Source organism: Adiantum capillus-veneris, chromosome 27 (assembly GCF_014529385.1).
Source record: "Adiantum capillus-veneris isolate H3 chromosome 27, ASM1452938v2, whole genome shotgun sequence".
Taxonomy (NCBI): domain Eukaryota; kingdom Viridiplantae; phylum Streptophyta; class Polypodiopsida; order Polypodiales; family Pteridaceae; genus Adiantum; species Adiantum capillus-veneris.
In genome coordinates this window covers 140,703,340-140,775,428 of record NC_140957.1, presented here as the reverse complement: position 1 = coordinate 140,775,428, position 72,089 = coordinate 140,703,340, and the positions used below count along the sequence as shown (strand labels likewise).

The following is a 72,089-nucleotide window of genomic DNA, read 5'->3' as shown; positions in this document are numbered from 1 at the left end:
CCCTATCTTGCATCGAAGGAAATGGGTGCTAAGCCGAATGGCTGCGATAGTGCGTATCGTCGACAAGGGGATAGGCTCAAGCATGTAAGTATGAGTACGGTTTCCTCTTTCAGCGAAGAACATGGTTTTGTAGTTGGGGGCAATATGGGTGGTGTAATGTATGAAGCGTGACCCACCGGATTTCTCCCAAGCCGTAATACATTGGCGTTGTAGAAAAGCTTCATTCACTTGGGAGTCAATTGAAGCATCATGTAGCAAGTGTAAAGCATCCCATCTCCCAAACCACTTCTTTATGTCTTGCATCCATCCCGTGCTCAAGATATTGATTTTATGCTCTTTTGAACTTTTTTGCTTGCTTCCCATGCAATTGTAGGAAGTCGATGTGAGGGGTTTTGACGCATCTTTATCATGTACTCCACAACCCTTTCCATGGCCATAATCTCAATTGGAAGACATCCCAACTCAAGAAGTAGGAGCATATATGGTGTTTGTGTCTTACTTTGGAGAAAGTTTGTAAGAAAACTCTTTTGGACATTCTCAAACTCTTTCCAAGTAGACTTTGAGATGCTCCCGCCCCACACTTCATCTCCATAAAGAAGAACCGGTGTCACCAATGCATCAAAAAGATATTTCTTGAGAACCCAACACTTGATGTTTCTTGCATTACACATGTTCTCAAATGCATAATATGCTCTCTTTCCTGCTTCCAAACGACGCACAGCACATTCATGCCACTTATGATTGGACGAAACCTCAAAGCCAAGGTACTTAAAGCTCTCAACAACTACAAGTGTCTCATTGTTGTACACAATGCATGGCTTCTCCTTATGGTTGGTTTTCACAAGCATAACCTTTGTTTTGGATTCATTCACAATCAGCCCACTATGCAAGAAAAAGTTCTCAAGGACAACCATAAGCTTTTGTGCATCTTCTAAAGTGTGTGCTAGAAGCACTACATCATCCGCATATAACAAAAGCCTGATTTTTACCGCATTGCAAATAGTGACCTCTTCAATGCCTTCTTCTTGCATAAAGTCAAGTACCATTTGTTCCAATTGATCAATGCATAGATCAAAGAGAGTTGGTGACACAGACATCCTTGTTTAACCCCAATAGTGCTAACAAAAATTTTTGGAATTTCTCTTCCCATGCGCAATTGACAAATCACCTTCTCATAGATTCGAGAAACCGCAAGCATAAACTCACTTGGCACTTGGAGTTCTTTCATCCTTCTCCACAAATTGTTACGTGGAATCATATCAAAGGCTTTCTTAAAGTCCACAAAACAACAATACAATCGCTTGAATTTCAACCGACTTTCCTCCATGAGAACACGAAGAGTGACAAGATGATCAATGGTGCTATGGCATTGACGAAAACCCGCTTGTCCCTTTGCACGCTTGTCATTCTCTTCAGCCCTATCACTCAAATTCATCTCCATTATGCACCCAAACAACTTTTCCATAAGAGACCCAATCATTATAGTCGGATAGTTGTTTACATTCTTTACATCCCCTCCTTTATGCAAAGGCTTAACCCAATTAGTACTCCAATCATAAGGCATACCATGTTGAACTACAAGGTTGAACGTATCACATATCCACTCATGGGTAAAATCTCCCGTGCATTTGATCATCTCCGGCTTGATACCTTGAAGATCTCTCGCTTTGCGAGTGGCCAACTTTTCAAGCCCACCGCATACATCCTCAATAGTAAAAAAAGAGGGCATACATGGGAGCGAACCATAAAATGGCATTTTTTCAGCATTTGCTTGCTCATATAATTGCCTACAATGTGTATACATATCTACAAGACTCAAGTTACCAAGATTCTCAACCCGCTTACCTCTCAAGTTTCTCCAAAATCTTCCACATGCATGTGCCATTTTTTGGACTTGAAAAAGTTGTTGCTTTAATTCGCATCTTCTTCTCTTCTTTTGAATCAATGCCTTGTATGTATGCAAATGACTTTGATAGTTGTCTTTGTCCATAGTTGCATCAAGATTTATCAAGGACTTTCGAGCATCTTGACATTCTTTATCAAACCACCTTTTGCGTGATCTATCGTTGTTGATACCATGGAGATGCTTTATAGCAAAGAATTCTTCGGCACAAGAACAAATAACTTTCTTGAAAACTTTCCATTTAGTTTCCAATGGTGCATCATATTGAAGCTTTGTCATCCATAATTTTTGCTCAACCATTTCAATGTACATTGGTGCCCATTTGAAATTCATTTTTGGATGAGATTATCATGCTTAGTTGCTTCTCCACATGAAAGGTCAATACATAAGGTGCAATGGTCGGATTCCGGTGTCCATTGGCCAAACATAAAACTCTTTATGCGATACATGATGGCTTCGGAGAGTAGCATATATTCAATCACACTATCCCCATTATGTCTCCTACATGTAAATCCATTGGTTCCACTTCACAAAGATACACCATTGGCAATGAGAATACCCGTGCTATTACACATGTGTAAAAGTAACTTTCCATAGTGATCCGGCTCTTTCTAATCCATCGAAGAACGATCATACAAGTGAACTTCCTCCAACTCCCTTGAAATGTATGGCATATCAAATTGTTGAGTATCATGTTGCAATGTTTTTGTGCGAGCATTCATATCCCCAAATACAAGAACATCGCCTTCACCTTTGAAACAAGCAATGTCCTCTTCTAAATCAAAAAATGGATGATCTCTATCCATGTAAGCATAAAAGGGGGAATCATGATGAGGAATGTAGCAACCGGGTACAAAAATGGGTGCACTTTTAGGTGTCGTAACTTTCAGCCATACATAATGTTTGTACTTGTCATCTTTCACAATTGATACAAAATCTTCCAATCCTTTCTTAACCGTGCATGCTACCCCTCCTTGTCCTCTTCGTTGCTTAAGATTCTTTGACCACATCAATGAATGTACATTGTAATTATCCAAGCCGTTAATCCTTTGTGTATCATGCTCCCAAGTTTCAACAAGAAGTACAACATCGGCTTTGCTTGTTAGTTCATCAATGCCAACCCCCGCATTCCATGGGTATCCATTACAATTCCAAAAGCATATTTTCAATTGTAACTCGGTCTCATAGGTCACGCATCCCTATTTTCTCGAGGGATTCGCCTCCTCCTTGGGCACGTTTTCTTCATGAGAGATGTCCTTGTTTTTCTTATTCTTTTTCTCGTATGCCTTGCGATGCATATTTTGTTTCTTAATAGTGCGATCTTCACATACAAAACATTTTGTATCCCTCAAATAGATCCAACTATTATCAAGGATAATCTTTCGCTTGGTCTCATCCGGCATGGTGCATACAATTGGCCATTCTCCCAAGCGAGGAGCTCCTTGCTTCCCCACATAACTTCGGACATGCCAAAGTGGATTTTGAAGAAATCTTCGATAACAATGGCAAGAGAAGGAGGTGTCTCTAGCTTCTCTTTGGGAATTCCATGAATAACAATGTTCTTGGAACGTCGCTCCCGTTCCTTCAACTCCTCCACATCCACATTCTCAACATTCTTTGTTTGAACCATATCTTGCATAAGTGAGGAATTAGAAACCACATTACTACCACATACATCAGCCCAAGACTTGTTTGTGCATACATTTTTCATGTCGCATACATCCCGGCTCATGGTGTCAAATTTCTCCTCTTTCAATACATGGTCATGCTCTACTTTGCTCATTCGCTCCTTCAAGTCCACAAGAGAGCGTTTACATTCCTTCACTTCCTCTTCAAGTTGCATCAAACGTGTTGTTTGCATCTCAAGTGTCCTCTTGAGATTCTCATTCTCAACCACAAGTACCCTTAGTGTGTCATTCTCCATTGCAAGTGCTCGTAAGTCTTCGCCTTGTTTGTTTACGGTCTCTTGCAATGATACCAAGTATGCCATGATCATGGTTTTCGATGTCGTTGGTTGGGTGGGTGTGTTGCTATCTCCACACTTAAGAGATTTTGGATCATTTTCCACAATGGTTTTGGACCTTGTTGAAGAAGAAGAACCCTTGCGAGTCCCGGAAGACATTGTATGTAAAATAAGAGATGCGAGTCAATTTTCTTAAACCTGTTCACTTCGAAAATGCTATTACTAAAACGCCTTCCATAACTCAGAAATTTTTTTGTCTTTACATCAATGTGTAGAAGGCTTCGTGCTCTTCGATTGAAGCTATAGATCACCCAAATCGGAGTTCGGATGAAGAAGTTATGATCAAAAGAGTGAACTGTTGTCTACTAGGTCAAAAAACGGCTACATTTTTTGTTGGGGAGAGAGAGAGAGAGAGAGAGAGAGAGAGAGAGAGAGAGAGAGAGAGAGAGAGAGAGAGAGAATTATCGTCCTCAGAGGTCAAATATGACTTATGGGACCAAAGTTACATGTGATGTAGTATGTGTATGGCTGATGAGTGACACTCGATGCTCCAAAATTGTGGTGATGAGAGTCGCAATGGAGAGCCCACATTGTGGCTGGGAGAGGAAAGTGTGTAGGTCTAAGTTATGGCTGAAAATGTAAGAGAAGCAAGTTTGGATGTGACCAAAAGCTGAGCACTCTAGTAGTGTGTGGTACTCAGACTCTCGAACTTGCAGTGAGCATAATGTGCATAGTCGATTTGACTCTTCTCCATTGTCTCAACGCCCTATCTTGCATCGATGAAAATGGGAGCTAAACGGAATGGCTGCGATAGTGCTTATTGCCAACAAGGGGATAGACTCAAGCATGTAAGTATGAGTACGGTTTTCTCTTTCAGCGAAGAACATGGTTTTGTAGTTGGGGGCAATATGGGTGGTGTAATGTATGAAGCGTGACCCACCGGATTTCTCCCAAGTCATAATACATTGGCGTTGTAGAAAAGCTTCATTCACTTGGGAGTCAATTGAAGCATCATGTATCAAGTGTAATGTATCCCATCTCCCAAACCACTTCTTTATGTCTTGCATCCATCACATGCTCAAGACCTTGCTTTTATGCGTCTTTTGATCTTTTTTGCTTGCTTCCCATGCAATTGTAGGAAGTTGATGTGAGGGGTTTTAATGCTCTTTATCATGTACTCCACAACCCTTTCCATGCCCATAACCTCAATTGGAAGAGATCCAGACTCAAGAAGTAGGAGCATATATGGTGTTTGTGTCTTAACTTGGAGAAAATTTGTAAGAAAACGCTTTTGGAAATTCTCAAACTCTTTCCAAGTAGACTTTGAGATGCTCCCGCCCCACACTTATCCATAAAGAAGAACCGGTGTCACTTATGCATCAAAAAGATACTTCTTGAGAATCCAACACTTGATGTTTCCTGCATTACACATATTCTCAAATACATAATATGCTCGCTTTCCCGCTTCCAAACGACTCATAGCATATTCATGCCATTTGTGATTGGACGGAACCTCAAGGCCAAGGTACTTAAAGCTCTCAACAAGTTCAAGTGTCTCACTGTTGTACACAATGCATGGCTTCTCCTTATGGTTGGTTTTCACAAGCATAACCTTTGTTTTGGATTCATTCACAATCAGCCCACTATGCAAGAAAAAGTTCTCAAGAACAACCATAAGCTTTTGTGCATCTTCTAAAGTGTGTGCTAGAAGCACTACATCATCCGCATACCACAAAAGCATGATTACCACATTGCAAATATTGACCTCTTCAATGCCTTCTTCTTGCATAAAGTCAAGTACCATTTGTTCCAATTGATCGATGCATAGACCAAAGAGAGTTGGTGACAAAGGACATCCTTGTTTAACCCCAATAGTGCTTACAAAAATTTCTGGAATTTCTCTTCCCATGCGCAATTGATAAATCGCCTTCTCATAGATTCGAGAAACCGCAAGCATAAACTCACTTGGCACTTGGAGTTCTTTCATCCTTCTCCACAAATTGTTACGTGGAATCATATCAAAGGCTTTCTTAAAGTCCACAAAACAACAATACAATCGCTTGAATTTCAACCGACTTTTCTCCATGAGAACACGAAGAGTGACAAGATGATCAATGGTGCTATGGCATTGACGAAAACCCGCTTGTCCCTTTGCACGCTTGTCATTCTCTTCAGCCCTATCACTCAAATTCATCTCCATTATGCACCCAAACAACTTTGCCATAAGAGACCCAATCATTATAGTCGGATAGTTGTTTACATTCTTTACATCCCCTCCTTTATGCAAAGGCTTAACCCAATTAGTACTCCAATCATAAGGCATACCATGTTGAACTACAAGGTTGAACGTATCACACATCCACTCATGGGTAAAATCTCCCGTCCATTTGATCATCTCCAGCTTGATACCTTGAAGATCTCTCGCTTTGCGAGTGGCCAACTTTTCAAGCCCACCGCATACATCCTCAATAGTAAAAAAAGAGGGCATACATGGGAGTGAACCATAAAATGACATTTTTTCAGCATTTTCTTGCTCATATAATTGCCTACAATGTGTGTACATATCCACAAGACTCAAGCTACCAAAATTCTCAATCCGCTTGTCTCTCAAGTTTCTCCAAAATCTTCCGCATGCATGTGCGTTTTCTTGGACTTGAAAAAGTTGTTGCTTTACTTCCCATCTTCTTCTCTTCTTTTGAATCAATGCCTTGTATGTATGCAAATGACTTTGATAGTTGTCTTTGTCCATAGTTGCATCAAACTTTATCAAGGACTTTCAAGCATTTTGACATTCTTTATCAAACCACCTTTTGCGTGATCTATCGTTGTTGATACCATGGAGATGCTTTATGGCAAAGCATTCTTCGACACAAGAACAAATAACTTTCTTGAAAGCTTCCCATTTAGTTTCCAATGGTGCATCATATTGAAGCTTTGTCATCCATAATTTTTACTCAATCATTTCAATGTACATTGGTGCCCGTTTGAAATCCATACATGGTGATAATTTCTCTTTCCTTTGTCTGAGATTATCATGCTTAGTTGTTTCTCCACATGAAAGGTCAATACATAAGGTGCAATGGTTGGATTCCGGGGTCCATTGGCCAAACATAAAACTCTTTATGCGATACATGATGGCTTGGGAGAGTAGCATATAGTCAATCACAATGTCCCCATTATGTCTCTTACATTTAAATCCATTGGTTCCACTCCACAAAGATACACCATTGGCAATGAGAATACCCGTGCTATTACACATGTGTAAAAGTAACTTTCCATAGTGATATGGCCTTTCTCATCCATTGATGTACGATCATACAAGTGAATTTCCTCCAACTCCCTTGAAATGTATGGCATATCAAATTGTTGAGTATCATGTTGCAATGTTTTTGTGCGAGCATTCATATCCCCAAATACAATAACATCACCTTCACCTTTGAAATAAGAAATGTCATCTTCTAAATAAGAAAATGGTTGATCTCTATCCATGTAAGCATAAAAGGGGGAATCATGATGAAGAATGTAGCAACCGGCTACAAAAATGGGTGCTCTTTTAGGTGTCATAATTTTCAGCCATACATAACGTTTGTACTTATCATCTTTCACAATCGATACAAAATCTTCCAATCCTTTCTTAATCATGCATGCTACCCCTCCTTGTCCTCGTCATTGCTTGAATTCTTTGACCACTTTAAATGAATGTACATTGTAATCCTTCAAGTTGTTAATCATTTATGTATCATGCTCCCAAGTTTCAACAAGAAGTACAACATCGGCTTTTCTTGTTAGTTCATCAATGCCAACCCCCTCATTCCATGAGTATACATTACAATTCCAAAAGCATATTTTCAATTGTAACTCGGTCTCATAATCCCTATTTTCTTGAGGGACTTGGCTCCTCCTTGGGCACATTTTCTTCACGAGAGATCTCCTTTTTTTTATTATTCTTTTTCTCATATGCCTTGCGACACATATTTTGTTGCTTAATAGTGTGATCTTCACGTACAAAACATTTTGTATCCCTCAAATAGATCCAACCATTATCAAGGATAATCTTTTGCTTGGTCTCATCCGGCATGGTGCATACAATTGGCCGTTCTCCTGAGCGAGGAGCTCCTTGCTTCCCCAATCTATGTACTCCATAGACCATAACTCCGGACATGCCAGTGGGTTTTGAAGAAATCTTCGATAACAATTGCAAGAGAAGGAGGTGTCTCTAACTTCTCTTCGGGAATTCCATGAATAACAATGTTCTTGGAACGTGGCTACCGTTCCTTCAACTCCTCCACATCCACATTCTCAACATTCTTTGTTTGAACCATAGCTTGCATGAGTGAGGAATTGGAAACCACATTGCTACCACATACATCAGCCCAAGACTTGTTTGTGCATACATTTTTCATGTCACATACATCCCGGCTCATGGTGTCAAATTTATCCTCTTTCAATACATGGTCATGCTCTACTTTGCTCATCCGCTCCTTCAAAGCATTCAAGTCTACAAGAGAGCGTTTACATTCCTTGACTTCCTCTTCAAGTTGCATCAAACGTGTTGTTTGCATCTCAAGTGTCCTCTTGAGATTCTCATTCTCAACCACAAGTACCCTTAGTGTGCCATTCTCCATTGCAAGTGCTCGTAAGTCTTCGCCTTGTTTGTTTACGATCTCTTGCAATGATACCAAGTATGCCATGATCATGGTTTCTGATGTTGTTGGTTGGGTGGTTGTGTTGCTATCTCCATACATAGGAGATTTTGGATCATTTTCCACAATGGTTGTGGACCTTGTTAAAGAAGAAGAACCCTTGCGAGTGCCGAAAGACATTGTATGTAAAATAAGAGATGAGAGTCAATTTTTTTGAACTTGTTCACTTCAAAAATGTTACTAAAGAAATGCCTTCCATAACTCTGAAAATTCTTATATTTACATCAATGCGTAGAGGGATTTGTGATCTTCGATTGAGGCTATAAATCACCCAAATCGAAGTTCGGATGAAGAAGGTATGATCAAAAGAGTGAACTGCTGTCTACGAGGTCAAAAAAACGACTGCGTTTTTTGTTAGAGAGAGAGAGAGAGAGAGAGAGAGAGAGAGAGAGAGAGAGAGAGAGAGAGAGAGAGAGAGAGAGAGAGCGCTAGAATGAGACGACACCTCAAAAATATGGACGCCACTGGTTGTAATTGGGAGAGTGGGTTGTTAGAAAGCGAACAAACTACTTAGAAAGTGTGTGTGTGTGTGTGTGTGTGTGAGAGAGAGAGAGAGAGAGAGAGAGAGAGAGAGAGAGAGAGAGACGGATTACCATGGGTGTGTGGCCGCAAGCTGAGAAATAGAGAGCGATTGTTGGTGGCGATTTTGAGAAAGAGAAGGGATAGCTTTGGACGAGAGAGTGGACGGTTGTGCGAGAGAGCATCTCCCACTATGCATGGCTTGTGTGAGCCTGTAAGTGAGGGAGGTGGGTACATGGTGTGTGTAGTCGCCAGTTGACAAAGAGAGAGAGAGAGAGAGAGAGAGAGAGAGAGAGAGAGAGAGAGAGAGGCTCTGGTTTGCTGCCGATTGGTGTTCGTCCCCCCTTTCCTGCTTCTCCTGTGTCAAGTCACTCATCCACTGTTGCTTTTGTATTGACGAATGTCCGTAATCCTCTATACAAATAAATCTTTCTAGGGTGGTTTCTCACGGGCTAGACTCATTGAGGACACCTTGACACGGAGTTAATACTCCTCAACCCACCTCTTTGAGCTTTTTAAGCATCACTTATCTTTCTTACTCGCTCCTTTTTACTGTAATTTATCTAATGTTTCTTCCACCCCCCCCCCCCCCCCCCCACACACACACACACATCTATATATATAAAAGATTCAAGCAAATAATTTCCATAGTCGGATTGATCTCTCTCCTATAGTAAAAGAGTTTACGTCAATACGATTAAAAATTAATGACTATGTTAACAATATTTATGCTTTCCTAAGTATGTAAGATATCATCATTTTTTAATCTTTATTTATATATTTTCGTCCAATTCATGTTTACGTGTTAACACCAGAAATTATACAAGGGTTACTACTGAATGTATCCCAAAATTCCCGAAGATATACATTGTTAAAAAGAGAGATTAAAAAAAAACAATTTATATAAAAGAAAATAAAAGTGTGTAATTGTACTTATCTATGCTAAAGAATTGGGTAGAGCTACTTTGCTGAAAGGTAAATCCTACCTCGCATGTTTTTCTTGCTACCAAGAGCGTATCCTTAGCTCTGATACCACTGCTACAAACGAAAGCGCGAAGGGCCCTGCAAAATACCAAAATAACATGCTACAAGCAATAAACGAACAAATCTGCATACCTGATGACTCGCACAAATCCATTATCGAGCTCAACACGAATAAAGAGAGACAGAGAGCGAGATAGAGTGAGAGAACACGTGCAGGTGCACCTTGTAGAGCGAAGTGCTACGCCGACACGACAAGAGAGGAGAGGAAAGAGGAGAGGAAAATAACACAAGCCTTGGGTGCAATCTCCCCCCGTGCAAGAGTGAGCCTTTTCCTCTTGCACGTATTTACTTTATAGATTTCTAAATGCTCAAAATGAATACACACTATTTGGTCGGACATTAATTGTCCATAGCTCATACATAGCACTTTAATAATACAATGATAATATTCTGGTATCCTTTGTACATTCCATAAAGCATATATGCCTTTGCCACTTGTCAGCTGTAATAAACAATAAATACAATAAATTATCATTTCCATTACAAAGATCTTGCCCAGAGGTATTGTTGTGAGTTTTGAAAAAAAAGGATTAAGTAATATGCCCTTGTCGCCCAATTCCATAAGCCTTGGGTAGATTTGCCATTTCACATCGGTTGGCAAAGGGTTCTATGTGGCAGAGTATCTTTTCGACGAGCACACTGTACAGGATCTGGTGATCAGAGGAGGTATCTGGGGGGCTTCTTATTTTGCCTATGTGATGCCATGGACACCCGAGTTTTGTCCAAATGATGAGTTCATTTTTGCATGGTGGGGGTCACGCTCAAGAGGCTTCCTCTATATCTTTGAGGCCATGTGGCTGTTGCCAATTTGATTTATTCAGAAGCCGCAACGTGTTAGATCGGGCTTGGATGTAAAAGCGTGCATTTTGTGAGACATGAGTAAACCAATGAGCACATTGATCTAGTCAAGGTTCATAAAGGTGCTACAAATGCTCTCACTATGCTAGAAATTGCCCTGAGGGAGAAGCTGCTTGTAATCTGGTGTTCAAGACTACTTGGTGTGAGACTGAGAGGATTGGAGCATGCAACTCTCCACCTGACCATGCCCTATATAGGCCCTACCTTGCTAATAATAGGCCCCCCTTGATCGCATGTCCGTCTTGGCCCTTGGCCTGCCCGGTCTTACCCTAGGCCTGACATTATTCCCCCCTTGGAGAAGCGTTTTTGTCCTCGAAAACAAAAGTGGTTGTGTAATGGAAATGGCCTTTGAACTTTGAGAGTAGCGGAATTAGGAAATTAGGTGAAGCATTTTTGAGAGATTACTTTGTGAGCATAGCGGGTGAACTTAATTGATGGTAGCAACATAAACATGGTACTTAGTTAACTTGGTATGAACAATACTTTTGCAAGAGAGAGAGAGTTTAGAGAACATGACAATAGTTGAGGACCGGATTCATATGGAGCCGGTCCCCCCTCCAATAGGCATTTGTATTATAGTTTCGCCCATCAAGAGAGACTTGGTACAATACAATCTTTGTGTTCCTTGTGACCTACGTGATGCAATGAAGATGGAAAGCTTCATGCATCACAAGCATAACATAAACTTGTAGAAAGCATTAACTATCCCAAGCCTCAGTCCCAAGGCCTCAAACACCTTCAAAGGTGGAGAGAGCTAGAGGGGAATGAGGGTAGGAAAGAGGAAGAAGAAACATTCCATAGGAGAAAGAAATAGTTCCTCACTTATCATCACTCTTCTTGCTAGCATACATAATAGCATAGTAATAAAGATGGAGAAGATGGCAAGCTTACGCATTGAAGCATGGCTCTTGGTTGGATTTGCATTCCATAGCCAAGAGTGTTGGTGTAGGCTCTTACTTCTCACAAGCTTGGAGAAGGAGGTGGAGTTCCTCAACTTTCACCAAGTGAGAATGAATCCACAAAATGAGTGTGTGTGTGTGGTGTATATCTCCCTAGCACCCCCCTTGCTTGCTCGGGGCTAACTTGCTTGCTTGCTTGCTTGCTTTTCCACATGCTGCAAGCTCATTGGACCCCTCTCCCTCTAGCCAATCACATGCTGCATGCATTCAAGTACGTGAGTAGTCTTTTGACAAGTGTCCTCTTTACCCCTTAGAGAGAGAGAGAGCTTTAAAATATCTAGATATTTGTTGGATGGAAGTAGAAGCTCATTGGACCCCTCCTTAGCCCAACCAATAGCATTCAAGTACACCATGTGGTTAAGCTTAGTGAGAGTTTGACATGTGTCCCATGTGCCTTTTTAGAAAAGGGATGCCCCTTGGGTGAGTGGAAGGTTAGGTCAAAGATTCCCCTATCTTTGGATTTTTATGCATAGGAAGCTTCTCAAGCAACTTCCTCATTAAGTGTGTAGGGTCTCTTTTTGACTCAAGCATCTTACCCCCCATGCATAGGAAGCTTATCAAGAAACTTCCTCATTAAGTGTGTAGGGTCTCTTTTTGACTCAAGCATCTTATCCCCCATGCATAGGAATCTTCTCAAGCAACTTCCTCATTAAGTGTGTAGGGTCTCTTTTTGACTCAAGCATCTTACCCCCCATGCATAGGAAGATTCTCAAGCACCTTCCTCATTAAGTATGACAAGTACCTCAAGTACCTTAGTCATCAAGCATGACAAGCACCTTAGGTGGAGTTTCCACCTCAAGCACAATCCTAACTTGCTTAAGTTTAGGTCGGGTTCCCACCTCAAGCACAACCCTAGCTTGCTTAAGTTTAGGTCGGGTTCCCACCTCAAGCATAGCCCTAGCTTGCTTAAGGTTCCCACCTCAAGCACATCCTTAGCTTGCTTAAGTTTAGGTCGGGTTCCAACCTCAACCTCAGCCCTATATTGCCTAAGGTCAAAGGACTTTTAACACTAACCATTGGAGGTCTTTAATGAAGCTAACCCTAAGGTCTTTTAAGCTCCATTAGATGCACATTGCTCTTTGATAGACTACCTCCTTTTGGACCCCTATTGAGATGTGACCATCTCTCCTCTTGGTCCTCTGCCGAGGTAAGTCTAGAAGCACTTATTTCATATTGCTCTTTGATAGACCATCTCCTTTTGGACCCCTATTGAGATGCAACCATCTCTCCTTTTGGTCCCGTGTTGAGACAAGTCTAGAAGCACATGTCTCTATTCTAACTCTTGTTACCGTTCATTCTCCCACATTAAATGATCAGTTTGATATGAGAAAATCATTTGGTAAAGTTAGATATTATATTTTATGACAGGTTGTATCTTCATAAGAACACTAATGTTTTTCACAGTGGCATCCTTTATGGATCCAACTGTTCGTTTGACCGGCACACGGTTCAATAGGAGGTTCAATGAAACCAAGAATAACATCTTGATTTTCCACATTGTTGTCCCTTTGCAACCATCTTGTGTAACTGGCCCATAACCAACATAGTGTGTAAACTCCATTTAGAACCCACATAAGCATGATAAACTAGTTATCACAACAAAGATGTACCTAGAAGAGTACCTCTTTTCACTTTTGATGAAAGTAATTGGCTGACGTGAATCATCAACAAACAATAAACAATAAACAACCCCATCATAACTAGTGTGCAAGGTTGTGAACTTGACTTAAACATGAAGAGACTAAGCCTAGTTGTAAACATGCTTTACCTTATGGTGGTAAGCAAACTCCAACTAGAGCGATATATGCTTTCTAATTGGACTGCTTGGTGTTAACATACACGCTTCGCATATCCTTTAGCATAAGATTACACTTGTAATATGCCTATCGTCTTTGGATAAATGACAGTACTGAGGTGTGTTTCCCCACCGTTTACAGATAATCTTCCAAAATGATTGGTAAAGAGGGATCACAATGCCTTACAGTATTGCTGAGGTATCAACAATGTTATGAATAACCATCTTGGTTAACTTGAGAGATCCACAAACACCCAAACCGAGCCATGACCTCTATTGGTGATTGGTAGATCCAAAATTAATCTCAGAGAGATACTCCACATAGAGTGAAAAATACTTTAGAAGCGACTAATGTGATAAATATGCATGCGGCTCCAAATCAACCTTTGCTAAACACTAGGGTCCATAACACCTAGTGTGCATGCATTTAACAAAAACATATCCGAACCTGCATATCCTTGCTCGTCCTGGCCCTTGGCCTCACATTGGACCATAACAAAATGTGAAAGTCGATCACACCTAGGTACCAATGAAACATGTTTACCTTGCTACATGTATAAACAACCATCCGTTAATGTTGCTTAGCAGTACTTGTAACCTTAACAAGTTGTTCTAAGTATCCAACAATTTTTGGTCACTAAAATTGTTCCTAATACTACGTGTTGAATATGTCTCAGATAAGGATGTCCGTAACAAGAACATCCTTCAAGTACGAGATGTACTTGTGTGTGGAGGTAACTATAAACACTGAGCGACATGAGTGAGAGGGACCCTTATATACTTTGCTCCACATTGGCTAACCGAACTCCTTGAGTTCCTAAACCATGTTGTATCCCATGTGACAATATGTGACAAATAAAAACCGTACCATATAGCCCTATCATTGAAAACTGCAAAAATTACCTGGTACAATACTTCCTCAAAGTTTTTTTGCTCCAACATGACCTTGTCAAGCCTTCCATCTTTGTGATCCTCACAGATCAACAACCATGCTTTGATACCAATGTGATGGCATTGGCAAGGAATCTCCATAGCCGACCATATTCAAACGGCTCCCTCAAACACTCATACCTAAATGGAAAAGGATAGAGTATGGATCTCCACCCAACCGTCCTATATATAGGCGTATCCGATATTAGTCCCCTTCGTGCCAACCTCCCTTAAAATTTCATCTCCCACATGTTCAATGTCCTAACACAAGCCCAAATTAAGTAAGAGACTAGCTCTTCAAAGAGTATTTTTCTCTCAAACAAACTGAAATTGCTCTATTACAAGGTAAAGAGTTTACCTTCAAAAGGCAAAGGGACAAGTGTTCATGAGGTATGCCATCTGTGTAAACCCAAAACGAGCCCGTTGTTGCGAGGCAAAGAGACAAGTGTTCACGAGGTATGCTAGCTTTGTAACCCCAAACCGAGCCTGTTGTCATTCGATGTCTTGCCTTCCATTAGGCTAGGTGTTCCTAGGAAATGAGAATGTGAGATGGCACAACGAATTGGCCGGCCAGCTTCCTCACGAGTCACGGCGGACATTGTCCGGCTATTCAAATTTTAAAGTTTGAATTTAAAGCTTTGATTTTTGCGTCTTTTTGAATTCAATTTGCTCTCTCTCTCTCTCTCTCTCTTCGTACGCAGACGAAGCTCAGCTGCTACAAGCGCGAACGCATCAATCTGGGTGGATAGCAGAAGGGGTGAAAAGACCGAGCTTTATATTGAGCCAGGTAGTGTATGGTGTGCGTTTCCATGGCCGGGAATCCCTCTTCATCAGCATTCACAGAAGCAGGGGCTCAGCAAGTATGCGCCTCTTTGGCTTCTGATTCATCCCATAACCCTAATACTTCTCAAGCCAGCATTCAGGACTCTATGCAACACAACAACTCAATCACAAGTAAGCGCACCCCTCTCATCCATCTCTTGTTTCTTGGTTTTGGTGAGGATCTACATCAGACAGGCGCTTGTACTTGCTCGATTACGTGCCAACATGCGTGTAAATGCTGATTTGAATTTTCTTTTCTCCTTCTGTCTTTGCCCAGTATAGTCATTATGAGAATAGCTCTACCAGTGTGTTCCAGCCTTTCATGAAATTCTAAGACATGAGTAGAATAAATTATATAGCTTCAAGACAAGCTTCAGACCCTAGATTAGAATTAGTTTTGCATAGAGCGGATAGACTGTTTCAAAGGGATTTAAATGCACTTATATGACGATTATGCCAAGAGTCTCACCTGCTTGAAACTGAACAGGGACATCAATGCAAGGAATGCCCGGTTATGTCTCTCACAATGCACCAATTATACCTTTTTCCCTTCAGCTGTCTCCTGCAGGGTATGCTTTCATTTCATAACCCTGAAATTTTTCATTCTATACCAGGTCATTTTTGTTAAGAAAAATATTATCCCTTGTATGTCATCTGCCATTCCTGGTTTTCAATGCAGAGTCCCTGCTCGACAGATGGGCCCAAACACCCATGGTGCACAAGGAAACCTTATCTCTGTTCAGGCAGGACAATCTCAGCAAGAAGATCATTCTATGAGAAAACCTGTTAGGCAACTTAATTTCTCATCCATGTTCAATGCTCCATCTTCTTCTGGAAACACTATGACCCGACCATCAAATATGTGAGAAATGCCTATTGCTAGTTGACAAAAGTGGTCATCAATCATTTAACTGTATTTAGAATGTTGATAATCTAGAACAGAACACTTGAGGAAATACTTTGATTCATGCAGTGCATATGACAGGAAGGCTGGGTCACCCTCAAGAGCATCGGAGATAAGGTCCACATATGAGCCAAAAGAAGGTACTCCAAAGAAATGCAAACAGTGCAACTGCAAAAATTCCCGCTGTTTGAAACTGTGAGTTCTTATTGTGTAGTGTAATCTCTTTTATCTTTTGGTGTTCTTTTGCTTTACATCTGTTTCTCAACACGGCTGCCATGTCTGACCATCGTAGGTATTGTGAGTGTTTTGCTGCTGGGATATATTGTGAAGGGTGCAACTGTGTGAATTGTCACAATAATGTGGAGCATGAAGTTCTTCGAAAAGAAGCAGTAGAAGCCACATTAGAACGCAACCCTCATGCTTTCAGGCCAAAGATTGCTAGCAGCCCTGGCTTGCAAAGGGAAAACAGGGTACACATCTTCGATATGTTTCATCTGGTTTGATCTAAGAAGTATCTGAAATGCATATTGCCTGTTTAAGCATGCATTATATTTTTGACTCAAGCTCTTTGATTAAAGCCCATCAAAATAAAGAAGGTTCCTAAAAGGGGTAGGTTAAAAAATGGACTTTAGAAGTGCTGTTCCCAACCCTATGTTCTTGTTCCCCTAATTTGGACAACTTTCGTTCCTTTTTGTGTTCTCGGTGTTTCTTGTTCCATGTTGCTTGAGTCATCAAGTGTTAGTCCCTCGTTGGATCCTTCCTGCACACATGACATGAGACAAGCCATACTCACACAAAGACAAGCACAAAGAGCGGACATCAAACTCATCTCCTAGCCATAGAGCCAATATGGGCTCACCCTTGAGCCTGGGAACTTGCACTAATCTTCTTAATAATTTGGAATGGTCCACAATATCGCGAATATAATTTTGAGCATTGACATGTACGGATTGTTTCAGATTCCTTTGGTGTCTTAAGGTACACCCACATCCCCTCTTAGAGATTACGAGGTTGTCAATGCCAAAGTTACTTGGAACACGGAACAGGAACGGCGATCGGGTCCCCACGGAACGGGGGAATGCCCGAGGGGTTCGGAACAGGAGCAGCACGGAACGGGAGGCATAAAAAACATCCAAATAATGCAATTTTTAGCTCTATGTATTTAAATACAAGTAGTATGAGGCCATGGATTATGTGAGAAAGAGAGGGGGAGAGGGAGAAGAAGAGAGCTTGAGCCTTGAGCCTCGTAGACTTGAGATGACTTGAGGGATTCTTGAATCTTCAATGGCAAATGTGTTTCATGTAGGCTTGACTCCTTGAGAGCCAGGGATGGGGGATCATTTGGAACGGCTCGTCGATCCGGACAGCCTAGCCAAACCGGAACGGGGCTGCTGGAACGGCTTGCAACGGCTGGAACGACTGAGCAGCAATCATAAACGAGCAAAATTTGGTCAGAAAGCTCCCTCTCTAGAATGAGAATGTGGGCAGGCCCCCCGGTTGAATTTTCAGCTCCCCCTTACATACTCCCCCCCCCCCCCCCCCCCCCCCCAACTCCCCCTCACCCCTTACCTTCACAAGTGACAATGCACAAGGTTGCCACAAGCTCTAGCCTCTAAGTATTATGTATCTACTATCTCAAGCTCTTCTCTCTCTCTCTCTCTCTCTCTCTCTCTCTCTCTCTCTCTCTCTCTCTCTTTGAACATTGTTCTGGCGTTCCACCCCCCTAGAAACCCGTTCCCTTGTAACAGCGGTCAATGCTTGTTGGCATAAAAAGTGGCTCGATCTTGGGTAGTCTTTATTCATTCCTTAGCGATTATGAGCATTTCTTGCATGTCGTGCGCCCTTTTTGGCCAAGGAACGTCGGAGCTGTGTCCCGGCCACCCACAGGTGGAAGGAACGTTTCGGAACAGCTGGACCCAAAAAGCAATGTGTTACTAGAATGGTTTGTTCTGGAACGGTCACGAACGGACCTTGAATAGGGCCGGAACAGCAGGAGCAATTTCACCTCTATATGGCAAAAAACACCAAGACCCTTACTTTCCCCCTCCCTTTCCCACTTATAGAAACACTCCCCACCACTTCACGTCTCCATTCAAGCTCTCAAGCTCTCTCCCTCTCAAGACTCAAGCTCCCTCTCGAGTCAACTTTCAAGCTCTTTTCCTCTCCCCCCCTCGAGTGACAAGCTCTCTCCCTCTCGCGAGTCCCTCTCCCCCCTCTCCGAATGGCGTGCATGTGCTGTTGTTGAGGAAGAAGGATGTGTATTCCTTGCCACTCATTTGTACAACCGAGTTTATGAAGCTCTCCTCTCAAGATGAAATAGAAGAACTCTTTTTGTGTTACTTATTGTGTCGTTTTTTTGTCAAATGTTGATAATGTTTTGAATGACAATTCCTTAACACCGAATGCTTCTCTCTTGCTCTCTCTTCTTTTCTAACTATGGCTACTTCTCTCTCTCTCTCTCTCTCTCTCTCTCTAGAACAAGCAAATGTTGCGAATAAGTTAAAAGATTTGTTAATGGAATAGAAAGATGTATTCTCAAATGGTTTGTCGCCAGGGTTACCGCCGGCATGTACTGTGCAATATATGTAAGTAAACCACTCTACAAAATGAGTCATTTTGAGGCTGTTGAGGTCAAACATCAGCTTGCTGATTATCTTAGTATACAACCCTCTACTAAGATAGTCACTAGGGTTACTGCCAACACGTGTTGTGCAACATGGCATAGACACGGTTGCAGGTAGTAAGCTACTATCCTCGTAGAGGGTTTGTACAACTCATCTCTTCACCACGGGACTCTCCCATCTTATTGGTGAAGAAAAAAAACAGTAGTATGCGTATGTGGCATGTGCGTCGATTACTATGGATTGCATGCGGTCACTGTTAAGAATAAGTATCGGTTGTTGAGTGTAGATGAGTTATTTGATAAGCTTACCCATACTCGTATTTTTATGGAGATCGATTTGCAGTCAAGGTATCATCGAGTACGCATTAGGCTTATATATCCAATACTGCATTCCGAACAAGGTTTGTACATTATGAATTTTTGGTTATGCCCTTTGTGTTGACCAATGCACTCGCAACTTTCATGACGCTTATAGATAGTGTCTTGAAACCATATTTGGGAAAGTTTGTTATCGTTTTTTTCGATGACATTTTAGTATATAGTGTCTCTGAGGAAGAGCACTTGCAACATTTGAAGCAGGTGATTGAATTATTACGAGAAAATAAGTTATATAGTAAAGAATCAAAGTGTGATTTTCTTTAGGAAGAAATTCACATGTTATTTTAATTGATGGGCTACATATGGATAAATCCAAAGTGGATGCCATTAGGAGGTGGCCTTCTCCTTTAAATTTGGAAGAGTTATAGATTTTTTTGGGATTTGCAGGTTTTTATTGAAGGTTCGGTTAAAACTATGCTCACTTTGCTTTTCTGATGCCGGACTAATTGAAAGCCAAGGGGAAAACCTTTCAGTGGGGAGAAGCTCAACAACAAAGTTTTGATGCTCTCAAGGACGCATTAGCTACAACTCCTATTTTGGTGATTGTGGATCCTTTGAAACCGTTCGTTTTAGAAACAATTGCTAGTAAGCGTGCTATTGGGGCAGTCCTTCTGTAGGAGGGAAGGCCAATTGTCACGTGACACATCCAACCCTATGTGTCCGTGGACAAAAGCTACAGCACGACAAGGGTTCAGTCAGTGTAGATTTAGGAGTGTTCTGGCACTTTTGTGAGTGTAGATGCATATCCTTTGGTTGCACATAGCATGATCATAAGCATTCCCATAAGAATCCATCAGAATCCTTCGGTCACGTGACACATACAACCCTATGTGTCCGTGGACAAGCTACAACATGACAAGGGTTCAGTTCAGTCAAGCCAGTCTAGAATAGGAAGTAGAATAAGAAGTGATCTGGCACTTTTGTGAGTCTGTTCGCAGACCGTGCATAACCAGACACTTAGAGTAGATGCATATCCTCCGGTTGCACACAGCATGATCATCAGCATTACCATCAGAATCCATCAGGAGCATTTTTACAATGCATAGACCTATTTTCCATATTTTTGACATTTTTCACTTATTATTTTTAAGTGACTTTTGTTGGCAACTAGGTAGGGCAAATTGGCAAGTGTAGTATATAAGAAAACCTAGCACTAGCACTTTCTGGTAGAAGAGGCAGCAGGAGCACCTTGCTCAACAAGCAACTTCTCAACAAGACCCCCCACATGAGCAAGGCTAGCGTTTTGCATCTGTAAGGACCTGCGTTTTCATTCATAGGCAGCCTGGCGTTTTTGTGCATAGCAGATCAGCCCTGATAGCAGCAAGACCGACCAAGAAGCCTAGCGTTTTGCATTTGCAGGACAACCGGCAGCAGCAGGACCATTTTCAGCCTTAGCGTTTTTGCATCAGCATAGCGTTTTGCAGATTCACCGCGACGGAACACCAAGAGGCATCAGCGTTTTCAGTTTTCAGCAGTCAGACTCCGCAGTAGAACCCCCAAACCTCGCAGATCTCACCTTCCCGCAGCAGATCCTCGCTACACGGTCGAAAACGCAGATTTCAGCATCTGCATTTTCAGCGCGTCGTCGTCGCATCGTCGTCATCGACATAGAGTCAGGATTCAGCAGATAAAGATTTGCAGATTTCAGCCCTTAGAGTTTTCAGATTTCAGCCCGTCTCGTTGTCGTCCTCATCGTCGTCGACATCGTCGGCAAGTCCAAGCATTGTAGAGATTTGTGCAATCATAAGTAGACCGCTCTTGCCATAGAGAGTGGGGCCTTCGGAGGAGGGTTTTACAACGTCTCTTGTGTCGTATTCTCTTCTGTATCTCTCAGTCTCATGTACTTCCATTCACAGTGTCCATTCACTTTGTTTGTGTCCATTGCACTCTCTCACTAAAGGAACGGAAGGCTCTCCCTTTCGTAAGTAATAGGAACCCTTGAGCACAGTTCAGAGCACTCATCTTGAGCAAAGTTCAACATTCATTCCGCTGCACCTAACATTGGTATCAGAGCTTTCACAGTGTTCTGTATCACTCAAGGAAAGACCCACAATTTTTTTTTTTGCTTGTTGCGGTCGCACGAACCCAAGTTCCCTTGGGCGTGTCGATTCCTAATCGTGTTTTTGAAGAGTGACAGGAATCCCAGGAAAGAAGGGCTTGTCCAACCTCCCCTTGTGCCTCTTTTCACTCATTGAGAGCGGACTGTGCACTTAGCGGCCGACCAATCGACGTGAGGTGGGAAAAAGTAACCTTAGTGTGAGCGCAAGGCCGCCAAGGGGTGCGCGCGCGGAAAAGAGTAGAACTCGGGTGAAGAGAAGATCCTTCTCTAACACAGATTGCAAGCAAATGCACACAGCATGATCATCAACATTACCATCAAAATCCATTAGGAGCATTTTTACAGTGCATAGATCTATTTTTCCTATTTTTGACATTTTTCACTTATTATTTTTAAGTGACTTTTGTTGGAAACTAGGTAGGGCAAATTGGCAAGTGTAGTATATAAGAAAACCTAGCGCTAGCACTTTCTGGCAGAAGAGGCAGCAGGAGCACCTTGCTCAATAGGCAACTTCTCAGCAAGACCCCCCACATGAGCAGGGCTAGCGTTTTTGTATCTGCAAGGACCTAGCGTTTTCATCCACAGGCAGCTTGGCGTTTTTGTGCATAGCAGATCAGCCCCGGCAGCAGCAAGACCAACCAAGAAGCCTAGCGTTTTGCATTTGTAGGACAACCGGCAGCAGCAGGACCATTTTCAGCCCTAGCGTTTTTGCATCAGCATAGCGTTTTGTAGATTCACCGCGACGGAACACCAAGAGGCATCAGCGTTTTTAGTTTTCAGCAGCCAGACTCCGCAGTAGAACCCCCAAACCTCGCAGATCTCACCTCCCTGCAACAGATCCTCGCCACATGGTGCAGTTTCAGCCCGGAAAACACAGATTTCAACATCTGCGTTTTCAACGCGTCGTCGTCGCATCGTCGTCATCGACATCGTCACCAACATAGAGTCAGAATTCAGCAGATAAAGATTTGCAGATTTCAGCCCTTAGTGTTTTCAGATTTCAGCCCGTCTCGTCGTCGTCCTCATCGTCGTTGACATCGTCGGCAAGTCCAAGCATTGTAGAGATTTGTGCAATCATAAGTAGACCGCTCTTGCCATAGAGAGTGGGGTTTTTGGAGGAGGGTTTTATGTCTTTGGTGTCGTATTCTCTTCTCTATCTCTCAGTCTCATGTACTTCCATTCATAGTGTCCATTCACTTTGTTTGTGTCCATTGCACTCTCTCACTAAAGGAACGGAAGGCTCTCCCTTCCGTAAGTAAAAGGAACCCTGAGCACAGTTCGGAGCACTCATCTTGAGCAAAGTTCAACATTCATTCCGTTGCACCTAACACCTTCAGGGTAATTTTCCAGTGCAATTAACCTATTTTCCCTATTTTTGACATTTTTCACTTATTATTTTAAGTGACTTTTGTTGGGAATTGAGTAGGGCAAATTGGGTAAGATAATATATAAGCAAACCAAGGCTAACACTAATTGGCAGAAGAGGAAGGAGAACACAAGCCATAGGCAGCAGGTTCCCCCCCCTCTCTCTTAGCAAGATCCTCCCCTTGGTGGCGTTTTTCCTCCAAGCAAGACACCCCAACCTCTAGCATTTTCATCAACCGCCATAGTCCATCCCTTGGTTGGCGTTTTTCAGCAGATGCTCATCGCCATCAGCACCCTCACATTGGCGTTTTTCAGCAGGAAAATATCACCTCTTCCCTAGCGTTTCAGCATCGCCACAGTAGCAGAAAATCAGCGAGAAAGCATCAAGAATTCAGCCATCCCGGAACAGCCAAATCAGCGTTTTTGAGAGCAGCAAAACAGCGTTTTTCGCGGCAGCAGGTTTCAGCCACTGGCGGTTTTGGACAGCAGATAAAAGAGCATCAGTTTCAGCCATAGAGTCGGTCTCGTCATCCCCGTCGTCGACATCGACCTATCCTAGACTTGCATCAGTCACATGCATCCACTTTGTACCAGTTTGTGTAATCAATAGTAGACCACTCTCGCCAAAGAGAGTGGGGCCTTCGGAGGAGGGTTTTACAACGTCTCTGGTGTCGTATTCTCTTCTCTATCTCTCAGTCTCATATACTTGTACGCACAGTGTCCATTCACTTTGTTAATGATCATTGCACTCTCTCATTAAGAACGGAAGGCTCTCCCTTCCATAAGAACAAAAGGAACCTTGAGCACAATATGGAACACTCATCTTGAGAAAAGTACAACATTCATTCCGCTGCACCTAACACCAATTGCATTTGAAAATAAGAAACTTGATTCACAACGGTAGAATTATTTTGCTTACAAAAGAGAAGTTAGAACTCTATGCAGTAGTATCTGCTTTGAAAACGTGGCGACATTATTTGTATGGAGCTCAGTTTGAGATGTGTTTTACCATGAAAGCATAAAATGGTTTACACAACAAACAAATTTGAAGGGTCGAAAGGCCAGGTGGATTGAGATTCTTTAGGAGTATGATGCAAAGATCTGGTATCGTAAAGAACGATACAATGTGGTAGTGGACGCTCTTAGTCGTATGCCTGAGATCAACTCTCTTCTTTCGCTGAGCTTCGAAGTGAGTTTTTAGAATCTCTCATCGGCAAATATGAGCATGACGATGCATACTACAAAGTGTGGAGCCGTGTGAAAATGAGGGACCCTTCTCACTCCAATGTTGGTAGTGTGTCGTTAACCTCTACACCTAAAGGCAGAAGGTCTCTTGCATTCATTGGAGATTCCTAATGGTAAATGAGAAAGTATCTCTATGGATTTCATTATGGGTTTACTGACCACTGTACAAGGTCATGACTTGGTATGGTTGGTCATAGATCGGTTTACTAGACTTTGCAAGTTTATTCCAACCAAGTCTACAATTAAGACTCCGCAGGGCATTGTGGTATAGATGCAATAGTAAAGTGGTCGAGACATTCTTTTATTGGCCTACTTTGAGGAGAGATGTGGATGCCTTTGTGCGAGCATGCGTGATTTGCCAAAAGGTCAAGTTTAACAGGCAAAAGGAACGAAGGTTATTATAGCCACTGCCTACTCTAGATAAGCCATGGGAAAGTATTTCTATGGATTTCATCTTTGATCTCCCAAGAACGCCAACATGGAATTATGGTAAATGGACCATTATTTGATGACGTGGCATGCCCAAATGAAAAGAAATTGTCGAGAAGACAAGAGAAACTGAACGTGAAAAACAAAAGAAGTCTAAACCCAGAAAGAATGACGGAAGAACCTAAAATTGAAAGAAATAAAGGATTTTTAAATCCTAGTTCCCGCCCAACTTGCGGAGCACTGGCCAAGGGGCCTAAAACCCTAAAAACCCAAAGCTTGAACTCTAAGGCTGATTTTTGTAAATCTTGTGGATATGTTGACGTGGCAAATTATATAGATGTTGATGTGGTAGGGCCGTATGGAATTTCCACATTGTGCGCTGGCTGTGCCACATGGCATGCTGTACGGATTTCCACAATTTTCACTGGCAGCTTTTGGACAGTTTTTGACGCTAGCTTTTGTGAGCAGATACTTTTGGGGTTAGTGCTTTTGGGTGAAGTGCTTTTGGGGCCTTGCTTTTGAGAGCCCTACTTTTGAGAAACAACAGGGTGTTTGAATGCCTACTCTCCACCCAGCCTTTGCCCTTTATAGGCACCCTCGAGCTGCGTTCAGAATGGCCCGTGTCCTCTGGCCCTTGGCCTAACATTACTCCCTCCTTGGAGAAGCGTTTCTGTCCTCAAAAACAAAAGTAGGAAATTTATTCTTAAGAACATTAATGTTTCCCCAAGTGACACCTTCCTCAGGTCTATCTTTCCACTTGACTATTGCTTGCCGACATACATGATGATGCATATGTAGATCATGATAGTCGAGAATACGCTCAGGCTCATGCAACTGAGTTGGAGGTTAAATTAAATTAACCAAAATCTGCTGGCCAATAACATTGTCGTCCTTATGAAAGTGTATGTAAACGACTTACATGAAAGCGTTTATGTAAATGACTTACATGGAATACTGGATAACTCGAGTGCGCAGGTAATGAGAGTTTGTAGACCATATCACCAACTTGCTTGAGTATCTTAAAAGACCACAATACTTCCGAGATAATTTAGGTGTTGGCCTAATCTTCAAACTTTCTGAATGCTCTAGCACACGCAAAAATACATCTTCCCCTTTTGTGAAGGTAACGTGCCGACACTTCTCATCAACATACTTTTTATTTTGATCATTTGCTTGTCGAACATTTTGACGAGCCAGTCTTAGTATTTCCATATGGTCTTGGAGGAAATCCTTGACCTGCTGAAGTTTCTCAATTGCCAATCCCACTGTAACTGGTGATGTGGGTTGAAAACCATACATAAGCATGAAAGGACTGAAACCAACTATCACATGCTTAGCACTATTGTAAGAAAACTCGAGAATAGGGAGATAGTCTTCCCAATCCGACTGCTTCTTGCTAACCTATGCTTGTAGCATATCCTCTTGTCAGGTGCAATGGAAGGGTTTAAGGTTTTAGCTTGGATCTAGTACTCCGCACAAACACAAGGTTACTTTACTTCACTTGAAATAACTAAACTGAATTGAATGAAAGAGAGAGAGACGCAGAGAGAGAGAGAGAGAGAGAGAGAGAGAGAGAGAGAGAGAGAGAGAGAGAGAGAGAGAGAGAGAGAGAGAGAGAGACGACACCGCATGTCGGGTCCCAACCACCCTCAAGGGCCGCCTTGCTCTATTGCCAGAGCAAGTACTTGCTTTATTACTTGCACAAAATGCTGATGCAATGACGCTAAATGCTGAGATGCCAACTTTTGGGGCTCACGCTATACATGTTACCCCCTAAGCCCTTTGATGCCCCAGGTGATACCTCCTCTTGCTCTGGCACCAGAAAGTATGAGAGCTTCCAATCGGCAACCTTCCCGGTCGTTTGTTCCGATTGGGGGAGTCTTCAGGAATATGGTGGAGCCATCTGCTGACCCTGATTAAGTGCAACCGCCTTTGCCACCGTCGTTGCTCCCACCTCCCCCACCACCACCAGGCTACAATGGTTGAAGCCCATATGGATACCCTTATTATCCGTACCCGGGATATGCACCTAACCAATCGAAAGATTTCAAGGATGGCGGCACGGCAGTCAATATTTCACCTTTTCCGGGATGAAAGATCGGAAGAAAGCATTGCAGTTCCCACAACAATTTGACAACATCTATGCTTTGGGGAACTATACAGAAGAATCCAAGATCTCTCGAGCAGTGAATTTTCTTAAAAATAATGCCATGCAGTGGTGGAGTTCAATCGCGACGCAACCACATGCTCCAAGGACATGTGTAGCACGGATAGTGTGTCGTGCTCTCTATAGTGGGTGCTCCTAAGTGCAATGTGCATGACATCTCACTCAAAACAGAATGAAAACACAAGAAACAATAGATAACAGCTAATCAACACAGAGACACATTAGCAGACCAGAACATATGGACTCGACTATCTCAAAGAATCGATATAGACTCTGGCGTGGCAACACACTCAGCTCCAGCCCAGAACTCACGGGTACAAGGGGTGTCGAGGTTCAGATGTGCAGGGATGGTGCAGACATGCTGTGTATAGACTCGCTACTCTAGACGATGACGTTGGACCATATATGAAGAAGATGATAATCATGACCCAACAACTACTACTCATATGTACAACCATAAAGAGCCACCAACGGCTCATAAAGGTTAGCCATCTAAGTCTATGTCCAAACTGAGTGGTGGTGGTGACCTGGCCACGATGTCCACCAGACCACCATCTGTATCCCTGCCATGTGTCACTGCCTAGCCTAGAGAGTCCGTCCAGTGTGAACCAGACCAGACCAACTGTACTAACTGTGTGTCCTGTGAAAGTGACACTGTAGCGTGCTACAAGTTGCCCGCCACAAGACCGCTCACCGTCTCGGTGAGCGGAATACTGAAAAACTGTGAAAGAAAACCACTAGGTACTACATATGTCACATGCTCATCTAACCCTATGTGCATGTGGACAAGCTACTTCATGACAAGGGTTCAGTTAGCCTAGCTTAGCAAGTGTTTTGGCACTTTTGTGAGTCTGTTTGTAGACCGTGCATGCCCAGGCACTTAGAGTAGATGCATATCCTTTGGTTGCACACAGCATGATCATCAGCATTACCATCAGAATCCATCAGGAGCATTTTCCAGTTCATGAAACCTAATTTTCCTATTTTAGCCATTTTTCACTTATTATTTTAAGTGACTTTTGTTGGGAATTGGGTAGGGCAAATTAGCAGAGCTTGTATAAAAGAAAACCTAGCGCTAGTAGAATCTAGCAGAAGAGGAAGAAGTGCACAGGCAAGTTGCTTGCAACAAGCCTCTCTCTCTCTCTCTCTCTCTCTCTCTCTCTCTCTCTCTCTCTCTCTCTCTCTCTCTCTCTCTCTCTCTCTCTCTCTCTCTCTCTCTCTCTCGCGCGCGCGCGCAAGAACCCCTGCAAAACCCTTGCATTTTTCACCAAGCAAAGCCCATCGTTTTTTAGCAGCCATTCCCATCGCCAAGCAGCCCCTCGGATCAGCGTTTTTGAAGCCAGTAGATCAGCGTATTGAGGCCAGCAATCAGCGTTTCCACAGCCAGCCAATCAGCGTTTTGGTCAGCAGTAGGTTCAACGTTTTTCAACAGCAAATTCAGCAGATAAAGATTTGCAGATTTCAGCCATTAGCATTTTCAGATTTCAGCCCGTCTCGTCGCCGTCCTCATCGTCGGCAAGTCGAAAGCATTGTAGAGATTTGTGCAATCAATAGTAGACCGCTCTCGCCATAGAGAGTGGGGCCTTTGGAGGAGGGTTTGACAACATTCTGGTGTCGTATTCTTCTCTCTCTATCTCTCAGTCTCAGCACCTTTATTCACAGTGTTTGCCACTTTGTTTGTGATCATTTGCACTCTCTCTCTAAAGGAACGGAAGGCTCTCCCTTCCGTAAGTAAAAGGAACCTTGAGCACAGTTTGGAGCACTCATCTTGAGCAAAGTTCAACATTCACTTCCGCTGCACCTTACATTGGTATCGGAGCTTTGGCAGTGTTTTGTATCACTCAAGGAAAGAACCACAATAACCACATTTTTTTTTTCTTGTTACGGTAACACGTAACCCAAGACCTTCCTAATCGTGTTTTTGAAGAGTGACAGGAAACCCAAGAAAGAAGGGCTTGTCCAGCCTCCCCTTGTTTCTCTTTTTACTCATTGAGAGCGGACGGTGTACTTAGCGGCCGACCAATTGACGTGAGGTGGGAAAAAGCAACCTTGGTGTGAGCACAAGGCCGCCAAGGGGTGCGCCCGCAGGAAAGAGAAGAGCTCGGGTGAAGAGAAGATCCTTCTCTAACACAAATTGCAAGCTAAAGAAGAACCTCAAGAACTCAAGAACTCAAGAACCAAGACCCACAAGAGCCCAAGTTCCTCGTGAACTTAAGAACCCACGACTTTAGTGTATGGTCATCACCCGAAGCGGAATGGATACTTCGCATGGAGGTGATGGGCATGAAAGTAGCGAAGAAGAATTTCCCCACCAAGGAGGTTTTTTTGACCCTCCCTCTTTCCCATCTACGCCACGGATTGCACCAAGTCCTATGGAGGCTTTGGTCAAGTCGATGATGGACAGGATGTTACACCAAGACGCGCAACGTGCTATCGAGGAGCGTGAGCGTGATCAAGCGCGCTTGGCGGCGAAGGACAGAAAAGCAAAAAAAAGGCCAACTTGGAGCGTGTGTGCAAGGAAGCGCGCTTGGCGGCCGGAAAGCAAAAGGACGACTTGGATCGTGAACACAAAGAAAGCGGCCGAAGAAAGAAGGGCAGTTTTTGAGCGTGAGCGTGAGCAAGCGCGCGAAGCGGCCGAAGAAAGACGAGTGGCCTTGGAGGCCGAGCGTGAGATATAGAGAGACCTACACATGCAAGAGTTGGTCCGACATATTCTCACCTCGAAGTCCGAGCCAGCCAAAGATGTTGGTGGATCATCAAGTGGCGCAAGCCGAGATTCGGACTCCAACAACCCCGTCACAGAGAAGATTACGTTCATTAAGTATGATGGTAAGATGGATGCTACGATTATTTATTCTTGGTTGCATCAATTTAATGCTTATTTTGCGACAACTAAGAAGATAGGAAATAGTAAGGTTTTGACGGCAGCTATGTACCTTGCCGATGATGCCATTAATTGGTACCACGCATGGCAAGAAGCACAATTGACCGCGCACCTAGAGGACGCCGAGGAAGGCACGCCCCTTTCCTTCAATTGGGCCGACTTCCAAGACAAGCTCAAGGCGCGGTTTATGCCACCACAATACCTAGCACGGTTGAAGGACGATTGGCGCGGTCTCAAGCAAAATGGTATGCGAGTTATATCTTTCTCTAATCGTGTTTTGCAGCTCGGTACTCAATTACGCAAATCGGATGCGGAGCGCAAGGAGGCATTCCTTTATGGTTGGAGGAGTATATCAAGTTTGATGTCGAAGTGCTTGATCCAATCGACCTCAACAAGGCGGTAGCGATTGCTCTCGCGCAAGAGATGAAGCACAACAAGGGAAAGCCTAAGGAAAACAAGACTTCCACAAGTACCTCTCAGTCTTCTCAGAACCCTCAGAACGGTAACTCTTCTAACCAATCTTCCAATAGTCTCTCAGAAAAGAACTCTCCAAATGAAACTAAGGGTAAAGCTAACACAATTGCTAAACCTAAGCTCACTCCAAATGAAAAGGGAGAACAAGGAATTTTAGGAGGATACATTACGTCGGAAGAACAAAGCATTTATTCTAAGGAAGGTCATTGTTTTCATAGTCACATCAAGGGTCACATAAAAAGAACATGTCCTAAGCTTGAATCTAATGAATCTAAAGAACCCACAGAACCCACTTCCTCTGTCAATGCAATAAATGAGAACACAAGTGTGACCCAACTCTCTCATGATCCTCCCGTTGATGAGTCTCTCATTAAGTGTTATGGTCATGCGAAGGGTCAGCGTTTTGTCATATTGTTTGACCCAGGCAGTATGCATGATTTGATTAGTGACTCTCTTGTCGAAAGAGTCTGCTTGGAGGTTCGCAAGACATCTCCTTTCGAGGTGTCAGGCTTCTCTCCCGGTATAAAGTGTCTCATCACGCAAGAGTGCCTTGATGTTTTGTTCACTGTTCAACAAGTGTCCTTCCGCAGAAAATTTGTAGTCTCTCCTCTTTCAGGATATGATATGCTTTTGGACATTCGATGGTTTCGTGAGCATAACCCTCTCATTGATTGGGCGGGAAATACGTTCACTTTCAATGCCAAAAGTGACTCTCTCCTTGTCATTTGTGGAGAGCAGGTTCATTCTTTATCTCTCATTTCTAATGTGCAGGCGAAGATTGCCAAGAATCTAGAAAAGGAGACTCTCTCAGTCTCTTCTTTTCCAAAGCATTACACACATGATTTGTACGATAATGATAAGCATGATCAAGATGTGATTACGCACAAGCATGATGATTTGCAACATAATGATGTGATTGTTCACAAGGATGATGGTTTAGTTGGTACTTTGTCTAGTGAAGCTAACCTCATTGCAGATTCGATCGATCACGAAGAACCGATCTTGGCTCTCGAGTCGAGGTCCCAAGAACCCCCACAGGGAAGTATTCTGTGTTCGAATGATTAGTGAGTACGTATTGTTCGAGTGTTTCATTCGTGATGCTTTCTTGTATTTTAGTCACCGTCCTTATGTGATCCCTTTTCATAGGCATGCCATATTGTATGATGAACACGATTCACTCATGAATGAGCATGGATGTATGCGGATTACTCATGAAAAGATGAAATGTTTGCATTCAAGGAATTCACATTCCATGTCTCTTCTTTGGCATGACACAATATCCGAAAGAGCACAAGAACGATTGAGCATCAAGCATCGGCATTTCCATTGTGATTTGCCACAATTAATTGATTTAGATCAGAAAGTCAAGATTCGACCCCATTGTTTGCGTGTGTTTGATGAACGGTTTGGCACTCCGTCACTTTGTTCATCTGCATTACATGCACATTTTTTTGCAGCAATAGTATTTTTTCAGTCACTTTACATGGAATGGGTATGTTCATGTTTTTGTGTTGAAAGTGGTTTTAGGAATTTTCATCCTCGGAGTTCTTGAAGAAGGTAGACGCATGACTATAGACGAAGTTGAAGCATTGAAGGAGCGACAGATGACTTTGTCGCTTTCGGTGCTGCCCAAAGACGCAAGCTTTGCAGACCTTTATGAAGTTCAAGTATTGCATGACCCACGTCTCAGAGTGGGCCGGCGAAGAATCCTTCCCAAGATTCCAAACGTTGCTGGCGATCTCCCTCGATGCCATACAGTTCGGTACCAGTACCTGACTTCAATTCGGTACCAGTACCTGACTTTGAAAAGGAGGGGATGTCACGTGCACATCTAACCCTATGTGCATGTGGACAAGCTACTTCATGACAAGGGTTCAGTTAGCCTAGCTTAGCAAGTGTTTTGGCACTTTTGTGAGTCTGTTCGCAGACCGTGCATGCCCAGGCACTTAGAGTAGATGCATATCCTTTGGTTGCACACAGCATGATCATCAGCATTACCATCTGAATCCATCAGGAGCATTTTCCAGTAGTGCATAAAATCTATTTTCCCTATTTTAGCCATTTTTCACTTATTATTTTGAAGTGACTTTTGTTGGGAACTGGGTAGGGCAAATTAGCAGAGCTTGTATAAAAAAAAATCTAGCGCTAGTAGAATCTAGCAGAAGAGGAAGAAGTGCACAGGCAAGTTGCTTGTAACAAGCATCTCTCTCTCTCTCTCTCTCTCTCTCTCTCTCTCTCAAGCGAGAACCCCTGCAAAACCCTTGCGTTTTTCACCAAGCAAAGCCCATCGTTTTTCAGCAGCCATTCCCATCGCCAAGCAGCCCCTTAGATCAACGTTTTTGAAGCCAGCAGATCAGCGTTTTTGAAGCCAACAGATCAGGGTTTTGAGGCCAGCAATCAGCGTTTCCACAGCCAGCCAATCAGTGTTTTGGACAGCAGTAGGTTCAGCGTTTTTCAGCAGCAAATTCAGCAGATAAAGATTTGCAGATTTCAATCATTAGCATTTTCAGATTTCAGCCCGTCTCGTCGTCGTCCTCATCGTCGGCAAGTCCAAAGCATTGTAGAGATTTGTGCAATCAATAGTAGACCGCTCTCGCCATAGAGAGTGGGGCCTTCGGAGGAGGGTTTGACAACATTTTGGTGTCGTATTCTTCTCTCTCTATCTCTCAGTCTCAGCACCTTCATTCACAGTGTTTGCCACTTTGTTTGTGATCATTTGCACTCTCTCACTAAAGGAACGGAAGGCTCTCCCTTCCGTAAGTAAAAGGAACCTTGAGCACAGTTCGGAGCACTCATCTTGAGCAAAGTTCAACATTCACTTCCGCTGCACCTTACAACATATGTACAATGGTGAGCTCTTGAATCTGTCATCCAAGAGATAGAGTGGTGGCCACTGCTGTACCCGAAGTATCCGACTCTGTAGGTGGAGCCATCAGATCGACGGGAAAACTCTGGACTCTATGAGTGCTCTCCACAAACCGACCCTCAGCGAAAGGAGCAGCCACCTGCTGCTCGGCGGATGGGAGTACCTAGCCTGAAGTGTACTGAGGCCGCATACTTGCACACCCATGTCGATGTGCGCTTGCAAAGCCGTCACAAGGAGCCGTCTGTGAGGATGACATGTGTGGTAAGGAGCCAAAGGTGCTAGGCTGCTGAAATCGCTGAGGGTAGTAGTCAAGCTGCTGATGTGATGGAGCACCTCCTCCAAACAGTTGATGACTATACTCTCCATATCCCATGGGCGTCTGTACTGATCTAGCGGGACGAACCCACCCATATCCCATGGTAGCCTGAGGCTTCTGCTGAAACCCCATGTCCCCTTGGACTAGCATGTCGAGAAATCCTTGCATTTGAGCTTTGAGGTCATCATGCAAAGCCTGACGCAAGGCGAAAATGGTGGCATCTCTATTAGCAATCACGCTCTCTGCAACTCGCAAGCAGCCTTCCATGGCCGTATATGTGGCCGAATACTTTTGGTGGGTAGCTGCTAATTTCTCGGCACCAAGTTCAATCATTACAATAGCATTTCTTGACTCTTGTAGATCTCTTCAGAGATTCTGAACAACGAGGTAGAGTCTGCTCCACTGGAAGAAGCAGCAATAGCACTTGGAGGTGTAGAGTGCCCAAAAGGCACTGCAGTCGAGGTTGGGGTAATGTCTCTGCCGTATCTTTTACCACTTTGACTCTTTTCTTTTGTTTCTTCTTCTCATCATCTGTGCCAAAAGACTTTCTTTTTGCTTGTGGTGGCAATGCTGTATCGTCATCCACTTCAAGAGGGTTGATGCAGATGTTTATCACCCAAGCCAACAGTGGCGCGGCAAAACATTGGAAGCTAGATTGAGGTGACTGCACTTGTGCTCTAAATCTTTTCGCCCTGGTCTGCAATGATGTAAAGAGGATCTGATGAAACGCAGAAGGTATATTCTTGATTAGACAGTAAAGACCATCACATTGTGAAAATGTGGTAGGTACTTCGCATTTCCTCTTTGGTCCTTGAGCATCTCTCACTAAGAAATAATATCTAAATACTGCTAAGAGAGCTTTGTGATGCTGCAGATTCGGATGATCGGGTTCGAACAATGTCTTGCATGCCTGTATCGTATCAGCTTTGGAGAGCTTTGAATAAGACCTAGTACTCGGCTGCAAGGAGGAAAAGTTGGTCATCCCCATTGCATGTTCTAGACGCGCTGCTGTCAAAGTGTGTCCTCTCACTTTGGGAAATTTTTTTAGCATTTCATTAATCATGCCGACAGGTATGTCCTCAGGAAGGACAGCTTCAGCTGGCGATTTGACACCCAAGTTGTCCAATTGGTTGTGTGAGAGAACATCTATAAGAGATGGCTTGGGCTGTTGCATGTGAAAATTGAGTGAAAACTTTGTTTTGTGTTTGGTTTTTCAGGCCTTGCAACTTTATGACTGATCATGTGACTCATGACTTTCCTTTTCTCTTTTGGATCCTTCTCTTGTGCACTTGAGCTACCATTGTTTGAGCCGCAACCATTGTCCGAGCCAGAGCTGGAATCTGCATCTGATGCCGAGGCCTTGTAGCTGTCGTCAGATGGAGCACCGGACGTCATATCCGTGGCCCCATGGTTGCTAGGTTTTGATTCCGCTTCAATTTCATAATTAGCCTGCCTGTGTGGTTGAGGCCTTTTCCTCAACAACAGTTTTCTGCTTCCAGCCATAGCCACTGTTTCTGTCCAGAGAGGTGTCGAGAGCTGAGTTGATCGTGCCAAGCATTGCGAGCAGGACCGAGGATGTAGATTGATTCTCAGTTGACAACAGAGAAAGAGAAAGACAGACGGATGAGGAAGTTAAACATCTAATCCAGTGCCCCTTCAGACTCGTAAATCTCTGATCGCTACAACTGTGCAGACAGAGCATACACGTCTGCAGTGACAAGACACGCTTGGATAGGGTGAGAGGGGAGAGATGAAAATTCGGTAAGGCCGAGGAGGGACGAGGAGTGGGTAGGGGATGGTTGGTATAAGGGACGAGTGGCGAGGGGTTAGGGGGAGGAGCGAGGGGTTAGTACAGTTGGTCTGGTCTGTTTCACACTGGACGAACTCCCTTGGCTGGGCAGTGAGACAGGTGGCAAGGATACGGACGGTGGTCTAGTGGACATCGTGGCCAGGTCACCACCACCACTCAATTTGTGGATAGACTTAGATGGTTGACATTTATGAGCTAATCAACACAGAGACACAACAACAGATCAGAATAGTTAGAGCAAAAACGCACAGTTAGAGCAAACTTGCGTGTGTGTGTGTGAGAGAGAGAGGGGGGGAAGTGGAATCAATGAAAGGAGGAGGGCATCAAGAGGGAAGCGTGCCAGAAATGAGAGCGCCTGTAGCGCGGATAGTGTGTCGTGCTCTCTACAGTGGGTGCTCCTCAGTGCAATGTGCGTGACATCTCACTCAAAACAGAATGAAAACCATCTAAGTATAAACGCTACTTATGGCTGAAAATCAGCCCACCCAATGGTCAAGTCATGTTTGTGGTTGGTTGCTACATTCCTCACTATGACCTAAAGAATGGAGCCAACTTGCAGATGTCGGCCGAGGGTCCTAAACCCTAAGTAGAACAAGTAACAAAAGAAGAAGTCCTACCAACTTATGGGGATCCCGTTCGATGGGGCCCCAAGTGACATAAAGGGATTAAAATAAAGCAGGACTCACATACACTCACACAAAACTAATGACGTGGCAGCTGTACGATAGATTTCCGAAAATTGCGTTGGTATGATGACGTGGCAGGCTGTACAGATTTCCACGTTTTGCTCTGGCTGATGACGTGGCAGGTTGTATGGATTTCTGTGATTTACGTTGGCAGCTTTTTTGGCTTTGCTTTTTGACCAGACGCTTTTGAGTTTGAAGGCTTTTTATCGTAAACTGCTTTTGGGGCCTAGGGCCTTTAAATATGAGGTTAGGGCTCATTCTCTGGCATGCTTCCTGGAGAAGGTGCAGAGACTGGAGTACCGGCTTGTACTGTGTCCCCCCCCCTCCCCAAACCCCTCGCCCCCCTATCTACACTCCCCCACCCCTCGCCCCCCTATCTACACCGGAATATCAAGAGTTCCGATCTGGACGAAAGGAGAAGCTAACTCCTTGATCAAAAGAGCAGAAAGGAGAATCTAACTCTTTGATCAAAACAGCCGAAAGAAGAAGCTAACTCCTTGATCAAAAGAGCAGAAAGGAGAAGCTAACTCCTTAATAAAAAGAGCAAACTGATTGTCCCTCGGAATGTACCTCGGAAATTTTTGAGATAACTTGAGTTGTTTTGCAGATATGTTGTAATCGCGGACGATTACTCTCTATCAAGAAGGGGAGATGTAACAAACTGCCTAAAGAATGGAGCCAACTTGCAGATGTCGGCCGAGGGGCCTAAACCCTAAGAAGAACAAGTAACAGAAGAAGAAGTCCTACCAACTTATGGGGATCCCGTTCGATGGGGCCCCAAGTGACATAAAGGGATTAAAATAAAGCAGGACTCACACACACTCACACAAAGTTGATGATGTGGCAGCTGTACGATAGATTTCCAAAAATTGCGTTGACATGATGACGTGGCAGGTTGTACAGGTTCCTGCGTTTTGCTGTGGTTGATGACGTGGCAGGTTGTATGGATTTCTGTGATTTACGTTGGCAGCTTTTTTGGCTTTGCTTTTCAACCAGACGCTTTTGAGTTTGAAGGCTTTTTACCGTAAACTGCTTTTGGGGCCTAGGGCCTTTAAATATGAGGTTAGGGCTCATTCTCTGGCATGCTTCCTAGAGAAGGTGCAGAGTCTGGAGTACCGGCTTGTACTGTGTCCCCCCCCCCCTCCCCAAACCCCTCGCCCCCCTATCTAAACCCCCCCCCCCCCCCCCCATCTACCCCTATCTACACCTCACCACCCCTTGCCCCTCACCGGCTATCTACCCCCCACCCATCTACCCCTATCTACACCTCGCCCCCCCCTCACCATCTATCTAAACCCCCCCCCCCCCCCCCCCCCCCCCCCCTCCACCCCCCACCCATCTACCCCTCGCCCCCCCTATCTACACTCCCCCACCCCTCGTCCCCTATCTACTCCCCCCAACCCACCCACACATCTACCCCTCGCTCACCTATCTACCCCTCGCCCCCCCTCACTAGCTTTCTACCCCCCCCCCCCCCCCGCCCTCTCCCTCCCTCGACCCCCTCACCATATCTAACCTCTCGCTCCTCCCCCTCGCCATATCTAACCTCTCGCTCCTCCCCCATCTACCCCTCGCCCCCCCTATCTACACTCCCCCACCCCTCGCCCCCTATCTACTCCCCCCAACCCACCCACACATCTACCCCTCGCTCACCTATCTACCCCTCGCCCCCCCTCACTAGCTTTCTACCCCCCCCCCCCCCCCCTCTCCCCCTCTCCCTCCCTCGACCCCTTCACCATATCTAACCTCTCGCTCCTCCCCCTCGCCACTCGTCCCCTATACTAGCCATCCCCTACCCACTCCTCGGCCTTACCCACCTTCATCTCTCCCCTCTCGCCCTATCCAAGCGTGTCTTGTCACTGCAGATGTGTGTGCTCTGTCTGCACAATTGTAGCGATTAGAGATTTACGAGTCTGAAGGGGCACTGGATTAGATGTTTGACTTCCTCATCCGTCTGTCTTTCTCTTTCTCTGTTGTCGTCTGTCTTTCTCTTTCTCTGTTGTCGTCTGAGAATCAATCTACATCCTCGGTCCTGCTCGCAATGCTTTGCACGATCAACTCTGCTCTCGACACCTCTCTGCACAGAATCAATGGCTATGGCACGAGACAAAAAACTGTTGTTGAGGAAAAGGCCTCAACCACACAGGCAAGCTAATTATGAAACTGAAGCGGAATCAGAACCTAGCAGCCATGGGGTCACGGATAATGCTCCATCTGACGAAAGTTACAAGGCCTCGGCATCAGATGCACACTCCAGCTCCAGCTCCGGCACTATCTAGCTCGAGCTCCGGCTCAGATAGTGGTAGCTCAAGTGCATAAGAGAAGGATCCAAAAGGGAAAAGGAAAGTCATGAGTCACATGATCAGTCATAAAGTTGCAAGGCCTGAAAAAACAAAACACAAAACAAAGTTTTCACTCAATTTTTCACATGCAGCAGCCCAAGCCATCTCTTATAGATGTTCTCTCACAAGACCAATTGGACAACTTGGGTGTCAAGTCGCTAGCTGAAGCTGTCCTTCCTGAGGACATACCTGTCGGCATGATTAATGAAATGCTGAAATTTTTCAAAAGTGAGAGGACACACTTTGACAGCGGCGCGTCTAGGACATGCAATGGGGATGACCAACTTTCCCTCCTTTCAGCCGAGTACTAGGTCTTATTCAAAGCTCTCCAAAGTTGATACCATACATGCATGCAAGGCATTGTTCAAACCCGATCATTCGAATTTGCAGCATCACAAAGCTCTTGTAGCAGTATTCAGATATTATTTTTTAGTGAGAGATGCTCAAGGACCAAAGGGGAAATGCGAAGTACCTACCACATTCCCACAATGTGATGGTCTTTACTGTCTAATCAAGAAGATACCTTGTGGGTTTCATCAGATCCTCTTTACATCATTGCAGACCAGGGCGAAAAGGTTTAGAGCACAAGTGCAGTCACCTCAATCTAGCTTCCAATGTTTTGCCACGCCATTGTTGGCTTGGGTGATGAACATCCGCATCAACCCTCTTGAAGTGGATGAGGATACAACATTGCCACCGCAAGCAAAAAGAAATTCTCTTGGCACAGATGATCAGAAGAAGAAACAAAAGAAAAGAGTCAAAGTGGTAAAAGATACGGCAGAGACACTACCACCTCTGCCATTTTCAGAGAGCCAAACTCGGGTGACGCATCCTTCACGACGTCCTTCTTTTGCCTCCGTCCCCGTCTCTACAGTGCCGGAGGCCGTCGGAAGCTCCGTTGTTCTTGATACACCCATCCTGTTATTGAGGCGGTCTCTCTCCCCCAGGTACCTCTCCCTACTGCTCCCGTCTATACTACTGCCACTCTTACCACACCATTCTCAGCACCTGTGGTACCCTAGTCATTCTCTCCCATCTCCAGCTCACCCACTGAACCTGCTACCACTGTCACCCCGACATCCATTGCAGTGCCTTTTGGGCACCCTACTCCTACGGTCACCCTGACCTCGACTGTAGTGCCTTTTGGGCACTCTACACCTCCAGGTGCTACTTCTGCTTCTTCCCATGGAACAGACTCTACCTCATTGTTCAGAATGTCTGAAAAGAACCTGCAGGAGTTAAGAACTGCTTTTGCAATGATTGAACTTGGTGCTGAGAAATTAGCAGCTACCCACCAAAGCATTCGGCCACATATGCGGCCATGGAAGGCTGCTTGCGAGTTGTAGAGAGTGCGATTGCTGATAGAGATGCTACCATTTTGGCCTTGCGTCAGGCTTTACATCTAAAGTCCGAGATAATTGATGACCTCAAAGCTCAAATGCAAGGATTTCGGGACATGCTACTCCAAGGGGACATGGTGTTTCAGCAGCAGCCTCAGGCTACCATGGGATATGGGTGGGTTCGTCCCGCTAGATCAGTACAGACGCCCATGGCATATGGAGAGTACAGTCATCGACAGTTTGGGGGAGGTGCTCCATCACATCAGCAGCTTGACTACTACCCTCAAGGATTTCAGCAGCCTAGCACCTTTGGCTCCTTACCACACATGTCATCCTCGCAGACGGCTCCTTGTGACGGCTTCGCAGGTGCACATCGACATGGGTGTGCAAGTCGGCGACCTCAGTACACTTCAGGCTAGGTACTCCCATCCGTCGAGAAGCCGGTGGCTGCTCCTTTCGCTGAGGGTCGGTTTGTGGAGAGCACTCATAGAGTCCAAAGTTTTCCCATCGATCTGATGGCTCCACCTCCAGAGTCTGATACTTCGGGTGCAGCAGTGGCCGCAACTGTATCTCTTGGATGACAGATTCAGGAGCTCACCATTGTACATATGCAGTACCTAGTGGTTTTCTTTCACAGTTTTTGAGTATTCCTCTCACCGAGACGGTGAGCGGTCTTGTGGCGGGCAACCTGTAGCAAGCTACAATGTCACTTTGATAGGACACACCGGGCGTGCCAAAAATGAGAGCACCTGTAGCGCGGATAGTGTGTCGTGCTCTCTACAATGGGTGCTCCACAGTGCAATGTGCGTGACATCTCACTCAAAACAGAATGAAAACATAGAAAACAATAGATAACAACTAATCAACACAGAGACACAGCAGCAAACCAGAACATATGGACTCGACTATCTCAAAGAACCGATACAGACTCTGGCGTGGCAGCAGACTCAGCTCCAGCCCAAAACTCACAGGTACAATGGGTTGTCGAGGCTCAGATGTGCAGGGATGGTGCAGACGTGCTGTGTGTATAGACTTGCTACTCTAGACGACGACGCTGGACCATATGTGAAGAAGATGATAATCATGACCCAACAGCTACTACTCATACGTACAACCATAAAGAGCCACCAACGGCTCATAAATGTCAGCTATCTAAGTCTATCCCCAAACTGAGTGGTGGTGGTGACCTGGCCTAGCCCAGAGAGTCAGTCTAGTGTGAACCAAACCAGACCGGTTGTACTAACTGTGTGTCCTGTGAAAGTGACACTGAAGCCTGCTACTGGTGTTGGAACTTGGAAATCATCGCCTTCGCCATTTCCTCCTGTTGCACTTCTTGGGAAGACAACGCGAGGCCTACTTGGAAGAGAATGTCTCCTATTAATGCATTTTGGGTGTAATCTTACTGTACACATATTGAAGCCATCAGTCACTTCCATGAGACGTGTCTCTAACAGCAATCTGAAGGCCTGCAACTTGAAAACAGAGGAACCAAAAAAGAGGACTTCTCACGTCAAGACAGCAGCCACAGCCATCACTCTCTCTATGTGTAATGTTATGCTCCTCTGTCTTTAGCTCTCTCAGAGAGTTGGTATATCCATCCTCTGTTTGTATACGCTCCCATTCTACCTGTCTAGATAGAAAGTGTATTGTTGAAATCGCAGTTTTGATTCATTTACGCTCTCTTTGGGCCCTCAAATAATAAAATATCATATAATAGTGTCATAATATTAGTCACATCACCTTGTGGAATGTTTGCAAGGTGCCCTCCGCGTTCTCAGTCTGCTTTACAGGACGTGCTCACCAGCATTTGGCTTGACATTATCCATGTCGTTCGGAGTCAATTGGATACACCAGTTGGTTCCTTCAGGGCAGCAGGGGAGGGGCAACATCCTTCTTTGACACTGATGCAGATCAGCTCTGTTTTGCAGTTTTGGCAAAGGAAAGATACAGTGGCAGTACACTCCACCTCAGTAATTATTACTCCATTTATCACACAAGTGACCTTAATGTATAGCTTGATCGTGGCTTAGGCCTTAATAGTATTTAGTATTTTCTATACCCATGTATACAATTTTGTACACCCCATGAGACAAGCTGCTTTTAGCATCTCTGGGACTTTTCAGTAATATAGAGATGAGGTGTTATGTTTGAAAGTTTGAAGCACCCACAACAACTGGCACAAAAAAATTGTATCTTAATCATTGCTTTTGAGCTCATTTCATCTTATTCATTAGACACGTCGGTTTTAGCTTGGAAAATGGCAATCCTTGCTTGTTTGTATGTCATTTTCTAACATATATTTAACTACGACCTTTTAAAAGTACTGTTAAAAGGTTCTGAAATATATCTAGCTATGACCTTTTAAAAGGTACTGTTAGACCGGTTAAGAGATACATATCAGTTAGCAGGACTGACTATACAACAAACTTTCAATGCATGTGGGTATTTTGGGGCAGAGGTTGAGGGTTCATTTATTAGATCTCAAAACTTTCTTCTTTCACATCATTCGTGTCGGGTTCATGTTTTAAAGCTTGTTTTAAATTCAAATGTTTGGAGTTCCGAATAAAAACTCTCAAAAGCTTTCCTTTTCAGGAAGAGGCAGGAGAGTTCCCATTGGTAGGCAGGCACAATAAAGGTTGTCACTGCAAGAAATCAGGTTGCTTGAAGAAATACTGTGAATGCTTTCAGGCTAATATTCTCTGCTCAGAGAATTGCAAATGCATTGACTGCAAGAACCATGAACATAGCAATGAAAGAAGGGCTTTGTATCATGGGGATATAGCAATGAAACTTAGCCATGCACTTCATCCAGCCATGGCTTCAGCAGGAACCTTCAATTCCTCTTCACCACTGTTGAAAAAGAGAAAATTGCAGGATGTTGCCTTTGGAGGACAAGCATCAAGAGAGCAAATGCCTTTACAAAAATTTCCTCATGTGTTGCAGGTGCATTTATGTACCAACTTTGAGTTGATCTTGCTCAATGGTTGGATAATGAATGCTAAGTTGACCCTCTTTCCATGTGCAGCCTCATACTGACCAAACAACCAACCCTTCAACAAGTTCCTATCAACCAGCAATAATGGGGAATCCCGTGCTGGTCCAAACATCAAAGGTCCCATACAGGTCTGTTCCTTGGCTGCATGGGTCAAATCAAATTAATGTGTTCTCTGATATACGTACACATTCCACTTCTTGCAGTTCTCTACTAATGGGAGTTGTCCAGCAAGATGCAGTTAAAGAGCTTTGCAAGCTGTTGGTCTTCGTGTCTACAGAGGCATTAAGAGGATATGGAGGTAAGATATTACTATCAACATATGGATAGCCAATCTCACTCTGTTTTGAGAATTTGACCTGCCCTTCAGACTTGGATCAAAGTGTGCCAGAGGGACCTCCATCAGACAATATTGTTCAGGTAATTTCCAAGGATGGTGCAGTTTCTGCAAGGGAACATTCTGAAGACCCTACTGAGGATAAAACAGTGGAGATAGATGCAAAATTGTGCTCTCCCGGTACAAATGTGGAGATAGAAAATGGTGTAGATGAGCGCAAACAAAGACCTGCATCTCCAGGAACTCTGTCCTTAATGTGTGATGAGCAAGACAGCCTCAATACTGCACCACCATCTCCATCAGGATCATGTACAGGAGGATTTCCGTTGCAAAAGCCCTCTCTTCTACCTCACATCTTTGCAGAGCAGGAGAGAACAATCCTTACCGAGTTTCGTGACTGTCTTCGAAGGGTAGTGTCCGTTGGGAACAAGAGGGGTATGCTGATTTCTACAATGAGTTGTTGGTAGGTATCCATGAGCAAATTGGGCTGGGCTTGAGATGTGATTTTGCTTACTTTGACTGTGAAACAGCTACCCAGTGTTCAACAAATTTGGCTGCGGTTGATCATTTAGGGATGTCTTACAATCAGCTGCAACATCCAACGGCAGATTTGCGACCGGTCACAGTCACTGCTGGGATCGACCATGCAAGGCCTGCGACAAGCACCTCGAATTTCTTCATGCCAAATGGTAACTTTCCACCCCTTGGATCTGCAGTGTTCGCTCCTGCTCAGGCTGCGGCGGCTGTTGCTTCTATACCAATGGGAAACACGGGAGCCACGTCCCTGCAGTAGCACCAATTTCTTAGTCTGTATCAAACGATCCAATCAGAGTCAACCATGACATTCTTAATACCATTCTATGCACTTCCAGGGTAGTTGGAATCAAGAACAAATAATGGGGACCAATGTTTTTTGTGCATTTGATAGCTTATTGCATACGTTGGTCCGTTCACCTATTGTGGACAGTATCCATCCAGCTCGGTTGCAAGGTGGCATGAGAGGCAATGCGGTCTTCTGATGTTCTGGGATAAGTGTGATAAAGCCAAACCACATTATCCTCTTCATGTTGTAAGGTAGACACTTCTTTTGTATAAATGGTGGAATACATTCTTGAAAACCAGTGTGGGCTTGCATGTTTTAAATCTGTTTTTGATTCAACTTGCAAGCTGATTCTTTCTATTAGTATTTTATGGATGTTCAGTAGTTTCACAATTGAAGGCAGACATTGGATTTGTTCGATGGAGATTATGCCTACTCAGGATATTGTATTCTCCTCAGGAAGAGCACTCGTACATGTTTATGTTTGTACAGCAACAAGTAATGAGCATAGAGCCATTCTAAAGATGTATGCTAAGTGCCAAATATTTACTAGGCTTAGATCACAAGCAACACTTTTTCCAATAGACTTATTTGACATGATTCCAATGAATCAAATTTTTCCTCAACACGGCCCACATATCAGAAGAGGAGCAAATATTCCAGCATTTGTGCCATCAATGTCTTCTATATTTCTTTGATTGAGGGAACTCTTCTTGGCTTCCTCTGTTTTTTTTGAACATTTCACTATTTCCATGGTAAACTTTTGTTCTATCGCATTGAAGTGCTTGTGCTATTTGTATTGCTAGCTACATATTACAATTATCCATTAGAAGTGGGAAAAAGGTTAGCTTGGGCTTTATGTATCTTAACACCAAAGAATGAGCCACTTTAGTGGCTTTTGAAGACTTTTTGTAAAGAGATCACCAAAATTTGTGAGGTGGTTGAAATAAAAAACTGCTGTAGGGAAATATGCCTTACACATGGTACGAGTTGAATAAAAATTGGAGGAAAAATCTAATGATGTAGAAGTTTCCAATCTGTAATCATCTTTGAGGACCGATTGGTTCAAATGTACAAAATTTTACTATTCTTACCCGAAAAAAGAGGTCATAGGATTTTTAAGCAGGCTCAAACTTCTCTAAAAAATACATAAACTTGTATGTGATAGGTCTATGAACCTTCTATATTTTTGTGAGAAAAATTGACAACATTTGACAACCATCCAAAGTAGGTTGAGAAATGTAGTTTTACATAAAAAAATGTCATTTTTGAAAAAAACTGAATTTTATATTTTCAGGGTTTTGATTGAATTTTGTACCACAAAGCTATTTATGCATCTCAAATGTATGCCCAAGAAGTTTTGTGGTCATTTGTAAAAGTTATCCTCAAATTACTTAAAACTGACATGAGCCAGTATAGTGGCTTAAGCCACTTGTATGGCATAGATCTACAAAGCAATTGTGCTTCTCGTAAATGCCTTTGTTTCATATAAGGGGAACCCACACGAGAGAGCTGTCCAATACGTGCATAGTTACCCAAGGATGAAATATTGTTATCCAACACATAGATGATCGTAGAGCCTTTTTATATGAATAAAACTATTGGCGAAAGACCCGTGGATGGCTTGTTAATCTGTTTGTCTCGTAGTTGTTAAGATACCCTTTTTCCTTGATATTTTTCCCATTCTTCTTGCATTTAGACAATGTGGCTTAGCATGTTGATGCCGATATTTTGTTATCTATTCATTGTTTAACACTCCAACTTGTGTGTGCGTCTTATGTGTAGGTGAGTGACATTGTTTCTTTTTCAATAGCTTGAAGAATTTTCTTGTAACCTTAACATATGAAAAACTTGGTACATCATTGTTTTTCTTGTATGGCTAACATTATGATCAAACACTTTGCTACGATGAAATTCGTTGACTAGCCATTTGACATTGTTATCAAAGACTGGCTACTCTTTGTTGTTTGTGTGGTTGAATTGCTTCAACATTTGCACTTCAAAAGTCAATGAAATGGAATTGAGCTTATCTTCAATTTGGCCAGGACTTCTAAGAAAGCTGGATGCAATGCTTATATCATGGGATTGAGTTATGGATGGTTTAAAGTAATAAAAATGAAGACAATATTGAAAGTCTCTTGGTGTTCTTGAAGAATTAAACGGCTTAACTCTGCAGGGGAGTGTACTTATGTGGTGGACACTTTTTTTGAGCGCCAAGTGGTTGGCTGGACATTGTTGCCCAAGCCTCACCTCTTTTGGCGACCTTGAGCACCTCCTTTCCAACCAATCAAAGTGTGCCTTTGCCTTTCCAACCAATCAACAACCTTCGCTCCATAAACAAGGCACTGGCCCGACGACAGGCTGGAGCCTATGTGCATCTCAAGCATTTAAAATTGAAACTGCGAATAGGTATCAAGAATGAAGGAATTGCATGTTTTAAGATTAGGACCATTGAGGTGTGTAGATTGTGATCCCTCTTTTTTTAGAATACAGAGTTTGCTTTTAAGAAACATTGTTTCTACAAAAGTTTTATATGAGCAATAATGGAGTTCAATAGGTATATTTTGAAATAGAAGCATTATAAAAATGGGTATTAAGAACTGGAGGAGTTGTATGTTCAAAGATCAGGACTATTGGTGCTTTGAGCTGGCTATATGTATCCTTTTGAGGGGTGTAAATTGTGATCTCTTTTTTCTTAGAATATATATATATTTTATGATGATGACACAAAACACAAAAATTTACTTTGCAAATTCTAGCATTGAACTTCCAACCTAACTATTGTCATAAATCAACCATACAAAATGGTTGCGCTTAACACATTTGCATAGTGAGATGTAAACATGGACTTACAAACAAATAGTTACCGCATGTGAGAATTAAATTTTCTTAAGAGGAGTTTTCATACTCAATGGCACACACAACCATCAAGAAATAGAATTATATAGCGTGCAAATATAGAGATAAGCTATCTTGGATTTTGACCACATATTATGCCAAGAATTGACTTATTTTTCCTCTTACCTATTACCATAACATGATAGTGATGTGTGGACATATAGGATTGAAAGGGCACTTAATTCCTCTCTTATTGGGAGATTTTTTCCAAGTTTTTCTTCCCCCACCTTGTATAGGAAATAATTTTTTGGCAAGCGCTTTTGTTGGAACCCGAGGAGCAGATTCTAAAAAGATTCTTTCTCTCTCTCAACCCTTGATAGTTGAGGATCCGCTCTTTTTCTCTCTCTCCTCATCCTCCCTCTCACTCTCTCTCATAGATTTTTTCCCTTGGCAAACACACCTCGATCAAACATCCATTATTACAAATCTCCCTCTTTTCCGCCTCTCTCATGTACACTCATACAAAAACATAAATACACCCGAATCATTACACAAACACACTCTTTCAAACATCATAATCTATGTCAAACGATAATTTTTAACCACCAACTGGACAATGATACACCCAAATCTTTCACAACAAGCAAATTTTGAGGGGTTTTAATCCAAAATAATCGAATCCAACTTTGCCCTTATAAATCTCCCTCCCTTTTTGCTTCTCTCATGTACACTCATACACATGCACACTCATATACAAGCACACAATTACACCCAAATCATTGCACACACACTCTTTTCAAACATCATGATTTACATTCAACAACAAGTTTAACCACCAACCAAACAATGATACAAACACCTGAATCATTTGCAACAAGCTAATTTTAACGGTTTACAATCCAAAATAATCCAATCCATCTTTGCCTTGATGAATCTCCCTCTTTTCCACCTCACTCATGTACACATGCATACTCATATACAAGCACAAAAATACACCCAAATCATTGGGCGCGCGTGCGCGCGCACACACACACATACACTCTTTTCAAGCATCATGATTTACGTCGAGCAACAAGTTTAACCACCATCTGGACAATGATACATACACCCAAATCATTAGCAACAAGCTAATTTTAAGGGTTTACAATCTAGAATAATCCAGTCCAACTTTGCTCTGATAAATCAATAGATGAACAACATTGAAAAACTATTGAAACATACCCATATAAACTAATATTGAAAGGCTTGAAAGTAAGCATCTTAAAACAGCAATTGTTTGCAAAAAGATAGATACGGAGTAAAAAAGAACAATACAATATCCTCATTTGGGTTCACGAGCATATTGTTATGACACTAGCTTACAATGGGAAAATCTAGTTGTTGTAGTCGCTAGTGTCATCGTTGTTATCATTGTCATTTTCATCAGTCTTATAGTTGGCTTTGTTGGCTTGTCTTTGCAAAGCAATGTATATCATCCACACTTGTATCCAAGCCTCCACATGTCTCTCAAAGGTTGAACACTCCTATGGGGTGCAATATCCATGTTCCCCCCAAAGCTTTATTGCATTGTGGGCAATAATGGCAACTTGCTCAACATCCTCTTTGGTTGGCTATGCATTTACACCATGGTCATACATGGCATTGATATAGGGACTTTGTGGCGTCTTTGACTGTACAAAAAGCCTCCATGTTGTTGCACGCACTTTGTGTTGCGCATAAATTATTCACTGTATACACATTATTAAGAATGTGATTAGTGTGCACATTGTTTGTTAAGTATGGAGTCTGATTTACCCTTGTAATTTTCTGTGGTAAAAGCGCACATTTGTAAGGCCCCCATTATGAGGAGAAGCCATCGTGCGTGAAGGAAAATTACTCGCCGGAAACCAAAATTTTCACGGCCAAAAACCAAGGCAACTTTAGGGTCCGCCCTCGAGACTTTTTTTTCCCTCGCCGAAATATTCCTTTTCGCTGGAATATTATGGCCGGAAAGTGGTCGGAAAACAACTCTCGTTCGGCCACCGGCCATTGACTACCGGCCACACATGGGCGGATTGGAGGGTCCGATTTGGACTTATTCACACAAGGGCGGCTACACATGGCTGCCTCTCATAAAAGAGGGCAACCCTTTTGGCCTATAAAAGAAGGCCATTTCTACACACATTTCATAGTGTGAAGTTGATGCAACAAGGTGAGTGTGAGGTGGTGAGAGTGAAGCAAGGCGGGAGCTCTATTAAGGGTTTAATCCCTTTGTAAACTACTTCTTTTGAAGTGCTAAAGCCATTGAGTGACTGCTTTCCCGTGGACGTAGCCCACATTGGGTGAACCACGTATATCATGTGTACTCTCTCTCTCTCTCTCTCTCTCTCTCTCTCTCTCTACTCTATAATATCGTGTATGTAAATTTGTCTCTCTCCATTAAGTAATCTACTCAATTATCTATTTAGCTACGTCTTATTTCTTAACAGCTAGTATCAGAGCAAGGTTTTCTCATAGCTAAATTATCTCAAGGAAAGGATTCCTTGAATTGAGTGGGAGTTATGGCATGGGAAGGGAATCTCAAGATTGATAAGTTCAACGGTAAAAACTACCAACATTGGAAGATGCAGATTGAATACTATCTCTACCAGAAGGACCTCTATTTGCCACTAGGCGGTCTTGCGAAGAAGCCCGCAACAATGGCAGATGAAGCATGGATTGTCCTTGATCGAAACTGCGAACAATCCGGTTAAGCTTGGCGTCAACGGTGGCCTTCAATGTTTCGGAAATGAAGACCACGGAGGACTTGATGAAGTCACTTGACGACTTCTACGAGAAACCATCGGCATCCAATAAGGTATTTCTTATGAAGCTCTTGTTCAATCTAAAGATGGCAGAGAATGGTTCAGTTGCAGAACACCTAAATGACTTTAACACAAACATAAGTCAACTTCGATCGATGAAAATCAATTTCGATGACGAAGTGCGAGCTCTCCTTATACTATCATCTCTACCGGATAGTTGGGACAGCCTTGTGATGGCTGTAAGTAATTCTATTTCTAGCACAAATACTCTTAAGTTTGATGATGTTGTGGGTGTTCTCCTAAGCAAGGAAATACGAAGGAGAAGCACATGAGAATCATCAAGTGCTACACTGGCAGTGGAAACAAGAGGAAGGCCTAAGAAAATGTTCAAAAACCAAAAGGGTCGTGATCGCTCAAGGCGGAGCAAGTCACGTACAAAGTCAGTTCTTGAATGTTGGAACTGCGGCAATAAGGGCCACGTCAAGAAGGATTGCTGGTCCAAGAAGAAAAAGGAGACTGAGTCTCAAGACAACAAGCCAACATCGGAGGCCAATGTGGCAGGTAAAGTATAGCAAGATGCTCTAATTCTCTCATTAGACAATGTGTTTAATTCTTGGATAGTAGATTCCGGGGCTTCATTCCATGCGACACCACACAAGCAACATTTCCAAGACTACACCAAAGGTAATTTTGGGTATGTATACTTGGGAGATGATGAAGCTTGTGAGATTGTCGGCAAAGGTACAGTTTCTGTCAAAACTGCTAACGGAAATGAATGGAAGCTTAAAGATGTTAGGCATGTTCCTTCTCTTCACAAAAATTTGATCTCTACAGGACAATTGGATGATGAAGGTCACAACATTGCATTCGGAAACAAACGGTGGAAGATCTCAAAGGGATCTTTGGTGGTTGCCAAGGGAGAAAAGGTCGGTACACTTTACTTGTGTACTGTTAGCACGCAACCTTCAGCTTGTGCAACAATTACAGAAGTTGACAGTGCGGTGTGGCACTATCGACTTGGTCATATGAGTGCCAAAGGAATGCAAATCCTTCAAACAAAGAAGCTTCTACCACGTTTGAAAGAAGTGGACTTAGAGTTCTGTGAAGATTGTGTTTATGGTAAACAAAAGAGGGTAAAATTTCAAAAATCAAGAAATGAAAGAAAAAATAAAAAACTTGAGTTGGTTCATTTTGATGTTTGGGGTCTTGCAAGTACACCATCACTTGGTGGCTCATTGTACTATGTAACATTCATAGACGATGCGACTAGAAAAACATGGGTTTATGTCATGAAGAATAAGTCCGATGTATTTTCCATATTTCAAAGGTGGAAAGCCTTTGTGGAGAATGAAACAGGTACCAAGGTTAAATGCCTCAGATCCGACAATGGAGGTGAATATTGCAGCCAAGCTTTTGAAAGCTTTTGTGCTAGCAATGGCATTCGGAGGCAAAGGACAACCCCAAGGACACCTCAGCAAAATGGTATTTCGGAAAGGATGAACAAGACAATCATGGAGCGAGCACGAAGCATGCGGCTACATGCAGGCCTACCGCTTGAGCTTTGGGCGGAAGCTGTAAGTACGTCTGTGTACTTAATCAATCGGTCACCCTCAACGGCATTGGATGGGGGAGTTCCAGAAGAGGCATGGACTAGTAAACCGGTGAATTATGCATTTCTCAAAGTGTTTGGGTGTGAGGCTTTCATGCACATAGATATAAGCATAAGATCAAAGCTAGATGCAAAGTCTAAAAAGTGTTTCTTCATTGGCTATGGAGAAGGTGACTTTGGGTATCGCCTATGGAATCCTGAAGATGGTAAAATCTTAAGGAGTAGGGATGTAATTTTTAACGAACAAAATATGTACAAAGATTACTTGGAAAGAAATCAAACAAAAGAAACAAGTGATGAGTACATGGAGCTTGAGGACGGGGAAGACTCAAGGACTGCAAACGGTGACAATGTGCAACAACGTCAACCAAATGAGGAGCCTCAACCTATTCCCCGAAGATCTACAAGATCAAGTAGACCTCCAGAAAGGTTTGTTCCTTCCTTCAACTATCTCTTGATCTCAGATTCTGGAGAGCTAGAATCATACGAAGAAGCTATGCAACATGAATCCAAAGAAGAATGGACGAAGAGCATGCAAGTGGAGATGGACTCACTACATCGCAACCAAACATGGGAGTTGGTTGAGTTGCCTAAAGGTAAGCGGGCACTTCAAAACAAATGGGTGTACAAGGTGAAGGAAGAAGAAGGTGGGAAGAAAAGGTACATGTCTAGGCTTGTGGTAAAAGGGTTTTCTCAAAAGAAAGGTATTGACTTCAATGAAATATTTTCTCCTGTTGTAAAAATGAATTCAATTAGGCTTGTCTTAAGCCTTGTGGCTGCTCATGATCTAAATCTCGAGCAAATGGATGTAAATACGGCATTCCCTCACGGTGACTTAGAGGAGGAAATCTACATGCTTCAACCAAAGGGGTATGAAGTAAAAGTTAAGGAGAAAATGGTTTGCAGATTAAAGAAGAGCTTGTATGGTTTAAAGCAAGCATCAAGACAATGGTACTTGAAGTTTGATCGATGGATGTTGGATCATGGATTCACAATATGCAACTTGGATCACTGCGTCTACACGAAGAATTTGGGAGATGGTAAATTCATCATCCTAATGTTGTATGTTGATGACATGTTGATTGCAAATGCTAACATGCAGCACATCAAAGACCTAAAAGAGGAGCTGTCTAAATCTTTTTCATTTAAAGATTTAGGTGCTGCAAAGAGGATACTTGGTATGAAAATATCAAGGGACAGGACGAAGAAGACAATAAAGCTATCTCAAGAAGATTACATCAAGAAGGTACTAGAAAGGTTTGCAATGCAAAATGCAAAACCAGTTTCTACACCTTTGGCTGGTCATTTTAAACTAACGAAGGATATGTGTCCAAAGACACAAGAGGAGATAGCCTATATGTCTAAAGTTCCATATGCTGCAGCGGTAGGTTCTCTAATGTATGCTATGGTCTGGACAAGGCCAGACATTGCACATGCAGTGGGAGTTGTGAGTAGGTTCATGGACAACCTAGGTAAAGAGCATTGGCAAGCTGTGAAGTGGATACTTAGGTATCTAAAAGGGACAACAACAAATGCTTTGTATTTTGGAGGAACTTATATTTTTCTAGAAGGGTATGCTGATGTAGATATGGCAGGTGACAAAGATACTCGAAGGAGCACTACTGGCTATGTGTTCACGGTTGGAGGCACAGCAGTAAGCTGGGCTTCAAAGCTGCAGAAAGTGGTTTCACTTTCTACCACGGAAGCAGAGTATGTAGCAATGACGGAGGCAAGCAAAGAAATTCTGTGGCTTCACAGATTCTTAGAAGAGCTTGGATTCAAACAAGACAATTGTGTCTTGTACAGTGATAGCCAAAGCGCTATCCATCTTGCGAAGAACTCAGCCTTTCATTCAAGGACAAAGCACATTGAGGTGAGATATCACTTCATACGCACTCTTTTGGAAGAGGGACAGCTAAAGCTAGGAAAGGTGCATACAAGTGAAAATCCTGCAGACATGTTTACAAAGGTGGTCAACAAGGAGAAGTTGAGCTTTTGCTCATCTTCAATCGGTTGTCAAGGATAAGAAGCCAGAATGGAAAGCAGTCACAGGTTTGGTTTGGAGATCAGTCTCCAAGTGGGAGATTGTTAAGTATGGAGCCTGATTTACCCTTGTAATTTTCTGTGGTAAAAGCGCACATTTGTAAGGCCCCCATTATGAGGAGAAGCCATCGTGCGTGAAGGAAAATCACTCGTCGGAAACCAAAATTTTCACGGCAAAAAACTAGGGGCAACTTTAGGGGCCTCGGGGGCGGAAGCCCCCGAGACTTTTTTTTCCCTCGCTGGAATATTCCTTTTCACCGGAATATTATGGCCGGACGGCGGCCGGAAAGTGGTCGGAAAACAACCCTCGGTTGGCCGGTGGTGGCCAGTGGTCGGAAGTCAATTGCCGGTGGCCGAATTCATAAGCGGACTTGTTTTCTCAAGGGCGGCCACACATGGACGGATTGGAGGGTCCGATTTGGACTTATTCACACAAGGGCGGCTACACATGGCTGCCTCTCATAAAAGAGGGCAACCCTTTTGGCCTATAAAAGAAGGCCATTTCTACACACATTTCATAGTGTGAAGTTGATGCAACAAGGTGAGTGTGAGGTGGTGAGAGTGAAGCAAGGCAGGATCTCTATTAAGGGTTTAATCCCTTTGTAAAATACTTCTTCTTTTGAAGTGCTAAATCCATTGAGTGGCTGCTTTCCCGTGGACGTAGCCCACATTGGGTGAACCACGTATATCGTGTGTACTCTCTCTCTCTCTCTCTCTCTCTCTACTCTATAATATCGTGTATGTAAATTTGTCTCTCTCCATTAAGTAATCTACTCAATTATCTATTTAGCTACGTCTTATTTCCTAACATTGTTGATGGGGTCAACATGAAGGTGTGATGGACCACACTGAGAGCCATGCCCATGTTGAGCGGCTTGTCTACGCTGATCCCATTATCTAGGGTTTCCTCTCGGCATGGTAGATGTGCGAATGTGAGAAGAGACTGAAAGAGAAGATTGTGAAAAAGAGCACAGAGAATTGGTGAATGAATGAAACTAGTGAATTTTTTGCTTTTTATAGAGAACCCTAAGTGACTTTCCGTCCAAGTCCATTAACAACATGTCCTCTATCTGCTTTCAAAATAACATAAAACATTCAAGAAAATCTCACTTCAAGATTAAACATCTTCGGTTAACTTACATTCAAACGAAGAATTATTTAACATCACAAGTGTACTAACCTCATTAATTAAAAAATAAAGAGCGATACCTTGCAAAATTAAAATACAATGAGAAGAACAAGTACCAAGTATGAATGTGTCATTACAAATTACAAAAATTGTCAAATCCTGTTTTTGAGCCAATTTTAGCTCTTCTATGATTTTTTTGGTGGCTTTCATGATATCCAAATGCAGTTTTGATCTATGTCGCATATTGTAACATAAAGCTAATATTTCTTGAGTTTTGGGGCACCTAATACCCTATTTTGCATAGTAGACAACGATGGTTGATTTTTTCAATTATAGAAGAAAATGAAACATTCTAGTATATCAAGTATAGCTTTTTCAATATTGTTAGTTTCTTGTGACAACTACATGCATTTTGTAGGTAGTAACCATATCTAGTCATAAGGATCAATTTCGGGTAGATATTGAATAGTTTCTATGGGATTCTACAACTCATAATGTTGAACCCAGTTTTTTCATGTTGCTGTATTTAGCACTTCATCTTTGTCCCCAAGATTCCCCTTGGTAAGAGATATAATATTCTTTTGACATGCTCCATGGCTCCTTATGAACCTAAAGAACAATAGGGAACTAAGAAAACATGCATATATTATTTGTATTTAGCATGGCTATAGAAACTTTGATGATAGGTTTGCAGAATAGTAAAAATTCAACTTTTTTACACCTATTTATTTTGGGAAAACAAAAAATAGTGAGTGAGAAACAATCATATGTTCTGATCACCAACCCATTGAGGTTAACTAGGGAATTTATCTCAAGTCCTACAAAAATCCCTAATCTTATTTTTATGCAACAAAACGTAAGAAATGACTGTTTTGATGAAAATGTACTGGTCCATCAACTTTGGAGGCTTGGTGTGACCAAAAGATGAGAAATTTTACAAGTTTCTTAATTTTTACATGTGTAGTAGTCCTTGAACTATAACCTCATGAAAGGATTTTACAAAATGAGTGGATCTACAATGGTTTTGGAGGTTTTTTTCAAAACCCTGAAAGGACACTTTTATGTCCTGTTAGGTTGCTAACCTAGTGTTAAGGAGGTTCATGAGGAAGCACGCATCCAAATTTTGAAGAGAAAAGTGGTAATGCGACCAATTGTTGAAGTTTTACCAATCAATACCCTTCAAATTCATTATCACTACTTTACTCAGTCTTTAGTAAAAGATGAAGTGGAAATAGATGATGAATGGCTAGATGGATTGGACATGAGGATCACAGTTACCTTGAAAGATGGGTTTAGAGTCAAAGCACTAGCCGACACAGGTGCACAACTCAATGCAGTAAACTATTCAACTTACAAAAGAGCGACAACCCAACCATTTAAATGTTGTAGAGCTAAATTCAAGGGCTATCATAAAGAATTCACACCAACATTAGGGTTGATCAATCTCAATATCTTTGTGCATGAAAATATGTGCCACACGTATTTATCTACATTCTTGATGAACGTATGAACGAAGATACTGTGTTAGGAGTTTCATGGATGAGACCTTGTAAAGCTGTCCAGGATTGGAATGATAAGGTTCTTGAGTTAACATTCAAAGGTGGACAGTTAAGAGTATCATTTGCTCACAGTCGTGAAGAGTGGAAGGCCGCTCTCAAAACTCCAAAGCTACCAAAAAAGAGGATCAACTTAGCACCAATGACCATTATTCAACACCAAATACATCCTCATAATATCCATATTCAAGGAACCACGCAATTTGGGTACCAAAAGCTCAGCTTACCAATAATTCTAAGTAGATTTGGGTGCCTAAACAATTGTTGAGTACTCAAAAGAAATCATCACTAACACTTACACATCAGCTACAACAAAAGACACCAATTATGGCCAACTAAATGGATGTGGAAATCAAAGAAGCAGCATGAAGCCAAGCAAAGATGGTGTACAAATGGCAACCCCAGGCCGCACCAAATAGGTACCAAAAGCCTCATCTATTACCAAAAAAACCACCTACTACAATGCCACATGCTTCCAAGACCACTGACTATTGTACACCAAGAATTATCAAGGAATGAGTGCAATTACTTCAAGATCTACTCTTTACGAGAGTGAATCAATAGTATGCTTCGTCATCGACAACCGTTGAGCTTACTGCTTAAGACTTGCCTCTTGCACCTCATAGTGTTCTAAATTGCATTGACCTCAATAGCATGGTAGAGTGAGCCTCAGCTATGCATAGACATGACTCAACTGCCCATGCACTATACAACGCTGGCTACACTTTGTTGTCTCGAAGGACTCAAACAAGGAAGGGGGGAGGCATTCTCAGTGCGGACCCATATATTTAAAAAAGATTAGAAAAAGGGGAGTGTGTTGAAGTGTTTGTATATTCATGTGTAAATTTATGTAATTCAAAAGTAAAATGCCCTTATAAGTGAAGAGAAAGAGTACTATGTAATATGATAACCCATAGGTGTGTGTAAATAGTGTAAATATCATTTAAAAAGTCAAAATTATTACATTTTTTTACTCTTTTTGCGTGTTTTTCGACCAAAAAAGTGATCAAAATGGAGAAATCCACAAGGACATGTCCAAGTCTAGTGTTTATGTGTGTTTAGGTATTTTTGTATTTGTTTTCTATTTTTTGGATTACTTTAGCATTTTTTAAATTTTTAATAAAAATGATCAAAATAGGAAATAAATAGTAAACAGGATTAGATGGAGAAACAAAAGATATCCTGATTGTTAATAAGGGAAGACATACGAGCATGTCAAATCTTGTTTGATTTCAACAACAGTGACAGAAAGCCTAAATGGGTCGGCAATGCCTGATTTGGTGAATTTCTCAAAAAAGGTGCAATCAGAATCCAAACAATGAAATTTTTGAAAGGAAAGTGTACTATGCAATCTAATAAGACTAATCGGGGAGTTTTAGAGAAAATGAATCTAGAAGCCGAGGTATGTATAGCCTAGGTAGGCCAAAATTAGTCTTATTTCTACTTTGAGGAGAGAGCTCTCAGATCTGATTCTATACGCGCTTTTTCCTACTTCCATCGACCTCTACGCCACACAGTCTCTCACAAGACATGAGTGGTATGTTCCTAACTTACTAACGGGTCTATTTGTACTTGTTTTTGGGGTTGGGGTAGCTCACAAAAAACCTAGGTTAGCAGAACCGTCCCAGGAAAGAACGAAGAGAAAAATGATTATAACTTCTAGATCTGTGAACCAAATCTAAATGGGGGCATAGCGACTACTGGTAGAACATTCCCAATGATTCATATGACCATTTGACTCAGGGCTAGGAGGGTCTATAGATAATGAGACAAAATTCGGCCCAGCTTCACAAAGAGCTTCCCCATGGGTATTATAACCAATGTACCTAGGTGTAATTAAAAGGAATCTTAGTTGAGGCCCCAAATATAAGAAATTGACTCAAATTTCCACAAAGCGTCATTTTTTAGCTAAGGCCTCAAAACTATTCCAAACCAGACCAAATTTGATAGGGCCACGCCTCAAGGCATATGGGACGTCACCCAATACAAAGTTAGGGGAAAATGAACTATTTCAAGTGCCAAGAGCAAAACTGCCAAAGTTAGAGGATGAAGGGCTGAATATTTTTTATAATTAGGGCTAAAGCTACACATTAGGTTTATAGGACAAATGTATGGCATTGTAAGTTGGAAAAAATGAAATTTGCAAGGTTAGATAATAAGCGTGCTTATTATCTCCTTATCCCAAACTAGCCCATTTTCATTATTTCTCTTCATGCTCACTATCCTTATGGTGCATCAAAGCGTTGAATCCCTTACAAGTAAAAAAAATCACTCATTTCTTATGCACATCACCATATCCCAAAATTTGACTGAAAGGAACCACTTTCAAGTTCAAAATGTGCAAGAACACATTCAAAACTTGGGAACACCTCCTTCAAAGCTTGGGAACACCTCCTACAACCTACCCAAGACAAAAAAGAAAAAAAAAGCACGGTATTTAATAAGCACGCTTAATATCTCCTGTGACCAAATGAACTCAAAATGAAAAATTCTTGATACCATCAAATATATCATGTGGTCACAAGCCTACACACCAACATTGCTTCAATTTGAACACCTAAAAGTTTTTGCACCACTAAGTCATTTTCATAGCCTTCTAGCCAAAAAGTGATCCCAACTTGGCATTCATGCATCCAAATCCAACCAAACTTCAAATCCTATCTATTTTCATTTCTTATAACCCATGTACATAGCCAAAAGCCAATTTTGATGCCAAAATGAAGCCCTAGATATTAAGTGCGCTTATTATCTCAGATGTAATTTATTTTGTCAATTCCACTTTTTGATGTTCATACTTTGTTTTTATGGGTCAACGTAGTAATTATTTGGCCTTAATTGTGAATTTGACGACTTGAAAAGTCTCAATTCCATCTTAAAAGGCAATTTTTGCTTTAAAAAGCACCTAATGCCTATACATGGTGTGATTGCACCAGGATCAATGCGGACCATCCCTCCACCCCCAAGAAGAAGACTCAGAAGCAAAGATTGTTGGATCTTCTAGAGTATCAGCTAGAGGAGGAGGACAAGACAAAGAGGAGTCACCTCCACTACTCAAAAGTTCAAAGAGAAGACAACCCCAAACTACTTTAGTAGAAAGTGAAGAAGAAAGTGATGAAGGACCAATGGAGTATACATCATCCAGAATTAGAAGAAGAAAAGCGAAGAGAGCGGAGGGCAAAGAAAAGGTAGAAGAGCAACCATCAAAGCGAGCTCACCACCCCACACTAGTTATCATTTAAGAACCAGCACAAGCAGTTAGGTTGGAACGAAAAAAAGAAGCCTTTGAAAGGGAACGAGGTCTGCAAAGGGATTTTGAGGAATTTTGGCAACCAAGAGATCGCAAAAAGATCAATACCAAGAACCCATTCGATGGCAAAGATCCCATTCCAGAGCTAAAAGAGGAGATGGCATGAGCTCAGTAGGAAGTTGGAACCTTTGACTTGCCACCACACAACAAGAAGATTTTCCACCATCACCAGCTACTATAAATTGTACCTACTCCACCGCCCATTGAACAAAGAAAGCTTGAAGAGACCATCCTAGTGGAAGCCACAGAAGAATTTAAAGAAGATCAGTGCCAATGGTTGTAGGTATCCATCTTAGGTACAAATTCACATGCTCAGTAGCTACAGCTACAAACCCAACTTGAAGTTCCTAATCTTCAAGCTGCCCATGTTGAGGCCAGAGTAAAAGACCAAAAATGAGAACTTGGACAAGCTAAAAGCTAATCTGCAAGTATTGACACTGCAAGGCTCTAACCTTGCCTACCAAGCACTTGAGAAGCGGACCAAAGACCTTGAAATAGAGATGAAGTTGGAACAAATACAACAAAGGGAACTATTTATCTCATTCATGACCAAGGAAGAACAATACCAAAAGCAAGTGGCTAATCTATGAGCAACATTAGCAACAGCTCAAGAGCAGCTCACAGGAAGGTTGAAGATTCACAAGGAAGAAGTGCCTAGATATTGCCAAAGGAGACTAGGGCACTACACTTCTTATAGCTAGAGGAAGAGATAGATACAACTACAATGACCTCAGAGTCCTCTATAGTGGATCTAGAAGCTGAACTAGGGCCTATAGACAATTTTAGCGTTGAAGTAAAAAAAGCACTCAAAGTCAACATAGAGGCAAAAATTGAAGATATTTGGAAAGAAGCTATGGTGTGGTAACAAAGGATTATCCACTCTATGAATGTTGCCCAACCCACATCCAAGCAAATCATAGAAACATGGAAGCATCAGTCTCTCCCATTTCCATTCATCAAGTATGAAATCCTCAAAATAAAGGAGAGATTGGTCAAAGATCAAGCTAGGGACAACACTGGTCTACACCCAGCTTGGAGTATGTATTGTCTCAAAATACATCCTAAGTATTTCATTCTCTACACTTAGGCTCCACCAAAAATCCAAAAGGACCCCACCCTTTGTTTGATGCCTAGAGTGCAAAGTTGGGGTAGCCATCACCTGATCTTAAAGAAACATCCAACATGGGTGAATTACCCACGACTAAGTCCCCCCAAAGACAGACCTACAGACGACTACATGGTCCAGACACTCTCAGAAGCAATCAGAGTCTTCAAGAGGATTCCAAACATGGCATGTATCATGTTTATAAAGATTTACAAGATGCTCCTGACATGCATCCAGACCTTTCATCAAGTAGAGCAGAGTGATGCGTCGTGCATGGCCTTCCTCAAGGGAAATCAAGGGCTCTGTTATGATCTATCAAATCAGCTTCCAGACAAAGTACTCTCTGGATTTTATGCTCGCATCATGTTTCTACCCTCCTATTATATGTAAACCTTTGAGCAGGCCTTCTACAGAGGATTCTTCACTTTCAGATCAAAGATTTTTGGGTCTGTGGTGGAAAACCTTCACGCCAGGTTCATCGGCTACATAGCAATGGAGCTCAACACTCCTATTAACTTGCATTTCTTGGTCAAAGCAGACAAGAAACTCGGAATCAAGTACTATGACATTCTTGAAGCCCTAAAGAAGCAAAGACAGGTCCGCAAGCTGGAGCACTACCGAATCCCTTCAAGCTGTGTCACAGACAACCCAATCTAGGAGGGGGGAAAATGTTAGCACATAGCTAACCTTGGGAGCCTATACACTCAATCTATGATGTAATTTTTCACTTTTTTTCTCATTATGGACATCCATAGCCCTTAGCCATTGTAATTCTTTTGTTTTCAAAATTATTTTGTGACTATTATGTGATTATGAGCCAGACAAAGTGGGGCTACGTGCTTCTAGATTGTATCAAGGAAATACTAGGCTTTTGTGAGTTAGAATTTTTTCTCATTTTTGAACCTTGAACCTTTGGCTAAGGTATAAAAGCCATTTTTTGTAAAACATAAAAGAGACTTTTTGGATAATAAGCATACGGGGTGGGAATGGAGATAGCTTTTGGAGGGAGCTTTTTCCAATTTTTTTCTCAACTAAGCAATTAAAAAAAAAACCTCGCTCCAAAACTAAGTTTTTGAAGTGAGCTCTCTCTCTCTCTCTCTCTCTCTACATATTATATATATACACACACACAGACACGCACATAGACAAGTGAGATGTCCTCCACCTCCAGCGGAGTGGCTGCCTTTGGCGGCCAAAATCATAGCCCCTCCATCATCACATCCAGCACCCCATGCAAGTAAATGCAGCTTCCTCCAAAGAAAAAGAACAAGAAGAAGGAACTCCCCCTCCCCATAGTTCTCCTACAACACCACCTTCTTCTTGAACAAAATAGAGGTGCATTGTATGCAGCCCACAATTTAAGGTGTTCGTGTGATCTCATTTGCAAACTAAGCACTTTCCATACATATAGATGTGGATAGAACGTTAGCACGAAGGGGAAGCTCATGTGACCACCTAGAGCTCCATCCCTTTCTTTGATATATATATATATATATATATATATATATATATATATATATATATATATATATATATATATATATATATATATATATATATATATATATATATATATGAGAATCACTCAAATTGTTGCAAGCCATTGTGTGCTATCTACCATTTTAGGCTAGGTTCAGACCGGTGCTTAGCATGTCCTTTTTTCTTAGTTGGACCAATGGAATGAGTTGCCCTACACTCACCCATTCAAACCGTGCATTGACAACAATGCAGCTCGCCAAGCTAGCCTGCTAACTCATGTCCAACTTCATCTGTAGGTGTTATGGGTTGGAAGCTAGCCCATGGGTGGAATGCCCTGTTTGCAACCAATCAGCATGAGACATGGACTGAATACATAGCAAAAATTGCAGGCAGCATACCTACTGGGTGTGAACCAGAAGCTTGGATAGGCACACCCATCGAGTAGTTCTTGAGTGGAAAAACGCTCTTCTCATTGTGTGCAGTCTGAACGGGGCCTTATCATCTCTCTAGGCATATATTCATTTAGAACCAAAGCAGTAGGTGCTACAAAGAGTTGCTTCATCAGAATGTTATCTTGCTACTCACCAACCACCTCGTACTACTTCACTCACATCCACTTTGTACCAACGGCCTTTTTTCCAAGAGGAAAATCACATTAAGTCCATGTGTCATTTTTTATAAGTGCATCAAATTTTGATTGCATGGAAGACATCCAATTTTTTGAATTTTGTGCTTCATCAAAAGACAGAGGTTCCTCAACATCACATAAGCTAGATACAGCCAAAGCATAACAATCTGATGTATACGATGCATGGTGAGAACCTGAAAGCGTACGACTAGACAAAGGTATATCCAATTTATTGTTACGCAAAGTATGCACCATCCATTTTGTCATACCTCTAGCTTGTGTTAAGTATGGTGCTTGATTTACCCCTTGTAATTTTTTGTGGTAAAAGCGCACATTTGTAAGGCCCCCATTATGAGGAGAAGCCATCGTGCGTGAAGAAAAATCACTCGCCAGAAACCAAAATTTTCACGGCCAAAAATCAAGGGTAACCCCGAGACTTTTTTTCCTTCACCGAAATATTCCTTTTTGCCGGAATATTATGGCTGAAAGGCGGTCGGAAAGTGGTCGAAAAACGATCGGTCGGTTGGCCGGTGGCCAGTAGTCAATGGCCAGTGGCCGATGTTCGGAAGTGAATAGCCGGTGGCCGGTGGCCGAATTCAAAAGTGGACTTGTCTTCTCAAGGGCGGCCACACATGGGCGGATTGGAGGGTAAGATTTGGACTTATCTACACAAGGGCGGCTACACATGGCTGCCTCTCATGAGAGAGGGCAACCCTTTTGGCCAAAAAAAGGGGCCATTTCTACACACATTTCATAGTGTGAAGTTGATGCAACAAGGTGAGTGTGAGGTAGTGAGAGTGAAGCAAGGCGAGAGCTCTGTTAAGGGTATAATCCCTTTGTAAACTACTTCTTCTTTTGAAGTACTAAAGCCATTGAGCGGCTGCTTTCCCGTGGGCGTAGCCCACATTGGGTGATGTACACCGCTTAGAAAGCACGTCATGGACACTCCCACCGCATAGAAAGCAAGACGTGGGTTCCCACCACATAGAAAGCAAGTCGTGGGTATCCACCGCATAGAAAGCAAGTCGTGGATTTCAAGAGCCCTTAGCGAGGAACTCTGCCCCCTGTGATCAGTAGGGGGGTCAAGACTGATTCAACATTGAAAATAAAATGAACATGTCGAGCTAAATTTTCCCTAGCAGACATTCTTTCCTATTGCAACCAGCATACCCATCAATCATTTCCTTCCTACTTTAGAACTTAATGTACAATGAATTCAATGTCGAGATTTCCGTCGGATTTCTCCAACATGTTTGGGGATATGTTCATTCCTAACTAAACGTGTGCAATATTAAATTAAACAGCTTGAATGAAATTATGACCTACCTCTTCCATTTCTTCGTCGATGGCCCGTGAGATGGCCGGTATTTGTTCCTCCATGGGAGCTTTTCCCTTTCCATTGACATTGCTTGTTCCTGCCTCGCGGTCGTGGGCACCACCGAAGCGAGTTCTCTTAACCGGAGCCATTTTACTCACTACTTTAAATTATTAGCTTGGAGAAAAAGCTAAGGTTCGCAAGCGTCATAACAACCCAATAGATAGATTAGCAACATCAATTAATCCCTCCTATAGGAGAGGTCTAGATTTTTCATATAGCAATCATTATGGATGACACATAATCCTATGGGAACCGGCTCTAAAGATAATTACTCGGCTTACATGATTAAGAATAATAGGATTTCACTAATGGAATTACCAGAGAGATGAATTAAGTATGATTAATCTCTTTCTTAACAAATAGATGGTGCAGATTCACCTTATGCATAGGTGTAAGAAAAGTCAACTCTTAGAGACTTAATGACGGATTAATTTTCCCTTAATTACATCTTAATGCATAAGAGAAATTAATTTAATTTAGCTACAATATTGATGAGTGACAGAAAGAGTGATTCTCATCGGGTTAATTTTATTTGCGAGTTAATCAATTCGTGTTTTTTTGCTACAGGTGATGCTTTTTCGAGTTTATAGAAGCATGGATTCCACTCATATGTATGCTCTCTAAGGTGGCGTTGTGGTATGTTAAATAAGTACCGAGGGAAGGAGAGAGAAGAAGGATTAGACGGAGAGAGAAAAACATACTTGTGAAATAGAGATAGGATCGGGGTGTGAGAGTACTGACAACGAGAGAGAGAGAGAGAGAGAGAGAGAGAGAGAGAGAGAGAGAGAGAGAGAGAGAGAGAGAGAGAGAGAGAGAGAGCCTGAGAGTGGGAGATGAGGGGGAGAGAGGAAAGATAGGTTCAAAATGAAAAAAAGTCCGGCTAAAGTTTGGGCAAGAAGGTTCTCAAGCCGGTTCAAATTATTTCATTTAGTAACTTGGTATAGAATTGTTTATGTGTTGGTTTAATGTATATATTTTATAAATATCCTACATTTTAATTGAGATGAAAGTGGAGTTAAGTGAAAGTGGAGTTTTGTTGTGAAGAAGGAGGTTGTGTGCACGTTTTCTACTCACATGTGTGTGTGTGTGTGTGTGTGTGTGTGTGTGTGTGTGAGAGAGAGAGAGAGAGAGAGAGAGAGAGAGAGAGAGTGGGAGATGAGGGGGAGAGAGGAAAGATAGGTTCAAAATGAAAAAAGTCCAGCTCAAGTTTGGGCAAGAAGGTTCTCAAGCCGGTTCAAATTATTTCATTTAGTATCTTGGTATAGAATTGTTTATGTGTTGGTTTAATTTATATATTTTATAAATATCCCACAGTTTAATTGAGATGAAAGTGGAGTTTTGTTGTGAAGAAGGAGGTTGTGTGCACGTTTTCTACTAACGTGTGTGTGTGTGTGTGTGTGTGTGTGTGTGTGTGTGTGTGTGTGTGAGAGAGAGAGAGAGAGAGAGAGAGAGAGAGAGAGAGAGAGAGAGAGAGAGAGAGAGAGAGAGAGAGAGAGAGAGTTTTCCTGTTCATATGCATGTGAAAAGGTTCCAAAGCCGGGTCCACAAATAATGTTTTCCGAGCCCTTAGAGAGGCAGTTTGTGGTGGTTACTCATTGCACTATTATATGCCTATAGTATTCATAGAAGAATAATAATCATAGTGTTTCCCGAGCCCTTAGAGAGGCAGTTAGTGTTTAGTAGTTAGCATATGTTGCATGGGACCCCTCATGTCACTAACACATGCCACTCTTCCATCACTATCAATGCTTTTTGAGAGCATGGTGCTTTAGCCTATATAAATGTTACAAGGCAAGCACCATATGCTGCACAAGTGAATCGGAGGTGCTAATCAAGAGAGATTTTTTCATTTTCCCTGTACTTATACAATGCCTATAGGATATGCTAGTACTGGTAATGAGGTAGTTGCAAAAATCCATGAAGAGCTTCACAAACTCCCCCCCAACGCACCCCTTGAAGAAAAGAAGACGTTTACACAAAGAGAGCATGACACAAACAAGGCGATCCGGATGTTCAACCACCTTAATCGCGCTCGCAACACCGGAGACCAGGAACTCAATGATGGCTTTGAGACAATGCGAGAAGCTCTGGGCAAGTGGGAGACATGGGGGTACATAGATAGCTCTCGAAGGGCCGCTTTATAGGCGGAGATTGACCATTTGCTTGTCTGCAAACGCACAATCAACCTGGTCGACATCTCTGGCTCTAATGTGGTAGAAGATTGAGGCAAGATTTAAATAATTATGCACTAAATAATATAGTTAAATAAATATGCACTAGCACATGATAAATTGTACTAGTGTGATGCAAGTTGTACTGTGTGTGTGTGTGTGTGTGTGTGCAGGTTTGATTCCCTACGTAATCATGTAAACAACTTATTTTAATTATATGATGCTTATTTTAACTATATGATGGTGTTCCACTCTTCAGTGCCTTGGCGAGAATAATTCATATGTCTCTGTCTGACTTATTATTATTGAAGTAGCTGTGATACTTTTAATCGGCCTGGTCTACTAACACATCTTCAAGATCTGTCATAATTTAGGGTATTGTTGATATCTTGTAGCTAAACTGAACCGTCAAATGTAACTACAAGCTGTTTGAAAGCCAAAAATGTAAAGAAAATCTATGTGAGTTTTTTATATAATGCAAGAAAAAGATGAGCATGTTTTTAGTATTTACCCTACTTTTAGTAGAATATACTTTCATGTCCATGTAGGTGTTGTTGCAAACAAGGATGAATGCCTAATAAGCCAATTTGAAACTAGGAATCTAAAAAATATTGATGGTTGTACTTGTTTGGGCGAAGACCTCAAAGTAATGAAACACGCATAGACTCTTGCATATAAAATAGTAATTAAGAACACTTTACTGAGTTGAAGAACTGCATACGTACATAAACACACACGTATAAATAACTATATATATTGTATAAACAAGTACTTAAAAATACTTTACCGAGTTGAAGATCTCCTTACGTATATAAACACACACATATAAATAAATAAATAAAAAGATATTATATATATAATATAGATATTATATATAAAACTATATATATTCTTAGACCGACAGTGTAAAGAAATACTGACAAGCAAATGAAATTTTGACAGTATAACAACATGAAAAATAAAAATAAAACCATTCCATACTTGCTTCTGTGAAAGCTTGCCTAACTTTTGTTAAGCTTTCCTATTCTATACTTGCTTCCGTGAAGCTTGCCTAACTTTTGTGTATACATGAAACCATGATTATGTTTCTAAACATGAACAAAAAGCATGATTATATTCACAAGCAATCAAAATTTCGACAGCATAACGGCGCGAAAATACAAACAAAAAAATTTTCCATTCCATACTTGCTTCCGTGAAGCTTGACTAACTTTTCTGTATACGTGAAATCATGATTATGTTTTCAAACATGAACAAAAAGCATGATGATATTGATAAGCAATCAAAATTTCGGTAGCATAACGGTATGAAAATTCAAACTAAAAAAATTCCCATTCCATACTTGCTTCCGTGCAGCAGCGAATGCTCACGGGAAGAAGAAATTACATAAGCAAAAAAGCATATGTTGGTATATTACTTTGGTAAATCCAAAGCTCTCAACAAACTTCTATCTAGTATAATAAATATGAAATCATGGCTGAATTGATAAGGACGATCAACACCAACAACATGTCTTCAGTAATACCAAAAAAGTGGCACCCAAACACCATGGTCACACGTCGCTCCATAAAAATCACAAACTAGAAAAAATGATAGATAATACCAATGTTGATGTCAATCAAGGGCAATGTGATCCGGGCTCATATTGTTGCCAATCAGTCTCGTCATCGCTATCTGCATCAACTGCTGAAATAGCACGTACACATGGAGCCTTGAAGCGTGAAAGATGTTGATGGAAGACCTCTGGATCACTATCTATGCACAGACAGTGTTTAGACAACTCAACGCAAACATTGCCCAATCCACCACATCCAGAAAACATATCAACAATGTAGGTGTGCTCCGCAGTAAATGTCCGCACAAGCCAGCTAAAAAAAGCAAAAAATATGCGATTTTTACTTTATGTAACATAGTCCAATAACACATAGTAGGAAGCATATATTCTTACCGAAAGAAGTCAAGGCTACGCTCGGCGGCACCTCTAAGAGCGTGTCCTCCAATGTACTCTCCGTCGACGCGCTCCACCAATATTCTGGACTTGGCATCGAAAGAGTTGTTGTCCACGCTCTCTCCATCTCGTCAATCGTAGATAGGACGTTGAACCTTACGATAAAACAATCCTAGCAATAGTGTTTCCACCTACAAATTACAACTAGAATGTGATCTAATTGAAGAAAACTACAAGCACGCTTTTCAATCAACAAATAAATTTATTTACTCTCTCAATCTCAATGGTCTTTCGCACATAACCAATGGGGATCAAAATAAGGATGGTGTGCATCATTTTGAATCCCATCTTGATGGCATGGCTAGACACAATGCCAAAGTGATCAGTGGAGCTTAGGGTGATGTACCACCCATTGTGTGCCACATACTTTCAAGCTATTACGGTCACTTTCTTACTTAATTTTTGAGAGAATTGATTCCATGGAGGGACCCACATAATACGCATTGTTAATTTAATTAAAGTTCCAAAACTATCATAGACTGTCCATTGTGGTTTTGAAGGATGCATACCTGGTTCTCTGAAAAATTTTCAACTTTAAAGTTTGTTGGAAAATCCGCAAACAAAAGAGAGGCCACTTCATTGCTCTTTCCCCCATCAACATGGGCTGAATGAAGAAAATCCAAGATCCTGCATACGATCAAATAAATGTATTTCAAACATTCACAACACACACCACACATAGTTAGTCTTTCTTTTCACATGTGTTTACCATTTCTCATCATCGAGAGAAATTTTGTAAACATCTAGCATGTTCCCAATAACGTTCACATCACAATCTATGGAAGGCACTGCATAATCAGAAAATAAAATATTTCATCAAGAATTGTTGAGTAGAAAGAAAGTGACAGCTAGATATCTATACAAGCAAGTTTACCTGTGGAGCCTTGAGCACCTTTTTGGTGCTTTTTGGGAGACTTCTTGGGCTTCTTGGATCTAACAAAATCCAATCGTTTCTTTATAGAGGAGATTGTACTATTGTTTACTCTTTTCGAAGAGGTGGCTTTCTTGGAAGCTGAGCCAATCTCCTCAATACCATTTTCATTTCTTTCAAGAACGTGCATCAAAGCAAACAAAAATATATTTCTCACAAACATAATCTAAATAGTATGAGCACTTTAACAATTTTGTAGTTTTTATAAATGCCAAAAATAACCTTTATATAAGTTCCCTTCATCACGTGGGTAGGTGCCTCGAGTGTAATCTAGCCACCAAGGGCAATACTCAATTTCCCAAGCAATCAAACCATAATCTCTCATCCATAGTGGATACATACACTCCTCACAAGAGAGGTCCCTCCAACTTTCAACAACAATTGGCAACTTCTCCAACAAAGTTTGATCGTAAAGCTGAATTAGCCATCTACATAAAATGCAGTTAACTTTATTTGAGCTCCTTTCCTAAGTGACTTATTTATTATACAAACTCTAAGTAAAAAATAGAATAACAACCATAAAGATATCAATTGTATTACCTGAATAATACTCTCCTTGAAGATTCCATAAGCTCTGGAATTTTTTCATCCGACTCTTTTGTGTTGAGCTTACTCCAAAGCTCCACAAAAGCTTTATCAATGTGGTCCCTCAATTGGTGATGAAACCATGCTTCAAAGCCCTCCGGCATTTCTTCAATCATTTTCCCTTTGATCCTCAAGCATTGCTTCAAGATACTTCCCCAATACCACTCTTTACGCAAGTATATTCTAAATTTCATTGCACTAATATAACGCTCAGAAGTAACATCATCTACACGGCAATGCATCAAAGAGTGCAATATTTTCTTTTTCCTATAGAGCAAACAATAAACAAACCATAAATGCATTGATTCATTTGATGATTTCATGTGTATTTTTTATCCAAAAATTATTACCTCTCTGGTGATATTTTAGAAGTTGCCAAAGAGTGGACTTTGTCTCTTGTAAGGCCCACTTGATCCTTTTCTCTTATCCAATTGAAGTTAAATAATAAAGAGAAGAACCCTTGGCCATTGGCAGGGTTGGCAATGGCCAACATCTATGTTACATTAGCACGAGATCAAATCAAATCAATTTTTCAATCAAATATATCAAATTCAAATCACTACAAGAGGCTATTCATATTAGCGACGCTCACACAGCGACGCTCAAAAAAAAAATCCCGGCGTCGCTATGAGTGTCGCAAATTTCCAAAGAAATTTGCGACGCTCATAGCGACGCCGACTGGGATAAAAAAATAACAGAGCGCGCCCAAAAACTCAGATCTCAGATCTGAGTTTTTCGGCGTCCTCAAGCAAGGAGCAGGTAACGCTCTCCCTCTCTCTCTCTCTCTCTCTCTCTCTCTCTTTTTCTTCTCCACACACACACACACACACGAGGAGAGGAAGGAGAGCCAGGTATGCTCCTTCCCTCTCCTCACTCTCATGTTCCCTTCCCCTCTTTCTCTCTCCCTCTCTCTCTCTCTCACACACACACATACACACACACACACATAGTGTTTTTGAGAGAGAGAGAGAGAGAGAGAGAGAGAGAGAGAGAGAGAGAGAGAGAGAGAGAGAGTACAAACATAAACAAAAACGCACACACACACATACATAAACAAAGAATGCACACACACATTGAGAGAGGAAAAGAGAGAGAGAGCATGCATAAACAAAAAACGCACGCATTGAGAGAGGAAAAGAGAGAGAGAACATGCATAAACAAAAAACGCACACATTGAGAGAGGAAAAGAGAGAGAAAACATGCATACGATCCAAAAAAACGCACACACATTGAGAGAGAAAGAGAGAGAAACTAATTTAACGTCGTAGGAAACTAATTAAAATTAAAAGACCTAAAGATCTAGCCGACGAGGAGTTGAACTCAAGACCTATTATTCAAGAGGGAAATGGCATAACCAATCTATCATACTTGGCATGGGTGATAGAAAGGTTATACCATTTATCTCTTTTTATTGGCACACACATCCACACACGCGCACACACACAAGAAGAAGAGAGTTATAACGTCATAGAAAACTATCCTAAAAGACGTTAAAGATTAGGTTAGATATAGACTTACGTTAAATTAGATTTAGGTTTATTTAAGTTAAATTAGATTAGATTTAGGTTTATTTTTAATTAGATTTACGTTTATTTACGCTAGATTTAGATTTACGTTATATTAGATTAGATTTAGGTCTCCATAGACTGCGATGCCTGCATGAAGCGGGTGAAGAAAGCCCTCAATGGAATATAGGGTATTGCTGCCTTCACTCATGGTGGGCTCCGTCGATCCAAAAGTACTAGTGAAATGTCTTCAGAAGATAGGGAAGAAGGTGGATCTTCAGGGCAGCAAGAGTCACTACATCCCCGACACAATGACCATCTAGACAACCTCTAGTCATTCAACAGCAACTTCAAAGTTAGTAACAAGAGCAAGAACGGTCTAAAAGGCCAATTGCTGTCGACAGATGTGGATGGAGATGAGGCAGCGTCACCGCTGGAAGTTAACTCTCACATCTTTAGTGATGAGAATGCCAACTCTTGCCGAGTTATGTGAAAAATTATGTGTTAAATCAGTTTTAAGGTTCTTATAATCCATGTTAGTTTAGTTCTTTGTTTTTAATATAACATAATTTACGTTAGATTTAGATTTATGTTATATTAGATTAGACTTAGGTTTATTTAGGTTTACCCACACACACACACAAGAAGAAGAGAGTTTTAACCTCGTAGGAAACTATCCCAAAAGACGTTAAAGATTAGGTTAGATGTAGACTTACGTTAAATTAGATTTAGGTTTATTTTTAGTTAGATTTATGCTTATTTACGTTAGATCGAGTCCACGCAAGAATTACTTACGGTTTAGGGTTTAGAGTTAGAAGAACAGTGAAAAGATCTACTGTGAAAAGATGTTAAGATGATGTGAAGTGCTACAGCTAGAGAAGAGGCAAAGGGGTTTTGTCCACTACATGCAGTATCATGTAGACGTGGTTCTGTAGATTTCTTGTACCCACAAATATAGGTATTGACCAATAAAGACGAGATTATAACCCGGTGGTTCTGATCTCCGTGCACCTCTAGACCGAGGTGTGCGGGGATTGGACATGACTAGAGAATGTGAGGTAAAGAGAGAGAGAGAGAGAGAGAGAGAGAGAGAGAGAGAGAGAGAGAGAGAGAGAGAGAGAGAGAGAGAGAGAGAGAGAGAGAGAGAGATAAGACGAAGAATGCCAATAGAATATTAAATTTGTTGTCCAGGTTATAAGATTTTTATCCTCATTATGAGTAGTGACGAGGATGTGGGACCGTCCAACCGAAACACCTATCTCTCAACGAGGGTCTTATGTCCTTGTAATCAATGCAAGCATGCTGTGCGACGGACAAGACGTGTTTCTTTGCAGCACGTTCGCGAATTTGGCGAGTTCGATCCATCTATTATAGATCGAGTTGTTGCCAATTATAACTCGTCGGACTCTGACGCTGGCCAACAAGCAGCAATCTTGCAACCCAATAGACGTGTTCGCAGGCGCTTTGGTCAAGCAGCATATGTGAGGCCACAAGATGTAGC

General features: G+C 42.1%; 1 protein-coding gene across 2 annotated transcripts; it reads left to right on the top strand.

The window, feature by feature from the left end:
- The first annotated feature begins 15,337 nt into the window (after positions 1-15,337).
- Positions 15,338-44,016, top strand: LOC147422849 (protein tesmin/TSO1-like CXC 6). Of its 2 annotated transcripts, none has more exons than XM_086503470.1 (10): positions 15,338-15,628; positions 15,984-16,065; positions 16,176-16,358; positions 16,470-16,595; positions 16,693-16,870; positions 41,977-42,327; positions 42,410-42,507; positions 42,583-42,677; positions 42,747-43,148; positions 43,244-44,016. In XM_086503470.1, the coding sequence occupies exons 1-10, from the start codon at positions 15,469-15,471 to the stop codon at positions 43,504-43,506; spliced, it is 1,938 nt and encodes a 645-aa protein (XP_086359596.1). In that variant the 5' UTR covers positions 15,338-15,468; the 3' UTR covers positions 43,507-44,016. The 2 variants fall into 2 exon arrangements, with proteins under 2 accessions (XP_086359596.1, XP_086359597.1); XM_086503471.1 differs by having other exon boundaries at positions 15,339-15,628; positions 16,482-16,595; positions 43,244-44,015.
- The last annotated feature ends 28,073 nt before the right edge of the window (positions 44,017-72,089 follow it).

What these genes read in the sequence shown, in the direction of transcription:
- LOC147422849 (XM_086503470.1), top strand. Translation starts at nt 15,469, where the DNA reads ATGGTGTGCGTTTCCATGGCCGGGAATCCCTCTTCATCAGCATTCACA. An exon ending in CTTCAGCTGTCTCCTGCAGG is followed by an intron (nt 16,066 to 16,175) that starts GTATGCTTTCAT and finishes TTTTCAATGCAG; the next exon opens with AGTCCCTGCTCGACAGATGG. An exon ending in AATTCCCGCTGTTTGAAACT is followed by an intron (nt 16,596 to 16,692) that starts GTGAGTTCTTAT and finishes TGACCATCGTAG; the next exon opens with GTATTGTGAGTGTTTTGCTG.